The 72,089-nt window shown below is 37.0% G+C and overlaps 2 protein-coding genes across 4 annotated transcripts; one reads left to right on the top strand and one right to left on the bottom strand.

The window, feature by feature from the left end:
- The first annotated feature begins 17,406 nt into the window (after positions 1 to 17,406).
- LOC129279389 (major facilitator superfamily domain-containing protein 6-like) lies at positions 17,407 to 55,513 on the top strand. Of its 3 annotated transcripts, none has more exons than XM_064111418.1 (4): positions 17,407 to 17,828; positions 49,304 to 49,381; positions 50,240 to 51,766; positions 54,044 to 55,513. In XM_064111418.1, the coding sequence occupies exons 1-4, from the start codon at positions 17,444 to 17,446 to the stop codon at positions 54,208 to 54,210; spliced, it is 2,157 nt and encodes a 718-aa protein (XP_063967488.1). In that variant the 5' UTR covers positions 17,407 to 17,443; the 3' UTR covers positions 54,211 to 55,513. The 3 variants fall into 3 exon arrangements, with proteins under 3 accessions (XP_063967488.1, XP_054771457.2, XP_063967489.1); XM_054915482.2 differs by lacking the exon at positions 17,407 to 17,828 and adding an exon at positions 39,497 to 40,130 and having other exon boundaries at positions 54,044 to 54,710; XM_064111419.1 differs by lacking the exon at positions 17,407 to 17,828 and adding an exon at positions 39,641 to 40,109 and having other exon boundaries at positions 54,044 to 54,710.
- On the bottom strand, positions 22,600 to 35,600 carry LOC135157038 (uncharacterized). Its single transcript, XM_064111436.1, has 4 exons — positions 35,372 to 35,600; positions 32,042 to 32,131; positions 30,765 to 30,920; positions 22,600 to 24,363 (listed from the first exon to the last, which is right to left on the bottom strand). The coding sequence occupies exons 1-4, from the start codon at positions 35,520 to 35,522 to the stop codon at positions 24,077 to 24,079; spliced, it is 684 nt and encodes a 227-aa protein (XP_063967506.1). The 5' UTR covers positions 35,523 to 35,600; the 3' UTR covers positions 22,600 to 24,076.
- Positions 55,514 to 72,089: the final 16,576 nt, after the last annotated feature.

Here is a 72,089-nt window from a genome sequence, read left to right as displayed (position 1 = left end):
TTTGTCTTGTACATGGGCGAAAATCCCAGGGGACACTTTCTCCCTACTCAAAATAGTAAGGGGACACAATATCAGATGTCCCCCTACTATTTTTGGTATTTTGTGATGAAAAGAAATACATCATTCAAACTCGAAATAAAACATGTATTTTAGACGAGATGGCCTTTCTTTTAGGGTGATAACTTTTTTTATTTTCTTTTTTTTTTGCTTATCAAATTTACTTTGTTCGAAATAACCTTACATTTGGGGTGATAACCATTTTTTTCTTGTCAAATTTTCCTGTCCCTTACCCCCTAATATTTTGGGAGAGATTTCTGCCCCTGGTCTTGTACACAATCATATACTCTTGACCTCCCATTTAAAAAGTTATGACTGGAAATGTCAAAAGGTCGGGTCAACGACCTTTCGTTAAATGGCACGTATTGCATGTGTGTCCTTTTTTATTTTCGATTTTGATAAGTTCATCTTCAGAAGTCCTTATCCAGAAGATGTAAAGGGTCAGGACAAGGTCAGGGAAATGTCAAAAGGTCAACAAACCGTCATTGGTAGCCAAAAATACACTGAAAAGCGGCTAGAATCTTAGAAGTTGGTTATTTATTTTGAGAAATCTAAGAAGACGTTATCCTTTAGATAAAAAAGGGGTCAAATGTGCTCACTTAGAAACAAAATAGATAAACAAGAGATAGACATTGAATACATTCAGTGTGGTATCATGGTATTGCAGGAATACTTGAAACGACTTGACAAACCCTCATGTCCTTAAAATATTATCATGTGCATGAAGTGATAAGTGCAACCAAAAGTGATATTCATAACTAGAGAGGTTTTGCATATTAATTTTCTTGATGCAGACCAAAACACCTCTATAATTCGGTCATTGCTGCTCTAAATACACATCGAATTTTGGTATCACTGTTAAAGGACAAGTCCACCTCAACAAAATAGAGGTTAATTTGAATAAAAAGAATAAAAAGAAATAAATCCAACAAAAATAATGCTGAAAAATTCATCAAAATCGGATGTAAAATAAGAAAGTTATAACATTCTAAAGTTTCGCTTAATTTCACAAAACAGTTATATGCACATCCTGGTCAGTATGCAAATGAGGAGACTGATCACGTCATCCACTCACTATTTCTATTGTATTTTATTATATGAAATATGAAATATTCTAATTTTTCCTCATTGTCAAGTGAATCAATGATTGATTCCTCCCTGAACATGTGGTATCAGCATTGTTTAAGAATATATGGTTCAGTCAGCTTGGTCCTAATTGTCAAATCTGTAAAAAATGAAATATTGTATAATTCAAACAATGAAAAACAAAATAAATAGTGAGTGATGGACATCATTGACTGACTTATTTGCATGGCGCTAAGTTGTGCATATCACTGTTTTGTGAAAAATAAACGAAACTTTAAAATGTCATAACTTTCTTATTTTACATCCGATTTTGATGACATTTTCAGTGTTATTCTTGTTTGATTTTTCTCTATTTATTCAAATCAACTTTTTGTTGGGATGGACTTGTCCTTTAAGTAGAAGAATCATTCTTTCAGGTCATGTGTTTAGATTTATTAAAAAAATATGTAATGTGGGTAAAACTTTTGATAAAAAATATGCAACAAAATGATAATTTTCACCTGATAAAGTTGTAATTTTTACACTTTATTTTAGTTTGAGCATAAATGATTTTGAAATCATGATAAAGCTGAATATCTATGCTTTGAAAGGATATAGGTTTCAAAACAAGAATTGGTTTAATCGGGTCAAGATCACACTTTTCATTGGCCAAATACATCAAGCAGCTTGAAAACAAGAATACTGCTCTCTGATTGGTCAAAGAGACCACACACTCGATGGTTCCAGTGCTGGGTTCACGGCAAGGTCACACTCCCCATGTGGTAATCTCATCACATTACCCGCGATTGTTGTTTTGAAGCCTTATCCAGCCAATCAGAACACTAGATTTATGCTATTCCAAAAAGAATTTAAATCTTGTCTTTTACCTTGGTTGGAAAAGTGTGATCTTGACCCGATTAAAAGGTGCTGCAAATAAGAGTAACATTGTGAAAAGTAGTTGTCTCTGAGTCTCAAAATGAAAAAAAAATTGCACAATTTGCAAAGAAAACAGAGGAAGGAAATTAAGTTTTGATGCACATTTTTTCAGGCCTGAAATTCACTTATTTCTCAAAATATGTTGTACAAAATAAATGACCAAAATGAAAGAGTAACATTTCTACTATCCGATGGTACAATGATATTTGATATGACTAGAAGTTAAGGTAGGTAAATTCTTTCATGAATCACGAGATTTTGCAAGGAGGAGGATTCAGCCACGAGATGATTTGTATGAATCTGGCCCATTTGCTCATTAGCGTATAGGGACCTAAGGTATGACTGATCCCACAAACCATATCATGGGCCCAATAAGCCAGTTCGTAGTTACTTTCTGCGCATGTTTAAAATATTCTACGCATGATCAGAGGAATTAAGGTCATTTGTACTAAAGTGGCAAGGTGGTTTAATATCTAATAAGCACCAACTTTGATGTTTTGATTATTCATATATTCTTTTGAATTGTGGTTTTCATTTACGTCCACAAAAAAAAACCAATACGTCCAAGAACGACTGGTATTTCCCAGTTTGACCATGAAGCTATAGACCATACCGAGTGAAAAACTGCACTAACGCCTGTACCACTGTCTTTGTAGTGATACTCCTCAAGGGTATCGCCTCTGGAAACCGTGTTCTCGTAATAGCTTCATGGTTTGACCAGTACATTGTGCAACGTGCTATGGTATGCATTCAAAGTAGGAATGCAACAAATACCTTTATAAAGTGTTCATTGATGTACTATTCTAGTCACCTGGGGAGTGTTTCATCAACATTTTCATCCGACAAGTTGTCAGATCTGACATCTTTCTCTGATGTTGATTGGCTGAGAGGTACTGTTACTATGGTAACTGTCGGACAAAATGGGACTTGTCGGATAAAACGTCCGACAAGTCCTTTCATGAAACGCCCCCCTGGTCTATTCAATTTCTTCATCCTCCTATGCAAGGCAAGCTTACGTAATATCTTGCTTTGAAATCTGCCTGTCGTAATAAAATACATTAAAGGTCATTTGACCAAAAATTGTCCCTGAAGTAAGTTCTACGAACTGGTCTATTGTCTGGGGACAACATGATTGTGCATGGGCCGATACATTTCTCTGTCGTAGTTGATGCTGGATAGTAAGGAGCTTTCTATTTGCACGTCACGTATGTTCACGGCCTCAACTCAGTGGAGCGCGCCATTGAAAGGCCTTTTCGCCTAGCAATATTGTTAGCGACGTTTGTTATCATCACTTTGCTCACTCTCCAAAATGTCTGCGACATTAAAATTCTAAAAACAATGGATTTGTTCAATTTTAGTGAGGCTATGAATGTTTATCATTTACATTGACTATCAGTGTACCAACATATACCGAATTTACAAGCAAGTGTGGGTAAGACTTTGAATTATCAGTCATTTCGATGCAATCCCAAAATTGATGAAAATATAACAGAAATTTGATATAGCATTGCAAAATCCTTATTTTCATATCCCCTTAATTTTTAATCATTTGCAAAAGCATCTTAGTACGTTTCCTAGAATTTTTCACAACTGATAACGGTGGTGGCTTATTGATTCTAGTTTTTTTAAAGAAATGGCAGGCATTTGAAATCAGGTAAATTGTTGTTATATTTTTAAAAGAAAATCGTTAGATTCGAACAACTTACTAATAGTTCTCCAAAAGAAGGGTTATATTCAATTATCTGTGTGTAAATGATACATGACGACAAATTTTACGAGTATATCATTGCATGTTGGATAACCTTTTCCACGATGAGTTTCGTAATTGAGAGAAAAATCAAGTTCATTCCTAGCACGCGAGCCGCAGAATGATAAATTTTAGCGTGCGCACACGGGCTGATCGCCGTGTCTGCGGGGACGGATATCTAGTCCCATACTGGTGTAAGGTGGTATTTTCCACGTACCTTTTCCCCTTGTAATGACCACTTCGCACTTTAATACTTAATTTTGACACTTAATCTGTGAAATTAATGGTTTAACGATTTTGGAAAATGTTCGGAATATACCTAACACATAAATGATTTCATTTTCTAGAATTATTATTTCTTTCCTGAATTACCAAAAGGCAAATTTAGGTCAAGATTGCATATACTCACATTGACTGTTTAGCATAGCGCATATCTATTACAATTTCTATTATGTGTGTCTATATTAAATTGCCCTGATGTAAATTTATGTTATAGAATCATATTGGATACAAAAATCATGACGGGTGTCATGGTCTGAGTTTTCTTTGTGTATAACAAACAAAATACTGCATGATTCCAATTTTATTTGAACATGTCATCGTATGCAACGGCAATTTCAATCAGTTTATAATTTTCTTTTGCTTAGTCAGCGTTTATTTTTCAATGTGCAGAATTGGTTCGCAAGCGGTTTTTACACCAAAGAGCTTGCCAAAGAGCTCATTCCTGGCACTTCGACTAAAGATGGATATGATTATTTTGTTTCTCATGGTTATCCATTTTTAAAATTAATATTTATTTACTGCAGCCAACGAGTTCCTGACACAATTTATTTTTTGACTAAAAACTACATTATGAATGTCCCCCGAGCGGTCTTAAAATAAAAAAGAAATACCCTTTTTCGCAAATGAATCATAGTTGTAGCTGTAAAATTACTTTGTCTTAATTCCTTTCCTCTTAATTTAATATTTTAGTATTTCATTTACATAACCTAAATGAAGGAGGATTCGGAACGATTATTGTTTGATGATTATGGGTGTGAAAGGACCCCTCCCCAAAAATAATAATGAGTAAGAATAAATAAATAAATGAATAAATAAATTAAATTAAATTAAATTAAAATAAAAGTCAGTAATCTTTAACAGGATAGTTCGAAAGCTTATTTTCAGTGGGGTCCTCAACACGTATAGAATTGTAATTATAAAAGGTAAAATCTGTTTACACTATAAATATGGATATGAACTACTATTAAAAATAAATAAGATCTTGAGATGGTATGTACAAGAAATATATAAAAAAGAGAACGAAGAAGAAAGTTGAAGGTATAATGTTGTCTCAAGCGGATCGGGAGAAGGGGGTGCTCCTTTCCCTCTCTTTTCCAATACACCGGGTGAGTTATGTATATCTCAATATTGATTTTATAACAAACTACTTAAGGACGTTCCACAGTTATGTTTGTGCGCATCATGATCTGCGCATATTTTACACTCTGCGCGCTGACGTCACAATGGATGAACTGGCGATTTAATCAGCTGTAGGTATTGTGAGCTGATTTTTTTTTTCCTTATCTGCATGCACTAACTGCAGATCTGATGTGTTATTTTATGAAGCTAATAAACTTGAATTATTCCATGGACCATTTTTTTTATTCCTCTACAATTTCAAAATAGTTTCTCTGTAGTGCTGCAAAGTATGATGAATATGACCCCGAGTTTTGAATAAATGGAAAAGTGGTTCGGAATTTTCCCTCACGCATAGATACTGCTTTTGGCGCGTTTTCGGGTGTTTTAAGAAGCAAATTTTCTCTAATAAGAGTGCTGATAGTTTGAAAACAAGCACATGAACCCATATTTTTTAATGTTTGCCCCTCTTAGGTATACCTTCTTGTACAACTTTGCAAAGTTTGGTGAAAATGACATGGGTTTTGAATAAAGTGCAGCATTTCTTTTACTTCTCAAGTTTGTTATTGAAAATTTGAAATGTTTGAGGTTGAGTATCTTTCCCGCAATTTCTGTGAACTGAGAGTGTTGTTAGACTTAAATGAGCAAACAATTAACAGCAATATAGATAGATTATCCATCTTACGGATACAATTATTAATCATATTGCAAATTTGATGAAATTTTCATGGATTTTGACTGACTAATAGGGCTTTAAACTCATTGTTGTGATCTCGTGAGGTCTAAAAATGCCAAATTCTTTTGGATGCACAATTCTTAAGAACATCATCCATTTTGGGTAAGTTTGAAGCTCTATAGCAAAAAATCAAGCACATGGACCCATGTTAATTTTTGCATATTTGGAATATTCAGGTGCTAAAGTATCTATGTGCAAAGTATGATGAAAATGACATGGATTTTCAATGTTTGGGAGCTAGACTACGGAACCACTCGCATTTTAGACGGTATTAACAGACTTTTGCTTGTTTTCGGCGCATTTTGGGCTGTTTTAAGCCAACCCGCAATACTTTGGACACTGATAATTTGAAAACGAGCACATGGACCCCATAGTTTAAATGTCTTAACTTCTTCAAAATATATTTCCCTACTAATCTAAAGAGTATGATGAAAATAACATGGATTTTGAATGTTTGGGAGCAGGACTAAGGAACCATTCGTATTTTAGACATTTTGGACGGTATTAAACTTTTGCCCGTTTTAGGCGTATTATAGATTGTTTCAAGCCAACTCGCAACACTTTGGACACTGATAGTTTATAAACGAGCACATGGACCCCATATTTTTAATATTTTAACGTCTTCAGAATATATTCCTCTACAAATCTAGAGAGTATGATGAAAATGACATGGATTTTGAATGTTTGGGAGCAAAACTACGGAATCATTCGTATTTTAGACATTTTGGACGGTATTATCAGACTTTTGTTTTCGGCGCATTTTTGGGCTGTTTCAAGCCAACTCGCAACCGTTTAGACACTGGTAGTTTAAAAACGAGCATATGGACCCCATAGTTTAAATGTCTTAACTTCTTCAGAATATATTTCTCTACTAATCTAGAGAGTATGATGAAAATGACATGGATTTTGAATGTTTGGGAGCAGCACTAAGGAATCATTCGTATTTTAGACATCTCGGACGGTATTATGAGACTTTTGCTTGTTTTCGGCGCATTTGGGGCTGTTTCAAGCCAACTCGCAACCGTTTAGACACTAATAGTTAAAAAACGAGCACATGGACCCCATATTTTTAATATTCTAATGCCTTTAGAATATATTCCTCTACAAATCTAGAGAGTATGATGAAAATGACATGGATTTTAAATGTTTGGGAGCGAAATATGGAACCATTTGCATCTTAGAGGGTATTAAGAGACTTTTGCATGTTTTCGGCGCTTTTTATGCGATTTTCAAGCCAACTTGTCACACTTGGGACACCAATAGTTTAAAAACGAGCACATGGACCCCATATTTTTAATATTTTAATGTCTTTAGAATATATTTTTCTACAAATCTGGAGAGTATGATGAAAATGACATGGATTTTGAATGTTTAGGGGCAAAACTACGGAACCATTCGTATTTTAGACGGCATTATTAGACTTTTGCACGTTTTGGGCGCATTTTGGGCGATTTTCATGCCAACTCGCATCACTTTGGACACTCATAGTTAAAAAACGAGCACATGGACCCCATATTTTTGAATTCCCTACACCTTTGATATGCATTCCTCTACAATTTAGTCGAATTTGATGAAAATGACATGGATTTTGAAAAAAGTGCAGCTTACAAAATACTTTTTTAATTTTTGAGTAGATTCACGTCTTTGAAGATTTGTTTTTTCCGAGTTTTTGCACCATTCTTGCCAAATGAGGGCGCTGCTGACTCCAAATGCATATAGATTTACCAATTAAAAGACTTTTTCTTACTTTAGTATACACTTTGTTATATATCTTGAAAATTTGATGAAGTTTGATGCGGTATCCACTGAGTAAAGATGATTTAAACTCATTTGGTGAATTCGTGAGGTCTAAGAGAGGCATAATTCTCTTGATTGCGCAAGATTGCATATCATTCAAATACGGCGACTTTGAAGACCCGTAGAAAAAAAATAAGCACATGAACCTATATTATTTTTTGCATTTTCATAATGCATAGATACCAAAGTAACTCTCTGCAAAATTTTGTGAAAATGACATGGACTTCATTTTAACTGTGGAACGTCCTTAAAATCCCCATTTCATGACAGATTATAAAAAAATTCGGCTTACGATTTGTGCTCGCATTGATTGTTGAAAATATATTAAATCGTGCATCATAATTACAAAAGTGCTTTAAATGTCCATTTTTCAAGCCATAATATTAACAGATTACGCGCTCTCATTAGGCTTATTAGACTAATAAATAATATATTAATTTAGTAATCACTATGTCCTTGTTTTCAGAATGGAATATCGACAAGTTCTATTTCGTGCTTAGGAAGAGAAATAGGAAGACAGTCATCATTTTCATTTGATGACATAATGTTCTTAGGATGTCCCGGTCCTAGGTCAAAACTCAAAGGAATAATATTGAAACATATCGGCTTTTTTAAAACTGTGATCCAAATCCACCTCACAATTGTCCTACAAAGTGCTTGAAATACAGAGATTAAATTGTCCCTTTTTCAGATCGGAATATCAAATACTTTAAGCTCGCGCTTTTTGCGCTCGCTTTATTGATTTTCATGATGTAAAAAGTATTTAGAATGCCCAGATTCTAGGTCGCGCATGTTTATTCAGATATACGCAGCTTGTTCACTATTTAAATCATCCAAATATCAAACATTTTGTGCTCGCATTATAAGATTTCCAATTATCATTTTCATGATTTACACAAAATGATCAGAGTGTCCCATTTTTGGGTGTAAATCCCGATTTTTTCCGCACGCGCTTCGCGCTCGCATCAATTGTTTAGTCATTTACTTATTATTATCACGATTACAAAAAGTGCTTAGAATTTCCGTACTTCGTCTAGAAATGTCAAAATTTTCAGCCCACGCTTTTCGCTCGCATTATTTGATTGTTGAAAAAATGTAAGGTAGTTGCGGTGGATACACATCTGTCTTAGGATCACAAACATTGCCCAGAATATTTAGATTTTAGGACAAAATACTTTGCACTCGCACTAATCAAATAAGGCTTATGAGATTATTATATATTTATGTTGATTTATAAGAATAAAGCTTAGACTATTATAATAAAAGACTACCCCTTCAAAGATACAAACAAAAATCAACTTCGTGTGGCCGATCGGGAAAATGTGGCTAAAAAAATTCGGCTCCCCCCCCCCCCCCATATTGGCAAAGGCTGGATCCGCCCCTGTCTACTGATAGCTCTTGAAGGGGGGGGGATGAGTTACCCTTGAATATTATTGTTGAATATTCAGCTCAATATATTGCTTTGACCCCCATCCCTTCACACACGTTTTGTATATCCCCGTCTACTAACAGCTCTGGGGGGGGGGGGGGGACCATTTTTTTTTTAACTCAACATAATTATTGCTCTCACACCCCCCCCCCCCGATCAGATGAATTACGCCACTTGACGTGCGTGATTTCAATTGCAATATAGCCCCAAGATCCACTGACTATTTATTTAGCTTACACATTAAAAAAACTGGAGAGTTGTCAAACTTAACACAAATATACAATAAAATAACAACAAAATAACATACTATAGAAAGAAAGTATTTAAAAAATTGAGAACTTAGTACAATAAAGATAATAAAATGTTGAAATTTTTTACCCCCGTCTCCCACACTCGATCTATTACGTATTAGACAATGATATGAAATTATGCTGATCTGCCTTTATTTGCGCACGATATTCTTAACTAAAGTCATGATATGACCATTGATATAATGGATTATAAATTTTCATAGTTTGATCACACCATATCCACTTTAAATCCCTGGAAATTCCAGCAACAATACATGTTGTCATGGTACGACACACATTTTCTTTATTGAAAAGTATCACGACACCAACGTTGAAACTGTGCAAAGGCCTTTAATGGCGAACTCCACTGGGTTGATACATAGCCTATGGGTGATGAACATACGTGACGTCGACTAGTGGACTGCGACGAAAGTACGTCATAATAGTCTGCTTTGTGTTTACGGTATACAGAACCGCTGGAGTATATATCACCACGGGGCTTCAATCAATGGGCAAGGATTTTATTGCTCGTTTACCACGTTTCGAACGAGCGTGATCTGAGCGAAATCCACGTTCGTCATCATGAAGTTGACGTGTCAGGAATGGCTTGCACATGCTAAGTGTCTTCCAATCATGTGCTCGACTGACTTTGTATACCATCAACACAAAGCAGACTATTATGACGTACTTTCGTCGCAGTCCACTAGTCGACGTGCAAATAGAAAGCTCCTTAGTATACAATGCTAACCTCGTACTATTGTGAGTGATGCTGGATACGCTAGTGGTGTAGAAAGACCGGGTCGTAAACATTACTTTTTTGGGTGCATAAATTTCCCTAATTAAGTTTGTGATGTAACAAAATAAATCACAGTAAATTGTTGTTTATAAATTGACCCCGAAGGGGGGGGGGGGGCACTCGACCAAAAAAGTGGTATAGGGGTGTGCCGCGGGCGAGACACTAAAAAACGGGGGCCTTGGAACGGGCTTCGGAACTACAAATGTTTGTGAAAATGGGGGTCCTTGGTACGGGTCGCCTGCGTGCGAGTGCGTATGCATCCCTATCGAATGTGCATGCAGCTAGCCCGGCGGCATGACTGACGGGGTGAGCGCAGAGGCGATGGTCGGACAGCGAGCTGCGGCCGCTTTTCACCAAAATTGCGACCGGAATGGCGTAACGGAAAATATGCGAAGCCCTGGAGCGGATTTTTTTCTTCTATTTTCTCGAGAAGAAGAAAATGCTATGCTTTAGAGCGGCTTTCTTTGTTCTTTTTCTCAATAAGACAAAAATGCTATGCCTCGGAACGGAAATTTGAGTGTAAAAATGGGGGTCCCCTCCGCGGCACATACCCATTATGCATTATATACTGAGTGCCCCCCCCCCCGGGTAAATTGACTTGCTGCATGTATCATTCAACCCTGGATTTGCCTTCTAAAATGAGACAAGCATGATTTGGCATTAAAAGTGACGGAGCAAAGCATTAATTCAATGTATGAAAAGCTTACATAATCATAAATGTCTGGGAACGAGGATTTCCCATTCTAACACAAAACGCGCTGCCAAGTTGAACATCGGTATACTAAAAGACAATCTAGCATAGAGCGACCGATCAAAGGAAATTATGCCTGACAAGTATACCAAACTTAATTAGATTACAAAGTTTAATCTAAAAGTGACGGAGGCTTTTGTTTTCAAGTAAGGGCATGATTTAACATGGAATGGAAAGGAAATGTTAAAGTTTTCTTATATCTCGAACAAGGATATTGTACCCTTTTTCATCTTTTAATGATAAAGGAAAGTGTAAAAAGATGTCGAGAATATGTCATGTGATGTAAAAATGCGCGCAGCTGTATAATCTCCGAAAAGAATCGGTAATGAATTCCCTTGAAGACAAAAAGAATGATACAGAACAAAGGAAAATGAAGGGGAAATAGAGAGAAAGAGAAGAAAAGAAGGAAAATGGAGAGGGGAAAGAAAAGGAAGAAGGAACATTTTTTTTCAAACTTGCACCTATCAAATTGTCTGATTTCTCTTTTCCCACTAAAAACAAGTTTTTATTTGGGTTGAATTCCCCTTTAAAACACTTCATATATAATGTTGTACTGTTAGCAGGTGACAGTCAGTAACTTGTTCAGTGATGTCCTTATCGTTCATGATACATACGCCCTCTCCCGCACGGTCGCTTCGCTGCCTCGCAGTATCAACCATAATTAAAATACCTACGTACCCCGGGGGCCACTTACATTACGGGGGCCACTTAAAAAAACACGTAAAAATTATGTCTTTTTCAAGATAGGGCACGTTACGTACGTAACGTGATAAGGGTGTCAAAAACACAAAAATAATGAAAAAAGGGTATCTATTTCGCTAGGAAAGCTACGTGTTTAGGGTCAAATTTGCGGGGATGATGTAATATATTAAATATATATTAAAATGTTGTATAAAGGATGTCCTTTTTGCCCCAACACTACGTGTTTAGAGTCCCGATTTGCGCGAGGTGAGGAAGGTGGGCCGTACTTAACCAAATGGTGTGTAAATTAGGTAAAACCGACGACCAACAGACCCGTGACACAATAATAAAATATCGCTGTATACTTGTTTAGGGGTTCATTTCAGGGAATACTTGCCAAGAGTATAGTTTTGTTTCCAATACTTGTTAAGGGTAGGGTTTCAGACGACAATACTTGTGAAGGGGTGCATTTTCAGAACATGGAAAATACGTGTTTAGGGTGCTTTTCGAGACCCAGTGGTCGCGCATGGTATCCACTCGTCAATGGAAGTGGTCCCCCGGGCTACGTACCCGAACGGCAAGCTACAAATCTGCTTTCAGGTGACACATATTCTGATGCCCATGCCGTTAAGACAGGATCGACTTCTTCCAGGTTCATCCGACCTAGGTAATTTTCATCTCCTCCACTTTCCTTACCACAGAAGATCGTTGGTGATGTCATAACACCTTGCGCGCCTGTTGTAGAAGGAGAATAAAATACCAGTATAAATAATAAATAATGCTCAAAGGATCACTACAGAGATGAATGCTTTGTCCTGCACACCAGTGAATTGTCTCCTCTTTTCGTTTTTTATTTCCTTTCTCAAGCAAAACAACAATAAACATAAAATGGCAATTCGATTATTTGTATAGTATTCAGAAAATCATTGATTTGTAATTATTTTTAAATTTCATTTGCTACCATCACGTGAAATCATATAGCTTAAAGCTACCAGACCCATACTCTGCAACAAAATTGGGTAAAATTTTAACCATCATGAGGGTAATTATGATTGTGTCAAATCAATTTGGGGCAGTATTTTTTGCGGGGAAGCATATTGTCCAGTAAGGTTAAAAAAATAACCAGCAATTACTTTAAAAAGGGTAAATTTTTTCATCACACTGGATAAATAAAAGTGCCAAAAAATGTCCTATGTCGGTTGAACACATAATTACCCCCAAAGAGCACCTCTACCCAATATTTTGGGTATCAAACTACCTTAACAAAGTTTAGGTGTGGAAATCATTTAATTCCCGTTGTAACTGGAACATTTAATGAAATAGCAGATCAGATTGTTGTTGTACAATTCGTAATTCAAGGAATTAAAAATTGGTGATGAATATCATTATTTGTTTGAATGTTTTGTTTTCAACAATGAAAGAAGAAAATACCTGAAAATGTAATTCAGAAATAGGCCGTTGAAGATGAATAAATTATTTATTACCAGTAATGTCAACGATTTAATAAATTAAGCAAAATTTGTCGAAAAATAATGCTCCACTTTAGTTCAAAGTAGACAGGTCTATTCGATGTGAACATAATTGTATTATACAGTGCGTATCAAAAAAAAAGTTTACACTTTGAAAAAGCCCTGGGAATTAAAAAATATACAACATGTGGGTAATTTTTTCACATATAATTATGGGTTTGGGTCTCATCTATCCAATGAAAGTAAAATTTTTGACAGAATGTTACACTTGAGTGAGCACTGTCCATTTTTGTAAAGCTCGCAGAAATCTGTTTGCGCAGAAATGCTTGTTTTCATGCTGTGTCAAGGGAAAAGGGCGAAATCAAACTTACCCTGCGAAGCATTTCTCATAACTTTTCCTCGCACTTTTAGCCAATTGAAATAAAAAGGATACATTCAAGCATTTTGTAACAATTTTGCCGCCCAAATTTGAAATTTCAACACTTAGTAAGCACAACCTTGACCCTTTTTGTGCCAGCTGGATCTGAGGACATAACTGAATCTGAACAAAAGTTTATATCAGACATCTCCAGCATTTTTCACTAAGTTTTTATCATTTAAAGTTGGTTTACATTTAATTTTTCATTTAATACTTGTTTCTCCACACTTTTCCCTAGCTTGGCAAGGATTAACAAAATGAAAATTAAAGCCTTAGCCATTTCATGTAAATCACAGCTCAGTGTAAAGCAAATATCATCACGATGGACTCGGTGTGTGGGGGAGTGGGGTTGAGCGCAATGCACTCTTCGAAGTGTTTTGGGCAAGGAAACAAGTTTAAAAAGGAAAAGATTCCTTCAAATCAATTTTACTAGCTAATTTCCACGTGTTCTTCATGATTAAGGTCTACTTTTATTCGCATAACTATTTCAAAGTTCTGCGCAAATCATTTTTTACCAACTTTTCAAAAGTAAGTGGTGCTCACTCAAGCGGAAATATTTTTCGACAGTTATATCGTCATTTGCTTAAATGGATCTGTACCAATGCTAAAATGTGGAAAAATCGTCAGGATATTACAAATATATAATTTTACAGGATTTGTTCTAAGTGTAAACTTTTTTTGATACGCACTGTAGTTAAATGAAGCAATCATAATCATGACAGCACAATTTTAAAGCACGCGATGTCTGAAGTTTATTTTCACAATTTGTTTACTGATTTTGTTTTTGTTTTTTCTTTTGTTTTTTTCACTCAATGTAGGCCTACGTTGGTTAGTTTATGCCATGCAGATGTACACTAAAATTTCCAGACCTGGCGAGAATATTTGGTGTAGTTTTTGTAAATTTTTTATTTTCATTTTATATACATATTTTGTTATTTGTTCTTTTTATCATTTTTTCTTCATATATCTAAAAATTGTTACTGATTTAATGTAAAATCTGTACATGAAACTGTAAATCTTCAAATTATTGTTCTGATTGTAAATGTAAACTTATGATTTTTCTTAAATACCCATTTCGGATGACATGAAAATAAAAATCACATCGGATGATTTCAAGTCTGGTGTTGGTCTTGGTGTTGGTGTTTATGTTGGAATTTGGATTGCTTCCCCTAGCTCCAAAACTTATTCAGAGTTTGTAAAACTGATCCAGATCACATTATTGACATCTCAACAACTAGTGAGTGACTTTTCGGGACCATCTTCATTTTATGTTTGGTGGTATAATCGTGTAAAATTGACCTAACACCAACACCAAAAGGTCAACACTGAACTTGAAATCACCCATTGCCATTGTCACATTGTCATTATCTATATACTTTACGCCCTAATTACTGAGCCAGGATTACTTCATCAAGTTCACGAATATTCTGAATTCAGATGTACCAACAGGCAAAAAGGCATTAACTGCTACAAATAATTCCTTGTATGACATATCATACAGTTGTGGGCCTATAGGTAACCAATAATAATAATAATAATATTGAATGGCTCTAATTTCTCTAAAGGAAAAATAAATGACTGATTCTTACCAAGCCAGAAGAATGAAAGTAATAATCCCTCACAAACCATTTTGGAAGTTAGTTGATCTGACCAAATAGGTCCATGATCTGACTGATGAATGCTTCACACTGACAGCTGGGTTCTCGTTTAACTTCATAATCATATACAAACAAACATAGGCCCTGTATGTAGGTTTTGGTATTAACGATGTAGTTTTTAAACTTAGAAGTTAAATATACAACTCTCCGACTCGTATAAAGCTTATTGCCCACTTAAAGTTGTTATTGCTAACGCCTCATCGAACGCTCTATTTATTCACCGTTTGTTTTCTTTATTGTTTTGGTGTTTAAAAGGACTTCCGGATTAATATTTCAGAGTAAGAGTTCAGTCTGTTTTTTATGATCCATATTTAAGGTTTTTAAAATTACGCTACACTACTGCAAGTTTATACTGCGGGTTCTTGTAGAATTGAATCCAATTCAAAATTGTTGCAGTTTATTTTTGAATTTCCTATATATTCTATTTGGTATTTGGATTTTATTGATCAATATCGTCAAAAAGATTGTCAATAAATGTTGATTAATGATACATTATAAATTTAATGGACTAAATATGAACTTGTTTGTTTGTTTGTTTTCAGACCTGTATTTATTCATCCTGACAGATCGTATGTGTGTGGGTGTGTGTGAGGATGTGTGTGTGTAGTGCATGGACACTAATTTCTACTTGTTTGTTTCTTGCTCCATATAGTCGAGCACTCTTAACATGGTGTTTTGCACTATCCATTCGTTGATTATATACATGTTGCATCTTTTGTATTTTATTATTATGAAATTAGGTTTATTCATTTTTTTCCTAGTAGAACTAAAAAAATTGGATTGAAAACTGATTTAGTGCATTAGAAATTTATTGCTGCGACTTATTTCATTATAAGGGAGACATATTATTCACACAAGTATGAAATAATGAAAAAATTATGATTTTATGTAATAACATAAGAAAACGGAAAGTGGAGATGTAACATCATCAGCCCACCTAATGAATATTCATGATGACTGTTTTCACAAAATATTGCTAAAATTTGAACTTGAATAACTTAATTATTTGTTAGCCGACTTTAATGAAATTTTCGGCATTTTGCTCAGTGAATTCTACTCTATGTATTAAGATATAAATATTTTCAGCCCGGACCATCCCTTTAACAGGAAATGTGAGCGCGAAGTATGAGCGATTTTTTTTAAATATATAATGTCCCGATATTTTTTTCATTTTCCAATCATCCACTCCCCTTATTTTATTCACATTTCTTTTTATTCTTATCTTGCTGTTTTCTCTTTTTTTTTATACATATTTTCTTTTCCGTGGTGCGAGTTTTTTCTTGTTGGTTGTCTAATTTTTTTTTTCTGAAAAAAAAGTCGATTTGGGAGCGAGTTTATATTTGTGTATTTTTCATAATAAAAACTTTATTTTTTTTACTATATAGGTCTTAATATTTCTTTGTTTCAGGTGTTCGGTTTACTTTCTTTCTTTTTTCTTTTTTCCTTTCTTCCTCCTTTTCTTTCTTCCTTCCTTTTTTTCTTTCTCTTTTTTAGGGGGGGGGGGGGACCGTCCCCTCCTCCTGAAATTTACGGGGGACGTACGTGTCCCCCTCCCCCGCCGCCTATGATTGCATATATATATGTATATATATATATATATATGTGTGTGTGTGTGTGTGTATATATATATATATATTATGAACTGACCTCTAAAATATGAGTAAAAACATACAAAAAACGCTTGTGAATTAACGGTGGTTTGGCCGGAAAATGCGATTTTCTGGGAAAATGGCAGTCATATTTTATTGAGAGCCGTCACACTTTTTTGGTAGGACCCAAGAAAAAATATTGTCAATTCATGTTAAGGTAAAAAACAAAACAAACTGTTCCCTCAGTTAAAAATAAGATGACGAAAAATAGTTTGTATAGCTCACTCCTGTTCATCGAGCTTTTCCCATTCCCTTTATCGGATTTACAACGTTACGCGTTTCAATGAATTGTGTTTTTTTTTTCAACAATACGCGCCGTGTAAACCCATTGAAAACAAATTAATGCATCTGACTCAAAGGGTTATGTACGTTTGCTCCCAACGTCGGGTGCACTCTTTCGTAAATTGCCATTTAAATCGACAGGCAGGCAACTTTAAAATTTATGACAACAGTAATCTTGCATCACTAAGATCGCTTATCCAGACAAACTATAGGAACTCGATATAGATATTTAAGCCTATTCGTTTAATTCAAGCTCTCGTGATAAACTGTACTTTAGGTGCAGCATGGATAGGGACAGTGACGACAGTCATGGCGTCCAAGCTGTCGGGACATATGGTGATGTCAGAGCTGATACAGCTGAAATGACAGAGCATGGGAAGTTTAAAGAAGAGGAGAATGATGTCGATACCGACGAACACTTTTTCGTCGACCACCAAAAGGCCAACAAGAACGAAGGCGATGATCACGGGATAGAACTTTCTAAAACTTTAAGTGAAGGATCAGTGGTTCTTGAACTTGAGCAGCTACGTCAACCATTGAATGAACGGTTTTCTCGAATCGATAATGATTACAACGCGACCCAAAATAACGATATTTGTCATGATGATGATGATGAACATGAATCCAGAGACAACCAAGACAGAAATGGTAGTAAAAATAAATTGGAGGGTAAGATATCCGTAGCGGTGCTCCCAATATATTTTTCCTCTGGGCATTTCCGTCAAAGAATGGACGTTTCAGATTCGTGTATTAAATAATTATTTGTTCATATTTTTATATATTTCATTTCCAGGGAATGAGATAAAGAATCAGAGAAAAAAGTCACAATATTGACTTAAATGCTCGACGAAAATGTAAGAAAATTATTGAAAATCTGCCGAGAAGCTCTCTACATCGGCTTGTGAAAAATAGAAATGAATATGCGTATAACGTGAGAAGTAACACTTATTGTAGGTTGAAGGAATGATCATATGATTAGTTATTTAACATGTTGTAAGACAACAAGTCATATAGAGACGAAAATACACAAAGATTTGTTCAAATTCTATTTCAGTATGCATTTTTCGATATATATTTTTTATACCTTTGTTGTTATATTTGTCGCTTCTATTGAACTTTAACTGACTTTTGAAATATTTTTGTAATTGTTAATTTCTGCAGTAATCATTTGAACTTTCTTTTTCGAAAAGCCACTGGCTCATAATGTTATAACCCACGTTAACTTACATTGTGTATTTATATTTGTTGTACAGATCATACTACTTCAACGTCCTCTTATTTTTGTTTTTAATTCCTTTTGAATAATTCTTTAGTTATCATTTATGACCCCGTTTCCTTTAACTATTATCAGATTACTGTTACCATCAACACAGTGTTTCTTTAGAATCATTATCAAGCATATCAAGAACAATCCCAACTCAGATAACTGTTTCATTTAGACATCCTTTGTATGCAATACATGTTTTCCTCCTTCAATTTGACCCTAATTAATAGCTTTCGTTTGTTTCTTTTCTAAAAAAAAGGCAAGTATTAATTCATACAATCCACTCTTTAATCTATTATTATTCATTCAACATTGGTTAAATATATATTTATGTTAAAATGTTCATTATGCTAAAAGTATGTACCTTTAGTCTACTCCTAACCTTTCCCCATTCCTCCTTTTGGCATTACTTCTCCCTCTGTATACATTTATTTACGTATCCCTTTTGCAATATTATACATTGGTATACTTTGTTACTGTTGTTTCTTTTTTAAAATACTATTTTGCTTGTTTGTTTACTGAAACATTACTCTGTACAAATTCGTGTATTTCAGCCTTTGGCTGCTAATTGAATTCTTATCACAATAAATACCATTTATCTATCTGTCGATGCATAAGTATTTTATATCGCGTTATTCGTGGTTCATTTTCTGCATGTTCAGTTTTTTTGTACAATAAATTTATCGTTTCGTTATCGAAAACCTTACAATTTAACTGTCTGAACGACGTATGAAATAACTGCGGTCCTAGTTTTATAGACCATTGCCTGTGTAGTGAATCCCATTCAAGAGGATTAAATGGCACTTATATATCCAGTTCTGAAATCAATTTGCACACAATATTTTAGCTCGCACATCAAGCTTTCATTATTTTGTTTGATTTACACAAATTGTTAGTATATATCACAATTTTCAGCTCGCGCTGCGCGCTCGCATTGTTTGATTTGTGAGTTACCTATCCTCTTTGGAAATTCTTACCAAAATTTGTCAAAATGCTCCTTTATCATGTCAGTATATCAAAAAATTAAGCTCGTGCTTCGCGCTCGCATTTAATTGTTTGAGACACACAGCTTTGTTCTTTATTAAAATAAAAACGCGCTTAGACTGTACAGTTTTCAGGTCGGAATATCAAAAATTTCGCATTGTTTAGTTGGATACTTATTTTTTTCATGATTATAAAATCTTCTCAGAATCTTCAGGTCTATAGACATAAAATATCAAAGAATTTGAGCTCGCGCTTCGCGCTCGCATTATATATTAAGACCACATGAGATACCTTAACTTGTTTATAACAATAAAAACCAACATATACTTAAAACTTCAGTCTTTAGTTAGGACTACCCCTGAAAAACCAGCAAAAAATCTGATTATATAACGGCCAATCGAGAAGAATGTTGATTATAATATTTTTCGCCCCCCCCCCCTATTGGCGAAAGCTGGATCCGCCCCTGTAGGCCTCAATAATTATCACACGTAACACGTGATTCCTCTTAATTATGTGAAGAGACTTGTAAAAGAAAGAATGAAAATAAATGAATAGCTGTAATAATAGTTGTAATGTCTTTTGACAGAATCATGAACAGGTTACAGATGATGATGGCACAGTGTTGAAAACTGTTTGATGGAGATGGCGCATCGTTGGATTTGTTTAAAATTAGACCAACAAAGAATCAACGTTACAACAACATTTAACCGATATTAGACAAACATTGAATCAACGTTTACGCCAACTTTGGACTAACATTGGACTAAAGTTTAATCAACTTTCCATCAACATTGGACCAACAATGGACCAACGCTGTCATACCTGCCTCATCTGGACATAATGATTATGCACTCATGAATATTCATTACATCAGTAAATGACCAAAATTTTAGGTAATATTGCTATAATAATTAAAGTATTTATGTTTATTCAATATTTACACCATGAAAAGTTTCAGAAAAGTATGTGGCTCCATTACCATATCATTTATAATCAAAACATATTATTCTAAGTGAAATTTTCAAGGTTAAGTGTGGAAAATAATATTAACTGTATTCTGTCAAGTATAGCAAAGTTGCTCTATATATAGGAGTCAATGACAGGATTCAGTGGAAAGGTGTAGGATGATAGGAATTATAGGATTAGGATGTAGGATTTTAGGACAGGATAAAACATGATGATAAAGATTAGAGTGTAGAGTTGTAATGGTGGACTTCACCTTGAAACCAATTAATGTTTTGTTAATTACTGCCATACGTTGGAATAACATTGGAGCAATGTTGGAGCAACGTTGTGACAACGTTGTAACAATGGAGCAATGTTGCCAGACAACGGAGCATTGTTCCCGGACAGCGTTGAACCAACGTTGTAAACATAGTTGGACTGACGATGTATGCACGTGCAAGTCCATCGCTGCTTCAACGTTGCCCATCAACGTTGCAGCAACGCTGTTATTGATGACTCAGCCGACATTATACCAACGTTGGAGCATTGATGGTGAACAACGTTGAACTGACGTTTGAAATGTTGTTGGTCTGACGATGTATGGACGTGCACTTCTATCGATGATGCAACGTTGCTTACCAACGTTGTAGCAATGTTGTATTTGACTATTTAGCCAACATTGGATCAACGTTGCCAGACAACGTTGGAACATTGTTGCTGGACAACGTTGGAAATGTTGTGGGTCTGACGATGTATGCGCGTGCACTTCTATCGATAATGCAACGTTTGCCTGCCAACGTTGAGGCAACGTTGGGAAAAAATTTCCCAACGTTGGTCCAACGCTGTATTGTTACCTGGGCACTGCAAAACATTTAGAGGATAACCAGAGTACAGTCGCAAGAAAACATCACAGTCAGTCCTGGTTTAAGCTAGGTTTACACCAAAACCAAATTCTCCCGAATAAATTCTGACTGATTCTGCCCGATTATGGACTGATTCAGATGGATTTGGGTAGTTCCCCAAATAGAGAAGAATGGGTCCAGAATAGGTCCCGATTCAGCGCAGAATCACCAAGAATTGACCAAATCAATTTTGGCCGAAAAAACAGAATTCCAACACGAATAGTGGCAAGAATCGACCCAAGCATGTTCAGAATCCAGCCGAATGACCCGATATCTATTACTGCCGAACGATGGCCTGAATGTTGACCCGAATCAGAACGAATGCGCCGAGCTCGGACGGTTCGGGACGGTTATGCCCAGAATGATACAAGGTCCGAATCTACCCAGAAAACTCCAAATGCCTCCCCTAACAGCCTAATCCAACCGAATGTCATGCGAATACTACCCAAATGTGGCCCGATTGTTGTGGTCACATTCGTGAGTATTCTGGAGGGTATCGGGCAGGTTTTGAACAAATATTTCAAAATGAGTTGAATTTCACAGCGAATGTTCCCGAATACCTCCCAATTTTCTCGCATTTGCGAAGGCAAAACAAAATATTCCTGAAACCACCCGAATACGTGTATTTGGATTGATTTGCAGCTGATTCGGTTCCGTTCTAACCCCAGCTTTAAGCAAAGGTTACACCAAAACCAAATTCTCCCGAACAAATTCGGACCAATTCTTCCCAAAATGGCCTGGATTCGGTACTTATTCGTTTCCGGTTCGGGGAGCTCCCGGAATCAATTCGGGAGGATTCGGGACTAATCTGTTCTCCCTCCCCGAATATGAGAACGTTCAGGGGGGGTTCGGGAACATTTGAGGGATTCTGTTCGTTTTGAAATGTTTAAAATCAGCCGAATATCCTCCAACTACTCCCGAATGTGGCCACGACAAATTTCGTTCGAGCCACATTTGGGATGTATTTTGGAAAGAATTCGGTTGGATTTTGGGAGGCACTTGGACAATTTTGGAAAGTCAATTCTTGGCAAAATGCTCCGATACGGGATCTATCCCGAATCGATTCGACTCTAATTCGGTCTGAAATTATTTGGGAGAATTTGGTTTTGGTGTAACTCTAGCTTTAGCGACAGAGATCAATTCATAAGCCAATAAATAAAAATCACTGAAATGATTCAGGTCACCGTCAACCAAGGGACGACAGAAACAGAAGGAACAGGTCTCTTTGCTCAATCTGATGTGTCCATGTTCTCAAAAATTACATAGTTGTGCATCCATCCATATACCCTCCTTCTCTTTCTTACGGGAAAACTCTACCTGGGAAAGAAATCTGACCTCTTGAACTGCTTTGAAAAAAAAAGATTGAATAATGGTTTATTTATTCCATTTTTTGTTGTTGTGAAAGGGGTATGAACAGTATTTACATATTTGCATTTTAAACATGAAACACTCCTCTGGTCGCATTGAAAGTCACCAAAATGAATGAATTGTGTAACAGTGTATTATTATACATAATGACATTTTTGTGCTAGTCCCTCTATTCTAAACCCCAAAATATGACATTTCATGTGTTTTACACGAATTTGTTTAAAATTTGCATAAATTTGCATTAATTAACATTGAAAATTGATTTTCATTCCGCAATTTTATAGAAAATTAATCTAGATTTGATGCCCCATCAAAATAAATCCCAAATACCAAAAAAAATAGGCTTCTAGAAAAGTTTAGGTTTGTAATATACAGTAAATTACGGTAAACAGTGTGAATTGTGTGATTTTGCATAAATAAGCACTGTGAAATAGAATTCCAGTCACTGATATCGAGTCGTTTTAAAAATTAATGCTTTTGGTACCAGTGACACATGTGGAAAAATAATTTTGATTTTGACAATTCTATATTCCGAGATATGTGTTTTTATTTATAATTTGCATAAATTAACATTCAAAATTGATTTATACTCACCAATTTTATAAAATATCGACCTACAGTTGAATATTTAGCAAAATAAGACCCAAATGCAAAAGAAAATGGCCTTTGAAAATTATTCAAAGTGAGTTATGGTGAATTTTGTGTATTTTGCATAAAATTGGCATAAATTAGCATTTTAAAATAGGGTGCCCTTCACCGATTTCGGGGCACCCTATGTAGAATCAAAGCATTTGATACCAGGGACCCACATGCAAAAATTAGCGCTTTTGTAAATTCTGTCCCCAAAATTTTGCTAAGGCCCCTGACTATATTTTATATTATTCCCCTAAAATTAAATATTGGAGGGCAGTTCATCTTTTTAATACAGTACACTATAAAAAAAATCAGTTATTCTTTGATGGATTTCACCAAAACTTCGGCAATTTTTCTCAATTTCTTAAAGATATATGTTACTACCCCCTCCCCCCACTTATCGTCTGGCGAGGGTCTTTCCTTCATGAAAGGAAGGACATTTTATCCGACTGTCACAACTCTGAGTGCCTCTATATAGGGCAATCAAAATCATGGAAAGCTGTCAGATCCGCCAACTTGTCGAAAATAAATTTTGATGAAAATAATGCTCTCCTGACCTTTTGAAGTTAAAATATATACATGTAGATGAAAAAAAAAAACCGCACTCAAGATGAGTAGCGCAATTTAATCCAACTATCAAAATATGGAGACCGAAGTAATAAAAAAAAAACGTAGACTGTGCCCCTTTAAAATGTTTTTCTTTTTATTTAAGTTGTCCTCTCTCTTCAGACAATTACCCAGCACGTGATCAAAAGAGAATATGCTGAATCTCATTTTTTTTCCCGCATTTTCTAACTAAGTCGTACTTGTGCGCCTCAGAATCAGCTATAGTCACACGGTAGATCAATCATCCAGTCCGCACCAGGAGGCAAATTTACTCTCAGCTGAATGCTTGTGATCTCCACATGCACTGTTGGACGCACATTCAAAAAAGGGGTTGAATTTCCCTGGAAACCAATTTGATAGAATTCATCCGAGTAGTCAATCCAAAATGAGTCGTATTCAGATGATCCGCAATGAAGTTGACTCAGCACTGGACTCTTATGTACCGTATGAACTCCACCATGATCTTGTTCCACGACCAGTACACGCCTCTGATAGCAGATATCTGATAAATGCAAGTTTCATTCAATTTGAGGGTAAATCATTTCATATCATTTCATTTACTTGATTGATAAATAGCTGCGCTTAGCAATTAATTTTCCTAAATCATGATCCCCCGAATTCAGTGACTAAACACTAAAACAATAATAATAACGATATCAGTTATTTTTATAGCGCCACATCCACAAAAACAAAGTGCTCAAGGCACTTGAAAAAAAAGAAACAGCGATAGAACAGACATATTAAAGAAAAATAATAATTCTAAATTGTAGCATGTAGCTAATATGCAGTTTGTCATAATTATCTGTAAAAAATGAAATATCGTATAATTCAAACAATAAAAACCAAAAGAAATAGTGTAAGACGGACATCAGCAATTATCTCATGAGCGTGTACTTGAGTTGTGCATGTCACTGTTTTTTTTTTGAAAAGTAAGCGAAACTTGAAAATGTCATAACTTCTTTTTATTTTACATCCGATTTTGATGAAATTTTTAGAGTTACGCTAGTTTGATTTTTCTCAATTCATTCAATTCAACATAAATCTGGGGTGGACTTGACCTTCAACAATGCGACATCTATATTCCTTCGGTACATGCTATTTCCTTTTCTCTTCCTTATTTCCTTATTTCATCTGGTTATTTCTATCATTTTTCTTTTTATTTCATTTTCACTCACTTTCATTCTAGCTTTCCTTTGTTTTATTCCATACTTCTTTTGTTCTGTATCTCGTAATGAAATATTGCCAGAGGGCACTGGCGGATTCAGGGGGGGGGCACAACCGGCCCGTACTCGACCCCCCTCCTTTGAGTGGCACAATTAAAGTTTTTAAAGGGGAATCCAGCCTTGGCCATTAAATGTTGTGTTGGGAAGGAGAAAAATAAATTAAAAAGAATGGCGAAAGTTTTAAAGAAATCGGACAAGCAATAAGAAAGTTATAGCTGCTTTAAAATTGAGATCACTAATAGTATGTAGATTTCAAATTGGCAACTGGGTAAGTAAATTATGACAAGGGGCAAGGACAACTTTCCCATAGGCCATGTACTTTATTATCAGGGATTTGTGGTTTTATCATAAGTACCCATTCCCCTGGGGCAGTAATCTAAATATACTCCAGGTAGTATATTGTTTTATGTCCTCATGAAAAAAAAATAATTTGAAATAAAACTTTTGGGAAAAATGACATTGTAGCCATAATATGTACTGGAGTACATGGAAGAGTAGTCCTTGCCTTACATCACTATGCCATCCCATATGCGGCCAATTTGAAGTCTCCATGCTTAGTGATTACCAATATTTACAACTTTTAAAAATTCATAACTTTCTTGTTTTTTGTCCAATATTGTTCAAACTTTCACCTATCAACTTGTCTGATTTTTCTTTTTCTTATAAAAACAAGTTTTTATTTGGGTTGAATTCCCCTTTAAAGTAAAAATCCCGTTTTAAACCAGGAATATGCCCCCTCTTTGAAAACCAGGACCCTTTTTTATCATTATTTTTATGCAATTTTTTCGCTTGTAAAATTTTTTCGTGGACGAAATGACCTTAAATTTCGGGTGAAAACTTTATTTTTTTGCTTGTCAAATTTTACTACGGAAAATGTGCCACCCCTTTGGAAAGTCCTGGATCCGCCCGTGCTAGTTAAAGGGTTCGCCATCAGAGTGAAGATGAGGCCAATTTAACTCCGTGCTGTTATAGGTGTAATTTGTTTTTCTCCCCTCGTTACCTGAATGGACACATATGATGGAGCAAAGGGTAGATAACCTTTTTAACATGGCCACTTTCTTTTCCTAAGTTGCCGTTCAACCTTTTCTTTGTTTTACTGTATCTTTTCCATTCCCCCTTCCTCTCTCTACCATTCGCTTCTCCACCAACTCTTTCTCTCTCCCACTTTCCCCCTTTTTTGTCCCTATCCATTTCCATATTCCTATCTCCCCCTCTCCTATTCCCTTTTTAATTTCCCTCGATCCCCCGCTCGATCCTTTCTTCCCATTTCCCTTTTCCTACATATACCCTTTTTCTATTTTGTTTTGTTTTTCCTCTAATCCTCTTTTCACCACGGTCTTTTCACTCATCCTAACATCCCAATTTGCTTATTTCCCCCCTGCTTCCTCTTCGTTTTTTCTCTTCCCCTGACTTCTTTTTCTTCTTCCTCTTTTCCCCTTCCCTTGTAGCACCGCTCCCTTATAAATCAAGGAGAGAAAGAACCTGGAAAATGATTGCCCGTCCAAAAATACAACTTTTTAAAAACAGTATCTAACAATTTGATCTACAAAGAATCTGTGCTTTAAGTGGAATTAATATCAAGTGCTTCCCGTCATATTTATTTCATTATTCATTTTGTTTCCTTTTTTGTTGTTGCTCCAAACACTTGTTTGAAAAGCGGAGTAATAATGATTGTTTCAAATTAACATGAAGTCTACGAGTGACTTATGGTCCTACGAATCGAAAATGTGGGGAATCCTATGATATTTTCCCACTCTAAAACATGACGAATTGACCCTCTTCCCATCACAAAAAGAAGATTCATGGTGATTGCAGCAAATGTTAAAGATACGTAACGATCTATGACATATTGTGCGTGATTGCCCCGTTCATTGAGCTACCGTGGCTTTATGATTGCACCCGAACTTTTATTACAGATTCGAACTGTCATACAGACCCAAACTGTCCAATCCGACGGTACTGATCTGTACAATATAGTATTCAGATCTGTGTCTGACGGTCATTATGAAGGCACGCTTTTGTTTTGGTCATAGAGGGAGCTATTTAGAATGGATCATTCGGTCTGTCAACAAAAACTAAGATAGGCAGGAAAGACAAAAGAACGGTGGTATCAATGGGCCTTTGATGGCGGCCGTCCCGTTGAAGACAATGGAACGCTGGGCGGGAAAGCCGAGGGGAAAACCCTGATGCGGGAAAGACGGTGAAGAACGCTGCATGGACTTTTGACATGACGCCTTATGCTGAACGTAAGCGATACGTCTGATGTGGTAAAGACTACGAATTTGTGGCTGCAGTTCAAAGTCTTTGCCACATCAGACATATCGCTTGTGTTCAGCATAACAGCAAAGACAATAACTGCAGCCTTCGCCTAGATTATAGGCTAGGACCTAACAGGTCCGTGATTGTAGACACCAGGGGGGGGGGGGACACGATGCCCCCCGACGCTTCGCGGATAAAGATAAGCACAATTCTATGTAAGATGATCAGCGATACTTGTCATTTCACGTCCAAGTTTCATGAATTAGATCCCTATACTTTTGAAGTTACGGTGACATTTAAAAAGGCAACATTGATAAGATTTGATACCACCACATGGTCATGAGTCATTGACCCTAACTGACCTTTGAACTTTATCATGTGAACAGAAAAAACATGCTAAATGATTTATGAAAGTTTGTGAAGTGTGTACGACAACCTAAGCAACATTAACCTTGCTGAAATTTAGTAAAATTCTGGTCACATCATTTGCAACACATATTTTGAAAGTTAACCTAAGTTTGAGTCTAATAATTCATTGAAAATATTTTTTTTTAATGCATCAATGATATTTTTCTCAAAAAAGGTTGATTATTTCGATAACACAAGACTCCTTGAAGTCAGAAATGGTGCATGGCTTAGATGCAAAAATCATGATTCTAGGTTATTTAGAAGCCGATATTGTCGAAAACCTTCTTTCAAATCCAAGATGGCGCTCATATAAAAGTCGATGCAACAAAACATTGTTTTCTGATAGTTCATACCATAACGTTTCCAAAAAATGTATAGTTTTCAATTTCTCCAAAAATTTCCGGCAAAAGTTAAAATTTGAACATGGTGAAACGGACTAATATCTCCAATCGGACGAACATAGAGTGTAAACAACAGTGGTCCGATGACGGATCCTTGTAGAACGCAATAATGCAATGTGTGTGGTCTCGAAAACTGACAAGACCCGAAAACGCGGCTTCTTCGATCATCTACATAAGACTTAAAATTTCAAGGGCAGTTCCTCTAACTCAAAAGTTGTCTGTGAGACGAGTCAACAGCATTGTGTAGTCAATCGTGTCAAACGCAGCCGATAAATCAAGCAGGACCATCATTGGCATTCTGGCTGTCGATAGCATGGAGAATGTCAGACTGAATCTTGTGTAGTGCTTTTTTTCTGCTGTTATTTTCCTTGTACGCTGACTGTAGAGGCTCAGCTAGGTCATTGTCATGAATATGCTCAGTTATTGTCTGAGCCTGACCCGCTTTATGATTTTGACCTACACTATATGTTTGAAACCTGGCGGTAACTCTGCAATGCATTCTTATATAATGATGCCTTCTTCATGACTGGCAACAGTATCGCTGCTGTAAGATCAGTAGGAAACATCATAACACGCACAAGTTCGGGAAGTACATGCAACATGCACTTAGGATATTTCTCCAACATGTTGGTAGAGGGTCAAGGGAACATTTTATTTGATTAAGGTGTCGACTTCTAGAGCAGATATTTTGTTTTATAGACATGTGATTTTCCTTAATTCTGACGTTCAAACATTTTTTTTCGTCCTTTTTTTCAAACCGTTTTTTTATTTTTATATCACTACTGTGTGAATAGGCAATCTTGTGATATTATAATGGAAGGAAAATCTATAATGATAATGAATTTGCATAATGTATTTGTGATTAGCTTTTGAAGAATTTTTGGTTTATTTTCTTGGACTTTCTGTCTGATAAGTGAACATTGTTATTATTATTACCATTTTTCCTTTATAATTGTTGTTATCATTATCATTATTATAATCAAGGACCCTTCCAATGTTGGGTTGTATCCACCTGAGCACCGGAGAAATGATGCATCTCTCTGTACCTTCTATCGTCACTTCTTCCTGAAACCATCTCTGAAGTTGTCTGCGCGGCAATCCCCCCCCCCCTTGGCTCATCACGCACTACTGCAGCTGCCACCCTCCCGTCTGTCCAAAAGTCGAACACCTCGTTCTCGCCCAATCAAGCTAGTGCCACACAAGCCCTGTGTAATCTTGAAAGATGCATACTGGACATTGACCCTTGGTTGAAGTCAAACTCGTTACTTTTGAACCATGTGATTTTTTAGTTTTTGGCTCAAAGTTTCAACTTAACAAATTCAACATTGATTCCATTTCTATCTCAGGCAATGACATCCCCTTGTCAAAATCATGTCGCAATCTTGGAGTTATTTTTTATTCTCACATGTCCATGTCCAACCAGATTACAAGCATTTGCAGATCAGTTCGTTATCAATTGCGCAATATTGGCTTCATAAGAAAATATCTCACTCGCTCAGGAACAGAGAAACTGGTACATTCACTCATTTCTTCAGGATTCGATTTTGGTTTTAACCTCCTTCACAACTTACCAGATTCTCAACTTGGGAAAATGCAAAGGTTGCAAAATGTAGCTGCGCGTATTGTAACTCTATCTAGCAAGCGCAGCCACATCACCCCTATATTGAAAACTCTACACTAGTTGCCCCTGAAGGAACGCATAGTCTTCAAAATACTTCTTTTGATTTTTCATATAGTCAATGGAACTTCCCCCAGTTACAATAGGTCTTTGATGCATAATTACCAACCCTCAAGAAATGTATACCTTGGTCACATTTGCTCTACGGCGGCCGTACGGCGAGTCGAAAACAGCCGTTTTATTAATTTTAATTCAAACCCCCCTATATTATGTAGCTGGTACAAGAAAGTTAAAACGGCTGTTTTCGACTCGCCGTAAGGCCGCCGTAGAGCAAATGTGACCAAGGTATTACGATCCTCATCATCTAATCTCTTACAAATTCCAGTTGCAAAGAAATCATGCGGGAACGGGCCTTTGCTCATGCAGGGCCTAGCCTGTGGAATTCTCTCCCACAGAGTTTGAAAACCCAGACTTCAGTGACCACCTTCAAGGGCAACCTTACAACAAACCTGTATAAGAGTGTTTTTTGATAGACATTGACTTATTGTTCAGACATGTATTATATGTAAATAGTTTTTGTTGTTCTGCTCTGAAGCGCCTTGAGCATCTAATCAAGATGGAAAGTGCGCTATACAAATCTCATAAATTATTATTATTATTATTACTTCTCTTCATCAATCTTCGTATTATATACCAAGGACGGCTTGGCTCTGGAATTCACTTCCTGTCAACACACTCCCTTTAGCTCCAACATGGAAATGTTTAAGAATAGTGTTAATTCATATTTAATTAGCTTGATTTGAAGCTTATACGATTAGTTTTTATTATGGCCTATTATGTAGCAGTTACGGGCTACCTTTATGATTTTACGATGGCAACATCAGGCATAAAGAACAACATAACAAAATCACCTCAGTCTGGTGACTTGAAATTGCCTTTTCACTTCGCCTAGTGAAGCATGATATTGAAAAGTGAATACACATAATGTACTTACGGATATAGATCAGGGCTACCATCTTGTTGGCAAGACCAACAAACGCAAGGATATGCCCATTCCCGCCGCGTGTTCTCAACATGAAGCGAGTCCTATCGTTTGAGTATTTTATACCGCCAATTAATCCCTCTCTACTTCTTATATAGAAACTACAATCTGGAGTGAAGAAAGAATACCAGCAGTGACTAGATGAATTATATTTCAAACGGAGAGACATGCATTCGAACACTACAAAACCCTATTAGAATTAGACCGGTCAAAACAATATATTATCTTAAGATGGCAAAAACCTCGATCACACTCGGAGTCTCAAATTCAACTTGCACAAAATAACGAGTAATCATCACATCAGGGCTCATAATATATGTATGTATTCATGAAAGTGCCATTTTGGGATTAAACAATAACAAGCCATCCTCCCAGCCTTTCGATATTTCGTCAGAAATTCAGGATGTCTAATACTAAACTCCTCAAAACAGTTTGGAAATCTGGCTTTGATCGATAATCCCTCCCCGGTTTTTAGTAAATATCAATGTGTAATTTATATTAATGAATAGATCATTTAATTGTCTTTAAAATGATACCCTACATGATATGATTATGGTTCACATGGAGGTGCAGTGCCTTGAAATGTGAGGCAAGGTCAAAATTAAAAAGTTGCAAAATGACACAATATTGAAAGTCACTTTTTTTTTCTTGGTGATGAGTGAGTTTCTCAGCGGTTTCTCTTAATTTTTTTCATGCACCTTAACATCAACATTAACATGCAATCAAACACACCTCTGCACAAGCAAACACATAAGAAACAAACAAACATGCATGGGTATTTCAAACCATGTTATCTCACAGAACCATCACTACATAAACCACAACAAAACGTAAAAAATGAAGAAGCAGGGGCTTGATTTGAATGGATTTTCATCTCTATTGACACAGACAAAAGAATCATGTTCTGTATTGACCCTTCATGACTATTTCTGCTCGTTTTGCAGCTTTTCATTTCAGACCTCATCCAACACTTTTGAATCCTGCTCTTTTCGTGATGACATGATCATAACAAGCATGGTATAATTTTAAAGAAAATGAAATGATCTTTTGAATGATGTCAAATATGCATTGGTAAAATTGGGAGTTGTGAGAAATTAATGGCCAAACTCAGATTTCCAAACTTTTTTGAGGGGTTTAGATACATAATTTGTTTTTATTTCATTTCCCATGTTTAGGTACTGACAACGAATACTGCAATGTGTCGGATCTTAACAATGATATATACTTACATTGGCAGTACTTTCCTGCGTAATGTTTTGGACAGCGACATCTTTGAATTCCGCCTTCTGCTTCTCGGATGCCACCGTTCTTACAAAGATCTGGAATGCATTTTATGAAATATTTTGAATATAGTTATGCGTTTCATATCGCATGGCATGCGAAACGATCAATAATAATGATAATAATAATAATCAAGTGATACTATTACTAATACTACAACTATTACTACTACTACTACTACTACTGCTGCTGCTGCTACTACTACTACTACTACTACTACTACTACTACTACTACCACTACTACTACTACTACTACTACTACTACTACTACTACTACTACTACTACTACTACTAATGATAATACTAATAATAATGATGATAACGATAATGATAATAATGATGATAATAATGATAGTAATAATCATAATAATAATATGATGATGATGATAATACTACTACTTCTACTACTTCTACTTCTTCTACTACTACTACTACTACTAATGATAATAATGATGATAACGATAATAATAATGACGATAATAATAATGATAATAACATTGGTATTAATAATAATAGCAATAATAATACGCAGTGTACGATTACTACCTGCTCTATTACGATTACTTTGTACCCATTTACTACATAGTCAGGCATTTACAACTGCAAATTTTACCTTTTGATGAATTGGTCTCTCTTAACTGTGTAACATTTATGTTTAAGTGTCAATCACGCAAGGATGCATTTTTGTGTCATGTGTTTGTGGAAAATTCTTCCATCCATCATTATCATACTCGTCAAAGAAACCTTCTCCATCAGCCATTAGCAAGAACCCAAACTGCTTTGAATTCATTTAAAATAGTTTGTGTTAAAGAATGGAATAAGTTACCTCATGACGTTAGAAATAGCTGGGCTCTGTCTCGATATAAAATATTGTGTAAAAACACCTTTTCGATAGATTGCGGTCGGGTGTGAGTGTATAAATCATGAAGCAGATTGCAATGAGTGAGGTTCCATGTGAGAGTGTATGTGTGTGTGAGTGTGTGTGTGTGCGTTACTACGCCTGTGTATACGAGGGGGGGGGGTTACATGTGTGCATTTATTATTAGAGGTTGTCTATAGAGGGGTAAAAATGGTGGTGTTTCGGTTTCCTTAGGGTTCCCGTTCATTTGATGCGGTGTCTTTTCCTGAGCTTTTTATATGCATTCACAAATTTGGACCGATTTCAATAAATGAGGTTGTAGGATGCGCGGGGGAATGTCCTGGCCCTGCTTCATTTAGGCTGTTACACTGGGCAAGCAGAAACATCACCATTTATAACCTACCCCTTTTATTATACTGTTAAATCATTTGTTCTTTAGTTATACTCATTGTAAATATGTTACTTTTGTTATATAACACTATGCAAAGGGGCCCCGTCAACAAGTTGTGCTTCACTGGGGTCCCAAACCTATCATTCTGAGTTCTATGATGTTGTGGTTTGAACCACTGTTTGTGTTTGATATGGTTTAAATAAATATACTATACTACTATACTTCGACAAATTGGCTAATTCTGATTTTTCACTTTAATGTGATTGGTGACATCACAAGGAACAGCTTTCAACTTGGTGACAAAATTCTAATGGTCATTTTGACCATGTGGCATGTGAGGGGTCAAAATGGGGTCAATGGGGGTCAATTTTTCAATTTTTGAAATTGCCCCGATTGTGTTGAGTAATACATCAAATTGTTTGTCTTGTACATGGGCGGAAATCCCAGGGGGACGCTTTCCCCCTACTCAAAATAGTAAGGGGACACAATATCAAATGCCCCCTACTATTTTTGGTCTTTTGTGATGAAAAGAAATACATCATTCAAAATCGGAATTAAACATGTATTTTAGACGAGATGACCTTACTTTTGGGGTGATAACCATTTTTTTTTCTTGTCAAATTTTCCTGCCCCTTGTCCCCTCTATCTTTTGGGAGAGATTTCCGCCCCTGGTCTTGTACACAATCATATACTCTTGACCTCCCGTTAACAAGTTATGACTGGAAATGTCAAAAGGTCAGGTCAACGACCTTTCGTTAAATGGCAAATTACACTGAAGGTGTTAAGAAAGCTATTTTTGCATGTGTGTCCTTTTCTATTTTCGATTTTGATAAGTTCATCTTCAGAAGTCCTTATCCAGAAGATATAAAGGGTCAAGACAAGGTCAGGGAAAGGTCAAAAGGTCAACAAACCGTCATTGGTAGCCAAAATACACTGAAAAGCGGTTAAAATCTTAGAAGTTGGTTCTTTATTTTGAAAAGTCTCTATATAAGAAGATGTAATCCTTTAGATAAAAAAGGGGTCAAATGTGCTCACTTAGAAACAAAATAGATAAACAAGAGATAGACGTCGAATACATTCAGTGTGGTATCATGGTATTGCAGGAATACATTGAAACGACTTGACAAACGCTTATGCCCTTAAAATATTATCATCTTCATGATTTGATAAGTGCAACCAAAAGTGATATTCATAACTAGAGAGGTTTTGCATATTTAATGAGCTTGATGCGGAACAAATCACCTCTTTTAATTTGCTCATTGCTGCTCTAAATATACATCGAATTTCATGATTTTGGTATCATTGTAAAGTAGAAGAATCATTCTTTCAGGTCATGTGTTTAGATTTATTCAAAGAATTTGTAATGCAGGTCAAACTTTTGATCTAAAATATGCAACAAAATGATAATTTTCACCTGATAAAAGTTGTAATTTTTATACTTTATCTTTGTTTGAGCCCAAATGATTTTGAAATCATGATAAAGCTGAATATCTATGCTTTAAAAGGATATAGGTTTCAAAACAAGAATTGGTTTAATCGGGTCAAGATCACACTTTTCATTGGCCAAGTACATCAAGCATCTTGAAAACAAGAATACTGCTCTCTGATTGGTCAAAGAGACCACACACTCAACGATTCCAGTGCTGGGTTCACGGCAAGGTCACATTCCCCATGTGGTTATCTCATCAAATTACCTGCGGTTGTTGTTTTGAAGCCTTATCCAGCCAATCGGAACACTAGATTTATGCTACTCCAAATTTTTTTAAATCTTGTCTTGTACCTTGGTTGGAAAAATGTGATCTTGACCCGATTAAAAGGTGCCGCAAATAAGAGTGACATTGTGAAAAAGTACAGAAATTCATCTTTGTGGTGATGGTGGTTTCAAACCGCCTCGATCACAAGAATCCCCGTTAAATTACGAGAACTTTTTTAGGCTGAAAATTCTTATCGTTCATGATACATACACCCTCTCCCGCACGGTCGCTTCGCTGCCTCGCAGTATCAACCCTAATTAAAGTACCTACGTACCCGAACGGCAAGCTATAAATTTGCTTCCAGGTGACACGTATTCTGATGCCCATGCAGTTAAGATAGGATTGACTTCTTCCAAGTTCATCTGACCTAGGTAATTTTCATCTCCTCCACTTTCCTTACCACAGAAGATCGTTGGTGATGTCATTACACCTTGTGCGCCTGTTATAGAAGAGATAAAATACCAGTATGAATAATAAATAATGCTCAAAGGATCACTACAGAGATGAATGCTTTGTCGTGCATACCAGTGAATAGTCTCCTCTTTTCGTGTTTTTATTTCCTTTCTCAAGCCAAACAACAATAAACGTGTATTGACAATTTGACAATTTGACAATTTGTATAGTAATCAGACAGGCGCAGATCCTTTTGAGAAGCAAATTAAAAATTTGTAATGTAAAAATGCCATTAAAACAGAGGTGTGCCCCCATTTTTTAAATTGATGACCTTTCTTTCTTTTTTTTTGCCTTGTCTAATTTTTCGGGTACAAAATATCATTTATTTGTGGTTGAAAACCTTTTTTTTTGCTTGTCAATTTTTTCGGGTACGAAATATCCTTAATTTTTGGTTGAAAATCTTTTTTGGGGGGCCTTGTCAAAATTTTCCTCCGAAAAATTTGCCCCCCCTCCTTTGGAAAATCCTGGATCCGCGCCCCTGTAATCAGAGAATGATTGATCTGTAATTACTTTTACATTTCATTTGCTACCACGTGAAAACGACTGAAAAAAAAACAGATGTAGTTAATCTGGATGCAAAGTACCATGTCTATTTAATGGTAAATGGTGGTGATTTTTTTTATACCTGATTGTTAAGAAAGCATGAATGCTTGTAAGCAAGCAACCACAGTACCGACGTCTTAAGGTCCTTTCCGAGGGACCTGGTAATGAGGATTAATGCATTACAAAAGGGCACTAGCGCATAAAGTGGGAATCGAACCCGGGTCCCCGGAATCCGACCCCCTTCGGCCGTTCTACCGACTGAGCTATAAAATAAATTAGCTCTTCGTTTTTTAGAGTGTATTCTTTTATATGGCTGTGAGATTTGGGGATGTGAAGGCCTTCACCAAATAGAGAAATTACATGCAGTTTTGTAAACACTTGTTACGATTGAACAAAACTACTGCACACTGTTTGGTCTTGGGTGAGCTGGGAAGATTTTATTTTTGTAAAAACATTACAAGAAAAGAATATGCTGAACATCTGGCTGAGAACTATAACAGGAAAGTAATTCAAGCTTTCGACAACTATTGCTTGCAAGATCATCAAATGTTAAGTGATTCAGACATATATTCTTCACAGTGGATCTCAAAATTAAACAGATTCTTAATTCTCTAGGGATGTCGAACTTGTGGTATGAATATTGCAAATTGGATAAATATTGATTCAAAATGAATATCAAGTTAAAATGAATATCAAGTTGAAATTCAGCAATACACTTTTTAAAAAATTGCGGGAAACGATACAAGAGATACCAATTTGCATTAATTATCGTATCTTTAAAAATATCTTGAAGTTAGCATCATATATCTTAAAGCTACCAGACCCATACACTGCCAAAAATATTGGGTAAAATTTTAACCAGGACGAGGGTAATTATGTCTCAAATCAATTTGGTGCAGTATTATATGCGGGAAGCATACTAGTATTGTCCAGTAAGGTTAAAAATAACCAGGAATTACTTTAAAACGGGAACAAAAATTTCATCATACTGTATAAATAAAAATGCCAAAAAGAAATGCCCAGTGTTTGTTGGACACATAATTACCCTCATTGAGCACTTTTACCCAATATTTTTGGGTGTATCGAACTACCTTAATAAAGTTTAGGTGTGGAAATCATTGACTTCCCGTTGTAACTGGAAGATTTAATGGTATAGCAGATCAGATTGTTGTGGTACAATTTGTAATTCAAGGACTCTAACATTGGTGATGAATATCATTATTTGTTTGAATGCATTGTTTTCAACAATGAAAAAAAGAAAATACCTGAAAATGTAATTCAGAAATAGGCCGTTGAAGATGAATGAATTATTTATTACTGCTAATGTCAAAGATTTAACAAATTTAGCAAAATTTGTAGAAAAATAATGCTTCACTTCAGTTCAAAGTAGACAGGTCTATTCGATGTGAACATAATTGTATCATATGACAGCACAATTTTAAAGCACGCGATTTCTAATTTTTATTTCCACTTGAAATAATTTATTTACTGATTTTGTTTTTGTTATTGTTTTTTATTCACTGTAGGCCTACGTAAGTTAGTTTATGCCATGCAGATGTACACTAAAATTTCCGGACCTGGCGATAATATTTGGTGTAGTTTTTGTAGATGGCCACTTTTTTGACAATTTATTCATTATTTGCATTTTATTTATCTATTTATTTATTTGTTCTTTTTGTCATTTTTTCTTCATATATCTAAAAATTGTTACTGAATTAATGTAAAATTTGTATATGAAACTGTAGATATTCAAATTATTGTTCTGATTGTAAATGTAAACTGAGAAAATAAAAATCACATATTGTCATTGTCACTTTGTCACACACTTTACGCCCTAAATACTTAGCCAGGATTACTTCATCAAGTTAACGAATATTCTGAATTCAGATGTACCAACAGGCAAAAAGGCATAAACTGCTCAGTACAAATAATTCCGTGTATTACATATCATACAGTTGTGGGCCTATAGGTAATAATAATAATATTGAATGGCTCTAATTTCTATGATGGAAAACAAAATGACTGATTTTTACCAAGCCAGAAGAATGAAAGTAATAATCCGACACAAACCATTTTGGAAGTAAGCTGATCTGACTGATGGATACTTCACACTCAAATCTGCGTAGGGTTTAACTTCATAATCATATACAAACAAACATAGACCCTGTATGATATAGGCTTTGGTATTTACGATGTAGTTCTTAAACTTAGAAATTAAATATACCACTCTTCGACTCGTAAAGCTTATTGCCCACTTAAAGTTGTTAATGCTAAGACATCATCAAACGCTCTATTTATCCACCGTTTGTTTTCTTTATTGTTTTGGTGTTTAAAGTGATTGGTTAACATTGGTTTGACTTTTAAAAAATCTGAGCTAGAAGGTCACACTTGTCACCTGTGTCTGTGATATGTTACAAAAAATGAAGCCCAGAAAAAATTGTGTTCGAAAATAATTATTTAGTGCTTCAAAAATTAAAATATAAAGTGACCGAAAACACCATCTTAATTTCATCCCATACACTTATGTGTACTATTTAGGTGTCTATAAGACGCCTATTTACAAAATTGGGGTTTGCCATGTAGTTTTAGCTTTTCATTCTCAATATTGGTTGTTTTCAGGGTTTATTAGTTCTAATACATGCACTTGTACACATGTTTCATCTTGGTTTGAGAATTTTTTAAATCGGCTGCTCACAAAGTTAAACAATACCTTTAAAAGGACTTTATGATTAATATTTCAGAGTAAGAATTCAGTCTGTTTTTTTATGATCCATATTTAAGGTTTTTAAAGTTGCGCTACACTACTGCAAGTTTATACTGCAGGTTCTTGTAGAATTGAATCCAACTCAAAATTGTTGCAGTTTATTTATGAATTTCCTATATATTCTCTTTGATATGTGGAATTTATTGATCAATATCGTCAAAGAGATTGTCAATAAATGTTGATTAATGATACATTATAAATTTAATGGACTAGATATGAACTTGTTTGTTTGTTTTCCAGTACTTATTCATCCTGACAGGTCGTGTGTGTGTGTGTGTGTGTGGGGGGGGGGTGGGTGTGTGTGTGTGTGTGTGTGTAGTGCATGAACACTAATTTCTACTTGTTTATTTATTGCTCCTATATATAGTCGAGCACTCTTGACATGGTGTTTTGCACTATCCATATGTTGATTATATTGGCGGCGGAAGCATGAAAATTTAGGGGTGGGTGGACTGAAAAATGTTTTTCACCCGTATTTTACTAGTCGGCTGCTAAAAGCTGTTGTTTACATTTTGTAAACGGAGGCCTTGGACCGGGCTTATTGTAAAAAGGAGGGTCCTCGGAACGGGCTTCGGAACTACAAATGCCTCGTTGAATGGATCATTTCAGTTTCACCTCATGAAGTATTCTGTCCAGTGCACTCATAAACATTCATTATTTGTATTAATGCACCCGACTCCAAGGTTTATACGTTTGCTCCCAACTTCGGGTGCACTCTTTCGTAAATTGCCATTTAAATCGACAGGCAGGCAACTTTAAAATTTCTGACAACAGTAATCTTGCATCACTAAGATCGCTGAACCAGACAAACTATAGGAACTCGATATAGATATTTAAGCCTATTCGTTTAATTCAAGCTCTCGTGATAAACTGTACTTTAGGTGCAGCATGGATAGGGACAGTGACGACAGTCATGGCGTCCAAGCTGTCGGGACATATGGTGATGTCAGAGCTGATACAGCTAAAATGACAGAGCATGGGAAGTTTAAAGAGGAGGAGAAGGATGTCGATACCGACGATCACTTCTTCGTCGACCACCAACAGGCCAATAAGAACGAAGGCGATGATCACGGGATAGAACTTTCTAAAACTTTAAGTGAAGGATCAGCGGTTCTTGAACTTGAGCAGCTACGTCAACCATTGAATGAACGGTTTTCTCGAATCGATAAGGATTACAACGCGACCCAAAATAACGATATTTGTCATGATGATGATGATGAACATGAATCCAGAGACAACCAAGACAGAAATGGTAGTAAAAATAAATTGGAGGGTAAGATATCCGTAGCGGTGCTCCCAATATATTTTTCCTCTGGGCATTTCCGTCAAAGAAAGGACGTTTCAGATTCGTGTATCAAATAATTATTTGTTCATATTTTTATATATTTCATTTCCAGGGAAAGTGATTAATAATCAGAGAAAAAAAGACACAATATTGATTTAAATGCTCGACGAAAAGTTAAGAAAATTATTGAAAATCTGCCGAGAAGCTCTCTTCATCGGCTAATGCAAAATAAATATGAATATGCGTATAACGTGAAAAGTAACACTTATTATAGGTTAAGGGAATGATCATATCATTAGTTATTTAACATATTGTAAGACAGCAAGTCATATAGGGACGAAAATACACAAAGATTTGTTCAAATTCAATTTCAGTATGCATTTTTCGATATATATATGTTTATAGTTTTTATACCTTTGTTGTTTTATTTGTCGCTTCTCTTGAACTGTAACTGACTTTTGAAATATTTTTGTAATTGTTAATTTCTGCAGTGATCATTAAACTTTCTTTTCCGAAAAGTCACTGGCTCATGATTTTATATAACCCACGTTAATTTATATATATATTTTTTGTACAGATCATATTACTTCAACGTCCTCTTATTTTTGTTTTTAATTCCTTTTGAAATAATTCTTTATGATTATCATTCATGACTCCGTTTTCTACAACTATTATCAGATTATTGTTACCATCAACACAGTGTTTCTTTAGAATCATTATCAAGCATATCGAGAACAATCCCAACTCAGATTACTGTTTCATTTAGAAATCCTTTGTATGGTATACATGTTTTCCTCCTTCAATTTGACCCTAATTAATAGCTTTCGTTTGTTTCTTTTCTAAAAAAAAGGGCAAGTATTCATTCATACAATCCACTCTTTAATCTATTATTATTCATTCAACATTGGTTAAATATATATTTATGTTAAAATGTTCATTATGCTAAAAGTATGTACCTTTAGTTCCTAACCTTTCCTCATTCCTCCTTTTGACATTACTTCTCCCTCTGTATACATTTATTTATGTATCCCTTTTCCAATATTATACATTGGTATACTTTGTTACTGTTGTTTCTTTTTTTTCTTTACAAATTCGTGTATTTCAGCCTTATCACAATAAATACCATTTATCTATCTATCGATGCATAAATATTTTATATCGCGTTATTCGTGGTTCATTTTCTGCATGCAGCGTTTAACAAAAAAATCTGATGCTATAGCGGTGTGTGTAAGCGTGCCTCGCCTCTGTATTTAGTGCAGGTGTGTATACAGTTGGAAAACACTCCGTCCATCGGAAAGGACGCAAATGTTGGTCCCGTGTATAGGAGAGTCACAACCTATGCACGTTAAAACCAATACACTATTCGTCAAAGAGTAGGGTGTTCACCCGGTGTATTGCACCTGCCGGTCCCCGGTACTACAATACTGCAATAATCTTCAGGATTGAAGGAGGCAGTCAGTGTAGCTTGAAACCTTGAAACCTTGAAACCAAAAGATAATGTATGCATTGACATGACAAAACACCTCGATCATTGCACTACCCCCGGGGGGGGGGGGCACTCGACCAAAAAGTAGTGGGTATGTGCCGCGGGCGAGACAAAAAACGGGGGCCTTGGAGCGGGCTTATTGTAAAAAAAGGAGGGTCCTCGGAACGGGCTTCGGAACTACAAATGTTTGTGAGAACGGGGGTCCTTGGAACGGGTCCCTGCGTGTGAGTGCGTATGCACCCCTATGGAACGTGCATACAGCTGCTTTGCAGCTAGCCGCGCGGCACGCGCGTTTCCGTTTTACACCCTGGCGAAGGCATTTTCCGCAAAAATAGCCACAAAGCGACTAGTGAAGAGTCTACGTCTACGTTTGTTTACATAATCAGCTGGGCGCGCGATCCAAAAGTCCGCACCGAAGATATCCGCAGAACATCTATCTCTCAAATTCTCTAGATATCTCCCTCTATCTATCTATCCATCTGTCTGTCTTTTGTTATCTCCTCTCTTTCTCTATTCCTTTTTTTTCCGTCCATATATCTATCTATCTATAACATATCTCTCCATCTCTCAAGTTCTCTCCCCCATCTATCTATCTTCTATCTACTTATCTATCTATGTAACTACAGTATCTATCTATCTATCAATCTGTCTGTCTTTTTTTCTCTGTCTCTCTCATTCTTTATCTATCTATCTCTCAAATTGTCTATCTCCCTCTCTCCCTCTATCTATCTATCTATGTAACTACAGTATCTATCTATCTGTTAATTTGTCTATCTTCTCTGTCTCGATCTCTCATTCTTTATCTTATATCTATCTATATATCTCTCTCTCTCCCCCTCTATCTATCTATCTATCTATCTGTCTGCATTTCTCTCTATCTATCTATCTATCTATTTATCTATCTATTTATGTAACTACATTATCTATCTATCTATCTATCTTTTAATTTGTCTATCTTCTATGTCTCTCTCATTCTTTACTTATCTATCTAACATCTATCTATCTCTCTAATGCTCTCTCTCTCCCTCTCTCTCTATCTATCTATCCATCTGTCTTTTTTTCTCTTTCTCTATCTCTCTTTATCCGTCCATGCATCTATCTATCTATCTATAACATCTCTCTCCCCCTCTCTCAAGTTCTCTCCCCCATCTATCTATATTTATCCATCTCTCTGCATGTCTTTCTCTCACTCTCTATTTCTATCTATCTATCTATCTATCTATCTATCTATGTCTCTATCTATTTATCAGTCTTCTATATATCTATCTTTCGGCATCTATGTGTATCAATCCATCACACTTCAATTTGTCTTTCTATTATAGGTATCTGTTTATTTTGATTTTGTCTGTCATTAACTTTCATTAAAAAAAACGTAACTGCAAAAGCATGTTCGGATTTCACTCATATGACTGCTCTCTGGACATTAAATGCCGAGGAACTCTGTGCTCTGATCAGTAACTGTGCTGATTGCATGCGGTGGTGTGTCGCACGCTGCAACCAGCGACGTGTGTAGACTCTTCACTAGTCGCTTTGTGGCTATTTTTGCGGAAAATGCCTTCGCCAGGGTGTAAAACGGAAACGCGCCAGCGGCACGGGCGCCGGGTGCGCTAGTGCAGAGGCGATGGTCGGACAGCGCTCTGCGGCCGCTTTTCACCAAAATTGCGGCTGATTGTAGCAGAACAATGCGACCGGAACAGCGTAACGGAAAATATGCGAAGCCTTGGAGCGGATTTATTTCTTCTTTTTCTCGATAAGAAGAAAATGCTATGCTTTGGAGCGGCTTTCTTTGGTCTTTTTCTCAATAAGACAAAAAATGATATGCCTGAACGGAAATTTGAGTGTAAAAATGGGGGTCCCCTCCGCGGCACATACCCACTATGCATTATATACTGAGTGCCCCCCCCCCCCCCGGGCCGGGGGGGGGGTGCACTACCCACTGAAAGACCAAACGAAATGTATTGATAATGAAAAAAACAATTCTAAAAAATATACTTCCGAAACAGCTTGCACGTGATAATGTCTGCATCAAGGATCAATTGATGCATGTATTTCTATAAAGAGTCTATTTCCGTTGAATCAACATAATATGTTCCAAGCGACTGGAATGTCGTTGGATATATACTTTCGGACTAAAATATTTTTCGTTGACATTCCCTTAAGCCCCCATCACACTTATTCCGAATCAAGCAGAATTGGCCTGAATGAAAGGACTATTGTTTGACCACCAGTTGGTCATTTAAATCTACTTCGAACACCGTTCGAAAATATCCCTCGAATGTTTTGAACATGACCAAAACCTTCGGGACGGCCAAAAGAAATGACAAAAATATTTCGAATGCACTCAGAATGCAGTCAGGATATTTAGAATGCCCCTAGAATGTCCAAGAACGTAGCACGAATTATCAATCTGACTCCATTGCGGTTCATTTTGACTAGTGTATGATGAAACACGTGGTCAATTTACTGAATTTCAACTCCAGTTTGGTGAATTCATAAGTTCCTCCCAAAAATTTCTAGATTTTTTGAATATTTTTTTCTTTCCAGCTTCTGCTTGATTCCTGCTGATTCCGAATAAATGTGATGGGGGCTTAAATTCATACAACCCTTTTATGCTGTTCAGAAAATGTCAAATGTCTGCGTTTGGTTGCATACTGAAATTCATTAATATGAGGATTCGGTTTTTGTTGTCACGTCTGAACGAAGTTCGGCAAAGACCTAGTAGAGTATGAAGAAAGTAAAGTGACTGCTTGTACAGGAGGATAAAATTTGAGAAATTTGTTGTAGGCTATGCTGCAAAAGTATTTATGATAAGTCTTTTAATTGGGAGAAAAGTATTCGGCACGTACAGGATACATGATAATTTGTATGTGATGAGAGCAAAATGAGAAATGAAAAGAGAGAAGGTAGCTATCACTGAGAGAATGACCAGGGGGGTTATTGAATCATAAAACCTGTGTTTAAATCAATAAATGTTAATTTCTATTTTAGGAAATTTAGTCCCCTCAGTATTGATTTTATTTTTCTTTAAAAGCAGGGGCATTTTAAACGAATATCCTGAATAAGCAATTGATGTTTGGAAGGGAATGGGGCGTTGTCATTAAAAGGCAGGAGCTGCAGAACGGTTTCAAAAGTATGGGGGTGGCCATGCAAAAACTCACATCTGCCCCCCCCCCCGTTCCGCAGCTTCTGCAAATTGAACACCCGGGGGCCGTTTCATAAAGCTGTTCGTAAGATAATTTGAGCGACTTTAAGAACGACTTGTGATCTTTTCTTGTGGTAAATGGGTAAATGGTATACACAAAAACGTTCATATAGGCGAGGGTTTTGCGCGTAAGAAAGGATCAACAGTCGTTCTTAAAGACGCTCTTAACTTATGAACAGCTTTATGAAACACCCACCAGGCTGGTAACTTCAAAATGGACCATAAAGATCAATTTATCTTTCAATCTTTGAGTACAATACTGATATAACGTTCACCTGATCGTATTGTTTGTGAGTTATATGATATTTTCAAAGCTAAGAATCACTCATTTCAATAAGACTATTGAACTGAAAATTCACCCCTGGAGACTTCTAATGGTTTGCCATGCCTGGTGACATATGGAGTATCCTCTCTGGAGCATTGTTATTTATTGCGCTCAAACGAAATGTAACATATGGGACTATAACTCCTTCACCCCCCTTCCGTTTGTTGTATCTTGTATCAAAACTTATTAATAACTAGTACACATATAAGCCGAGCGTCTATTACAAGTTTCTAGCAAAAAATTAAGTTGAAAAATCTCAGAATTTTATAGTATTAGTGAAAAGTAGATTGGAAGCCAATGCCTTCTAGTGCAAAACAGACGTGTTTTTGATAGTCCCAATGTGGCCTCCGCGTCGGTGACTTCATTTCTGAATAGTCAATCAGCGTGTGACCGCCCCTCCAGATAGTATTCAGATCAGTATAGATTCCTTATATGATGAATGTTCCCATTGGTAGACCCAATTAGCACCAAAGCAACGGTTGCTAGGTAACATTTTCTCAATAACCTATACTTATAGGGTTTTTTTATGATTATAATTTCTATGAGCCACCACATCTTTTCTATTTAAGCATTAATACATTAATCACAACAACCCATGCAGGAACATGTATACCATATTTACCCGCCAATGATAAGTACCAGTTGCTAAGTAACATGTTTGGCAACCGATTGTTAAAGGCCATATGGTAAGATTATTAATGCGTTTAAGAGGTACTAATACTAGTAGATGCTTAAAAACATAAAACCTTGCACAAATTAAACTACCTCATATATGGTATATATTTAAAAAACGATGTCTATGGGTTCCACATCATTGGCATAATAATATTTGTTGCATGTTAAAAAAACTCACAAATCTTTCTCCATTTGGAAACCATAATTATTAGGGATTAACCTAAACATAATTATGTAAAAGATGAACCATTGATTAAATTATTTGGTGTCTTTCATAGTAGAGGGCTAATTGTTAATGTTTGTTATTACTATGTAGTTACATACTAATCACTGAATGATAATAGACCTCATGATTACTTATCTGAGAGATTGACAATAAAGGTAGAATTTATCGACTCGGACACTTGTATCATCGAGAATCCAAAGTCTAGAAACCGTTGACATTCTGTAAATTTGTGGCTATTTTCCAATGTGGCGCTGTATACCTATAAATGCCCTTGGAAAGAATTCCACAAAAATAACAATTTAACGAGAGGTTACTCTTGTAGAAGAACGGTTACAAGAGCTCACCAGGAAGTCATGGGTTCTTACAACCTAAACATCTCTGATCTTGGAGAGGTGAAAGAATGACCGCAAAGAATTGATTCAGTCAACTAAAGTTTAAAATCATTTCAAACACCAAAATCTCGCCAGAATGTAATTTTCAAATGAATGCTTGCATGGATACTGTTTTATACCTTGCTAACAGTAGTCGGTCGCTTGAAAGGTCTTGGTTTTACCCCTCCCTTCCGTAGCCTACAATGAAGATATTATTAGTTCTCCATGCTGTTCCCGGACCTATAATGCTACGTGCAGGAGTTGATTTTGACTTGGCAGTTCCGTCTCAACGTTTTTTTACTTGGATCAATCCTGCGCAGCTCCGGGATCTATCATGAAGTGATAGATCTGTTAGAGTTGATTTGGATCATTGAATTCCGATTCCAGGTGTTTTGACCTGGATCAATCCTGCAGCTTGGGATCTATCATGACGTGAAAGATCTTGCCAGAGTTGATTTAGACCGGTCAGTTCCATTTCGAGGCATGTTAGCCTGGATCCTGCATGAGGCTGCATCTATTGATCTATCTCGACTCAATCCTGCAGAAGTGGATTAGGACCTGTCTGTTCTGTTTCCAGGTGTTTTTACCTGGATCAGTCCTGCAGCTCCAGAATTTATCATCACGTCAAATATCTTGCAAAGTTGATTTGGACCGGTCATGTCTGTTTCAGGCGTGTTGGCCTTGAAAATGCAGCTATATGATTGATATATCACGACGAAATCCTGCAGAAGTTGATTTGGACCTGTCTGTTATTTTTCCATGTGTTTTGACCTGGATCAATCCTGCAGCTCAAGGATTTATCATCACGTCAAAGATCTCGCAAGAGTTGATTTGGACCGGTCAGTTTTGTTTCAGGCGTGTTGGCCTGGATCCTGCAGCTCCGTGATCAATCATGACTTGAAAGCTCTTGCAGAAGTTGATTTAGACCTGTCAGTTCCGACTGCAGGTGTTTTGACTGGGATCCTGCAGCTTCAAGATCTATCATGACTTAAAAGATCTTGGAGGACTATGCGCAGCTGACTTTGTCACATACATATGAAGCACTTGTAATATCAGGGTTGGCTGGACGTGATCCATACCCGGCCATAGAACAGTATCATTAAGTTCTGATATGCTTCTTCCTTACATATGCCTCCAATACTTCTTGGCATGTCCAAATCAGATAGAAATTATTCTGCTGATGGCACTATCACTTTGTCGCAATATAATGTCCTTATGGGGAGAAATGTTTCTTACACTTCTATTGATGAAAACTTCATTTTCCCATCGAATAGGATGATGAATGCAATTTTCTTGATGTATTCCTCTGTTGCCTCTAATATTTGTTTGTAGAGCATAATGCATGCTTCACAGTAGCTTCGCTTCCCCTACTACCAGGACAGTCTTAACTTAATTTTTTTTTAAACAAAATATATGCCCAAATTTCAGAAGACATGTGTGACACATTAAATGAATGTTTCATTGGCCTAGTAGATATAATGAAAGTTGAGATTGGATACAATTACAATACACAACATTATGTCCTTAGGAATGTGTTATGAAGCAACCGAACCATTTATTACCATTTTCCATACGATATTTCTTTTGTCTTATTTAACTTTTTTTATTTCATACATTAATTCATTTGTTATTTTATTTTTAATTTGTTTCAATTATTCATTATGAATTAATTATTTTTAATTTGATGATGATGATTTGATCCAGCGCCCTTTCTCCACAATGGTTGTTTTTTCATTAAAAGGGCCCTTAACGTTTACCTTTCAAATTTAGTGATCGCGTATATATCACTACACTACCATAGGCCTGTGAATCTTTATTTTCTATTTTGTCGATCATTTGTAACGCATGTATATCTCATTTTTATCGCTTGTAAACAAGGAGGGATTTTTAAACAGAAAAGACAACAATCATGTAGGCCTATCATGTATTTTCGTGGAACATGGAACGGGAAAAGGAGGAGGACGAGGATGATCCCTTGCAATAACTGCATCATATCATGGACCTATGAAAAGATGGATGATTAACGCGAGCATTTCTTTGATCCAATGATAGTCACCGTCACCTGGTTTTGTATGTGCATCTTAATGGGTACATACAGGTGTTGTTACAATAACAATTACCATGACTACCAAGGGTATCTGATCACTCAAAGACGGAACAGTTTCCCGGTCTTGATTTTTGTTGGCTGATACCCTGTTTCAGCATGTGCCTTTCAGTAAACATGCTGAGCAAATGGAGCAGCAAACTTGAGAAGCAGACGATTTTTATGATATAAAATATGATATTATTCGATTCGCTAACTACCGCTAACACATAAGGACCTAAATAACATTGAGAGATACACGATCTATACATGTTATGAGCCACGTATATCTGGAATAGTATGGAGAAACTTGGGAAATTTGAATTTTAAATGGTAAACAATCAATCACAATATTGCCTCTATATCAAAATATGCAGACATTTCCCGAAATAAAACACATGGAACTAAGATTACCAAAGGTAAACAAAAACTGCAAATCGATTTTCCATTATTTCATTGGTTTGCTATCAACTGCGCATATAATTTGTGAAATATAAATGTCCAATCACGAACTGCTTCAGTCTCTTCTCACGGTGACGATCATATAGGACCAAAGAAGACTAGTATGAAGATAAAGTTATTCAGATGACAATTGCAGTCACCTATTAGTGAATTCATTATCTAAGCGATGAATGTCCATCGATCTCTTCATAGGTCCATGATCATATCCTCCAAAGATCTACTTTGTCTTTCATTTTCATCTTGTAATGATTTATTCAACATTCCAGGCCTTCATTAGAAAGTTTGACAGTAATAAGAAATATGTTTGATCTTTATTCATCCATTTTCACAGATAGCGTAGACCAGACGAAGAAAAATGGAACCAGGATTTTCATTGCTGTTAAAGCAACTTATTTTCTTTTCGTTGCTGGTAAGATTGGTTTATCCTTACGAATAATAGACACGTGTTTTCCCCTAAACTGATATATTGTTTTATTTGGCAGCCATCTCAAAAGTGTATAGTTTTTTGGGGACGCACTGCATGTAGAAACGTACGTTTTGGGAAATTTTGGTTGAATCTATGAAATCCAGTTCCTCGACCATTGCCAGGAGGTTCCACTCGACATAATTATAATTTCTAAACCCTGTCAAACATATCACATGCTTATAAACGTACCCCCGCATGTTTATTGTGAATTAATGCAATTGTTTGCTAAATTTCAAGCAAAAATAACGCCATCTTCAAGTAGGGCTCTGTCGCTGCCAAGCGAACAGTTATCATTTAATAACGTGCGCATCTGGAGCATAATTATAACAAAAAATCGCAATGAAGTGTGTCTATAATGTATGTTTATAAAGATATAGGCTACCTAAATATCATACAATGATGGAAGCAATCAACGAAAAAAAAATGATTTGATTTCGAAAGATTTTTAAGGTTTTTTATTATCATTATTTGGGTTTGTCAGATTTTTTAAATAAATAAAGTATCCTTCATTTAAGAGTCTCCCAAACCAGCATCCCCTATTCAATAATTATTTCAAGGGCTCTGCCTAATAATCGACCCCTATATTCCCCTGAACAACTTTGTACCTGTAAAAGATACTCAAATTGCGGTATTGCTAAAGGTTTTCTATTTTATTTTTGTTTTTATCTCGTTATTTTACTTTTTTTTTTTTTACCTGTGGTACGGAAAAATTAAAAAAGGCCAAAAATTCGTAGAAAGTTTGACTCCCGTAGCGGACTGATGTGCTTATAATGTTACTAAAATTGTCATATTCCACTACAGGTGTGGCTTGCTTGTTGCCTTTCCTTCCAGTCTATATGTCGTACCTTGGACTTGGTGTGATGGATATCAGTATAATCACCACTCTGGGACCCTTCTTCGCCATGGCGGCATCATCTCTATGCGGAACATTATCAGACAGATTCAGATTGCACAAAGTGATGCTACTCACATGCTATTGTGCAACAGCTTTAGTTTACGGAAGTAGCGTTTTCATGCCCTTTATTTCACCCAGTCTGAGTACTCAAATAAGTTTCAAGCATACTGAGCAAAACGCGAGCAACGCAACATCTTACATAGGGCGAAAATTAAGCGTCTTCTATCATGTAGATCCAGAGAAGTCGACAGGCAATCAATCTTGTAGATTCCAGAACACAACGCACTTGGACTTCATGGACCTAAGTACATGCAAGTTCTCAATAATCGAGAGGCGAAACACATCGAATATTGCATCCTTTCTGGAGAATCTCTGTGGATGTTCGTTTACTGACCTTGCAACAATTACCGCTTCTGATCACGAGAATGGGAGCCGTCGGATCGGCGATGGTGTTGTTCCATACGAAATATGCCTATTATACAATGATTTGATGAAGGCACATGTCAATCAATACAATTTAATAGAGTGTGATTTATCAGTAAAGTACAAAGATTTTTTCAACAGTGCAGTTCTTGTAAATATGTATGATGAAACACAAAACCTGAACGGGAGCGCCTCTCAGTCGCATGGCATGCAGGAGGGGGATCTTCTCGATGTTTTTGTGATTATGCTCGCGATATGCCTCATCGGATCAATGTTTAAATTCTCAGCTGAACCTCTTCTTGATGCGTCCACAATGACACTCATCGACGAATTTAAAGAAATTGGGCAGAATTTTGAGTATGGCCGCCAGCGAGTGTTCGGGGCTATAGCACTTGCTATATTTGCGCCCCTCTCAGGTATCATTGTCTCGTCATATGCTTCAGTCAATCCGAACGGATTCAACTTGTACCTTCCTGCATTTATACTCTTTGTATCCATAGTTGCACTTTCTATAGCAACTGCTTCTCGTATCCCAATTCGCGTTAAACAGCAAATCACAAAGTACTCGTTCAGGGACGCGAAAGACATCATCTTAACACCGAAGGTGATCGTTTTTTTTTTCGTCATGTTCACAATTGGAGTCATGATGTCATTCGTCAAAACATATTTATTTTTGTTCATAGCAGAAATAAATGGAGATGAGACTGTTATGGGTTTGAGCTTGACCGTTTCTTGTGTTGCTGAGGTGCCCTTTATGGCGTTTGCATCGTTGTTCATTGATAAGCTCGGTCACCGAAGTGTCATTGGAATTGCTCTCGCTGGCTACGTCGTGAGGTTTATCTGCTACTCGCTCCTGCAGAACCCTTGGACCGTCCTACCAATTGAACTTCTTCATGGGATCACTTTTGGCTCCATGTGGCCGGCAGCAGTATCCTATATTCATCAAAACTCCCCCCCAGACCTGGCCGCCACCTTGCAGTCACTTACGCACAGCATCATAAACGGTTTCGGTAAATATACAAATTTAGTTGGTTCCTACTTCCAAACTGACCAGCTCGTATATTATCGGCAAAGTTGGTGTAGCTCGGCAAAAATCGAGGTCAATCTACCATAATCATCATGTGTCTTGTCAATCTTCTAGAATATCACGAACTTGTCAAAATATTGTAGTAGGAACCAACGGTGTTGTCGATAATCCCAAATCGAGGTAGATTGACCCTGATCACCGGGCCCGATCACATCAATGAGCTTTCTAAAATATCTTGATCGGATTTGAATAACTTGAACATTTTGACAACTCCCTGGTCAGAACCTAGCATTAGGCTTTTAAGAAAAACACAACAATGCATTTACTCAACGACTATAAGACCATTTTCAGTATATTTCTGATATAAATGTTAAATTCTGGATTCTGCATGGTAATCAAGCTCATGGACAATAATCTTGTCTATTTCGGTCAAACTATCAGTATTCTATGTAAGATTTTTGACACTTCTGTCCGACGCCTATAATCCCATTCCACTCTCCTCTAGTGGTTATTACATTTTTTTTACTGGACGTTCTTTTAATAACTTGGGTAATGTTATCATCTTAATCATTTGATCCCAATTTAACTTATTTTATATAATATATAGGTTCTTTAACGTTTTCTTTATTCTTACTGCCGACCTAGTCACCTTACTGGTCAAGCTATATTTGCTTGCTTATTAATTAATCGGACAGTCTACCTTGATCTTGTTGTAGGTGCCATGATCGATATTGCTCGGTCAACCTGCAAGAATAAACTCTGGGAATCTTGGAAAGTGTCTTCGCTGAGCGAAATTGAACTATAAATCTTTTGGCCATACTTTTATCGTACACTAAAAACTTATCAACAATCGGTCCAGATCAAGTGAACTTTTTAGCCTGGTGACTGTGTACATTTTTAGATCGTCAAGGGTAATCGGGCTCAATACATTTCGTAGTCAATCTATTCGACACCGATCTAGTTCCTAGTTTCCACTGCTGAGCTGATCCACTCGATCCAGTCTGATCAATCCTCGACCTGGTTGGTCCATGATCGACTTTTGTTTGTATTAGTCGACAGAGCCCTGATTACACACACGAATAGTTGAACACCCCCAAATTATTCGAGTAGGGAACCAGCAGAGGCGTCGATCCTGGGGGGGGGGGGGGGGGCAGGGGGGGGGGGCGATCGCCCCACCAATGAAAATATTGGGGGGGCAAACATATCATTTTGCCCCCCCAATAATTCCGGATATGCATTAAAAAAAAAAAGATTGTAATGTTCAGCAAGCGAGATTGAGATACACAACTCGTTCTTTATTTAAAATCGTGCTCAAAATGTCCGCTTTTCAGATTGGAATATAAAAATTTTCAGCTCGCGCTTCGCGCTCGCATCATTTCTGTAGCAAAAACCCATACTTTTCATGATTAAATTGGTGAATGTAAATGTCCCATTTTCAGTTCTAAGCCTCAAAAGAACTGCTTCAATTTGCAATCATCTTTTCTTGGATATATAGCTTGTTCTTTATCAAAAACGTCCAGTAAACTGTCATTTTTTCAGATCGAAATATCAAAATTTTCAGCTCGCGCTTCGCGCTCGCATCTATTCTCTTTTAGATACAAATCTTAATCATTGGTTCCAAAAATGCTTAGAATATCAAGTTTTCAGCTCAGAATATAAAGAAATTTGAGCTCACTCTCGGCACTCGTACTATCTGTGTAGTGAGATACGTGTCTGTGTCTCATGAGTCATACATATATATAGATATATACATATATATATATATATATATGTGTGTGTGTGTGTGTATGTGTGTGTATATATAATATATATATATATATATGTATGTATGTGTGTGTGTGTGTGTGTGTGTGTGTGTGTGTGTGTGTGGGTGGGTGTTTTGTACGATCGAGCGCCTTTGGAACGTTAATGATTTCGCCCCCCCAATCTGAAAAATGGATCGACGCCCCTGGGAACCAGTATGTTGTTGACCATGCTGGAACATGTAGAAAGACCCTTATTGCCTAGCGAGGCCTACATTGGATCAGATGAAGTTGACCAGTTTGGAAGTGGAAACATGGCTCGTTCAAAATACCAGAGTAAATGCAATTGAGACAGACTGACGCCTATTGAGGTAACTCGCACTGCTCGAACGATCGAGATACAAATCTGCTTGATAGAGTTGAAAGGTCGGTAGTGGGAACGTAAAATATGATTTTATTCCATGAACCATGATGGTACATGTACATCTGTTCATTAAAAGTGTCTGTTTTATCCACAGGACAGGGGGTCGGAATCCTTATTGGCGGAGTCATTTACGCCAACTTTGGAGCCAGGATCCTGTTTGGGGGATCCGCAATTTTATCTTTTGTGACACTCGTCTTGTATTTCGTCGTCAGCCTCATCCTCGACAGACAAGAAAGAGCTCGAGGATACGACAAGTTGTGAACACTAACCAGAGTTCCATTTGTGTCACTCCACTGGCACTCCCCAACTTCTTACTTTCAATACATGCTTCACATTGAGGGCCGCAAAATATAAATTGATCATGATATATGCAATCTTAAATGTTGTGTATCATTGGAAAAAATATCTCAACCCAAGGCATGATGCAGCCATTTTGCCAAGCTTATAAACAGTGACTGGCATTTTTTTGGTAAAAAATGTGAAATTAAATATTGTTAATTAATTAGTGTAATTAATATGCATACAATAACAGATGATTATTCAATTTTTGTATTTTTGATACAGATTAATTATCGATGTCACAAGATTAAAATGCAAAATACTAGGGTGATCCAATGTTGCATTAACTTTTGACACCATTTTATGTGCAGCAAGTCCAATTTGAGAAAAACACATTTCAAAATTCATATTTATATTGACGTCTATGTAATAATTAGCTGTTAATTATTCATTTGAAGGAAAAATAAAGATATTTGAGACTTAAAACTCTTTTGTTATTTACATAATGGTAATACCTGTAACATATCTCAATCATTTTTTTGACCATTTTTACCCTGTTCGCGAAATTGGACCACCTTATGCCATGGGAACAAATGTATATATATATATATATATATACTGTATATATAATTGAAAGGATGCTAATACAGCAATAAAGCATTGAGACGTAGCCTGGTCTTTGTTTCATCAGGTTTAAAACGAGCTTTCGGCAATCGGGCCTTCTTCAGGTATCTGAAGATAAACAAATGAAAAAAAGGGCTATAACTTACAAACAAGATCATCATGAGAGGGTATTACCAAACACTTTAAAAAAAAATTGTTAAATTATCGGAGTCAATTACGTTTTAACTTATAGTTATAATAGACGTTTTTAAGGAACGTCTTTTATGTTAACGTTTTTATGTTAACACATTCCTGTGATCAACATAAAAAAGGGAAAAGGGATTTCATTCATTATTAAAGATTGACCGGTTCCTATTAATATGTACCGTTTATTCATGTATATATATGTTAATATTCACTTGATATAATATTAAGATTCAATCTCGCGTCGCAGACGCTTACTTACATGCACCCCTTCACACTCGCTTTTACGCACACACATACACAATAATTTTATTCTACATAATACTTGGTTGAACAAATGATTATACAATGTGTGTCAAAAAGGTATAACAACAGCTTAAATATGTGTAGTCTTGTATGTAAGCATGTATGTATATGTATATATAACAAATTGCAGGGGTTTTTTTTACCTTCAATTTTAGAGAAAATGCTTGACCATACAGGAGATTTGTGTGTATTTTATAAGTGAATGTAAATAAACCTGATGGGGTGATCATTGTGTGCATTGACCCTAAAAATGGGAAAAGGAAGTGGTTCGATAGATAAAGGGGGCTGGGATGTGACAGGGGACGTTTACGTATCATAGGGAAGGCCGGGGATCTACTCTTCGGCATTGATGCCGTTGGGTTGTAAAGTTTTGAGTTTCGATATTCATAAAGATTCTCGGTGGAGTATGATGTCACGTGACCTTCTTCCAGTGGCGTACCCTGGGTCGTGGCATGGGGGGGGGCACCAGTACAAAATTGAGTCACTTAGTGGGCGCGCGAAGCGCGCTCAATTGCCAGGTATACTGACCTAATAGAGGCGACTGTGCTCACTGATCAAATAATGCTAGCACGAAACGCGTACTAAAAATCTTTTAAATCAGACCTAAAACTTGACATTATAAGCAAATGTTTGTAGTCTGTAATTTGATCTGTAATGTTTGTAATTTGATTTTTAGCTGAAATTTCTTGTCTTCCTATGTATTTTCCTTAAGCGCTTCGAGACATTCTTTGTGATAAGCGCTATATAAATGATGTTAATTATTGTTATTATTATTAGTCATGATACATACCTGTCTCGCTAAATAAACAATGCGAGTGCGAAGCGGGGGTTCCATGACAATTGCTCCGCCGACATTTGCTCCGCCGACAATTGCTACGCAAAATACGACAACTGCTCCGCCGACAATTGCTCCGGACAGTTGCTCCGCCGACAGTTGCTCCGTCGACACTTGCTCCGCCGATATGTGCTCCGTCGACACTTGCTCCGCCGATATTTGCTCCGCCGATATTTGCTCCGCCGACATCTGCTCCGCCGACATCTGCTCCGCCGAAAATTGCTCCGCCGACAATTGCTCCGCCGATAATTGCACCGCCGACATCTGCTCCGATTATACGACAATTGCTCCGCCGATATTTGCTCCGCCGAAAATTGCTCCGATTATACGACAATTGCTCCGCGACAATTGCTCCGGCGATATTTGCTCCGCCGACATCTGCTCCGATTATACGACAATTGCTCCGCCGACATCTGCTCCGCCGTAAATTGCTCCGATAATGCGACAATTATTTTTTTTTTTTTATTCGTACTTTCATACGCATAACAATTTTAGCACAGGCTGAAGGCGTCAATTTACCATGGAGCATAGCTCCATGAATTTACAAAGTAAACTTAAACTATGCTTGCATGATATATTAAATGTCATACACAGGGGCCGCGGAACGGTTTTCAAAGTGAGGGCTGAGTCAAAAGTGGGGGCTGTCCATGCTAAAAATCACAATCATATGGTCATTCTTACGTTTTTTGTACACGGCTTTGGAAAATTGGGGGGCTAAAGCCCCCGGCTCCGCGGCCCCTGATACATGCATATAGAAAGAAATAGAAAAAAAGGGGTAAGCACAAAGGAGGGATAGATATTCTTAATGCTTATTCATGGTGGGGGGGGGGGGGGGAGCATTTGTGTAAGTTTTATTACGTGCCTGGCGATTAAAATTAAAAAAAACAAACGCGTTTTCATGTAATTATTATAACCATATAGCTCCATGTTATAACAGTAGAAACAAATTAGACATACCCCATTCTTAGCGTCAAAATCGCTCAGACTGGCGAAATATGCTCCGAAGTGGAGACATTTGCTCCAGGTGAAATTCAACGGTATACCCCACCTTATTTTGTCGAAAACCTGTACTGTAGTCACGCAAAATGATTACTGTCGGCAAATTTTGTGCCATACAAAAATGACCAAGACATTCAGTAAGTAAAAATTAATATTCAAGAAAATACCAACATGTGAAAGGCTACATGTCGTGTCACCTTCTCGGCACACCCCTCCACTCTGGTTTCCATATCCTCTCGTACACACAGTGCTCTCAGTCTGGTCTCCACATCCACATCATGTCATACACACCGTAGGTTTTTAGATTATGATAATACTGTATATAATAGTGAGTTGCTTTTTTGTTTTATGTTGATCATGATTGTTTTCTTCACTGATAGAAAAAGGATAATTTTTTTTTTTAATAATCCAAAAATAAAATCCATATGTTCTGTTTTATATAGTTATTAGTCAAGGTTACTTTAGTTCGCATTAGTTCTCACTGTTTATACGTTCTAATTCTTATGCATTATACCGATTGATATTGTACTTTAAATTTGACTATGTATTGTTACTTTGATTTTGTTGTGCTTTGTGAACGGAAAATGAATAAATCTTAATCTAAATCTAAATATGGTCCGCCAATAGTCGAATTATATTCATTATGATGTTATAATGTAAGTAACAATTTGTTGTTGATGGGGGATATAATTTTACACGTAGTTTCAAAAAATAAAAAAAATCAATCAAACAAGATTTTCTTCTATAAATGATATACCTTCATGTGTATATGGCCGCCTATGTATTTTCCAAGAATGAACTATATGAGAAGAAAACGTGTGTTCATGTACTTATTATCATTATCATTGTACCACCATTATCATCATCAGCATCATTATCAGCATCTTCATCATCACCATCATTACCATTGTCGTCGTCGTTTTGCTTATGCGGAAATCAAACAAAAATGATTGTGCAAAGGGTTTTGGAGGGAAAGAGAGAGAGAGAGAGAAAGAGGGGGAGTGAGTGAGAGCTTGAGGAAAAAAGGAGGTGTATGACTTATTATTTCTGAATATCGCGATTTCTGTTTATTCATGGGATTGAAATAGAAGGATAAACTTAACAAGTTCTTGTCATTATAATTTTTTATTTGATTTACTGATCAGAACATGAGATAAATGAAATCATGAAGACTGTACGTTCTCGACAGTTTTATTAACGTTTTCCAACCAAAACTACACTTTAATGACTGCAAACACCTTCATTTTCACACACTCGCAACTATGGACACAGTATACATGTAATTGAGAGTAGTGTCATTTTCAAAACCTTTCTTAGCTGCAAGGAATACTGAATCTCATTTCCACAATGTGCATCTGAATGCACAATGCCTGTGTTTCTAACATGTACCCAAATTACCCAATTTAAAGAACACATGTTAAGATCTAATGAATCAGCAAAATAATCCACATTCTATCATGATCAGCAGGCATAACAGCCTATATACTCTTCAATACTTCAATTACAGTTTGTCGAAAGAAATAACACAAAGAAAAAGAAATATATAGAATTGTAACTCTGGTAAATATATCCAGAATATTAAATTAACGCATCGTGCTCTCATTTCTTTTACGAGATATCCCCCCCCCCCGAGATATGCTTCATGTTTACAATTTAAAAAAGGCGTATAAATGTCCCCTTTCCATGTCAATAACAGCTCGTGCTTTGTGCTCGCATTATAAATTCAGTGAGATGCGTATTGGGTTTCATGAATTTGTAACTATATTATTGCTGGTATATATATTATTGTCTTTTAAAAATAACATTATTTGTTTAGACGTAATGAGAGAGATACATACATATATTCATTTATTATAATATATTTATATTGTCGCTTTGCACAGAATAGAACAAAAATACAACCGAAGTCTAGTTTTATAGTAACTCACCAGTAGCGTAATGAGCCAACAACAAAAAATGGAGGGGGCGAGACAAGGATGACATTTATTTTCCTTTCCTTTATTCTTTTTTTTTCATTGGTAGGGAGAATGGGGGGATCCGTGACCCCTAGCACGCCCCTCCCCCATCTGTACGCCAGTGATGATCATACTTTCGTTTGAAACAAATTGAAGGAAAAAAAGTGCAAGGGTAGATAAGGCCGAAGACGTAAATAAAAATTATTGATACAAATATTAATAATTATAATACTGATAAATATACAATAAATCAAGCGGTCACCAATAAAAATAAACAACGTGAAAGAACAAAACGAGATAGAGAGAGAGAGAGAGAGCCCGCGCGAATGTATGGTGTATAAGTTGCTGGAAAGCAGAAGAGATATTGTGTCCAGCACCCCCCCCCCCAAAATTCTCTCCCCGCTCAAGACCGGAGTGAAACCAATGATAATAATATATGAACAAAAATCCAGATTCACAATTTCAATGGGGAGTGTGTCATTCCCCTTCTCCGTTACAATTTGTCAAGTGGCAGCGGCAGGGAGAACAATTTGTTTTGTTTTTTAAGCAGAAAGCTGTGATGATAGGGGGAGAATAAAATGAATAAAACATTAACGAATAACAAGAACAAAACAACGACAAAACAATTTGTATCAGGATGAATTTCTTATCATTTAACATAGACCAACTTGGAGAAATAAGATGTTCATGCAATTGTCGTATAATCGGAGCAGATGTCGGCGGAGCAAATATCGGCGGAGCAATTGTCGTATAATCGGAGCAATTTTCGGCGGAGCAAATATCGGCGGAGCAATTGTCGTATAATCGGAGCAATTTTCGGCGGAGCAAATATCGGCGGAGCAATTGTCGTATAATCGGAGCAATTTTCGGCGGAGCAAATATCGGCGGAGCAATTGTCGCGGAGCAATTGTCGTATAATCGGAGCAGATGTCGGCGGAGCAATTATCGGCGGAGCAATTGTCGGCGGAGCAATTTTCGGCGGAGCAGATGTCGGCGGAGCACATGTCGGCGGAGCAAATATCGGCGGAGCAAGATTCGACGGAGCACATATCGGCGGAGCAAGTGTCGACGGAGCAACTGTCGGCGGAGCAATTGTCCGGAGCAATTGTCGGCGGAGCAACTGTCTCATTTTGCGTAGCAATTGTCGGCGGAGCAGATGTCGGCGGAGCAATTGTCGGGTCACCGAAGCGGGAGCAGAAAATTTTGTAGACATTGACCCCAAGGAGGGAAATTTTAAGAAATATTTTTTTAAGGAATCCATTAAGAGTATACTTATCTCATCATAGTTATCTAATGCGAGTGCTAAGCGCTTGCTGATTTTGTTAGAATTATATCTAAAATTGTAATTATAACTAACATACGCATCTCAATCACTAATCATATATTGCGAACGCGAAGTGCGAGCTGAGAATTTAGGAAATTCAGACCTGAAGAAGGGCATTCTAAAGCTTGTTTGTAGGAATTCACTAAGACCATACGTATTTCATTAGCCATACGATGCGAGCTGCGAGCGCGAGCTGAAAATTTGTGATATTCAGATCAGAAAAGGGACATTTTAAGGACTGATTTTATGAATTCATGAAGAGCAGATATATCTCACCAATCTACTAATGCAAACATAAGCACGGACTGGAATTTTTTTATATCCAGACCTTAAAAGGGGGCAATCACTTAAAGTAGTCATGAAAAAGAGGCATACGTCACTACACAAAACAATAATAACTCGAAGTGCAAGGAAATATATTTGGTGTATATTGACTTGAAAACGGGATGTTTTAGTACAACAGGATCATTTATCTCGTTAAACGGACTACAATGCGAGCACCAGAAACAATGAACACATACTGAAATTTAAAATATCGTCACTCTCCCCATCCATACTGTACCGAAAGGTCAGTTTTTAACGAAAGCTTGAAATAAACGAATAGGCTTAGATATCTTTATCAAGTTCCTATAGTATGTCTGGTTCAACGATCTTTGTGATGCAATATTACTATTGTCAGAAAGTTTAAAGTTGCCCGCTTGTCGATTCAAATGGCAATTTCCGAAAGAATGCACCCGAAGTTGGATGCAAACATAGCCCTTGGAGTCAGGTATATTCGTTTTACACGGCGCATATTGTTAAAGAAAGCACAATTCATTGAAACGCATAACGTTGTAAATCCGATAAAGAGAATGGGAAAAACTCGAACAGGAGTGGGCTATACAATGTTAAGTTAACTTTTTTTCCTCATCTTATTTTCTAATGAAGGAACAGTTTTATATTTTCGTTTTACCCTATCTTAACATGAATTGACAATATTTTTTCTCGGGTCCTACAAAAAAAGTGTGACAGTCCTCAATTAAAGATGACTGCCGTGTTCACATAATGTCGCATTTTCGGCCAAACCACGGTAAATTCACATTTTTTTTGGTGTGTGTACATATGTTGTTTCATCATGACTTTATTCACGTTCTAGGACACTGATATAATATATATACACAAAGAGACCAGGTCCACCGTTTCCATTCCAAACAAATGGCAGGTCAGTGCATGGATTACAAAACAAGTAACACGTATACCAATATAGCAAATTATTTTCAGAGTAACATAAATGCAGGAAAATAATCAGTTAAAGCTGTCGTTGATATCACGTTGAAAAAAAAACACACTTCATCAATTTTCCTAAATTAGAGTTGGATATGTAAATGGAATTAATTAATTATTGCATATAATTTGAAATGTACAGATAATATTTGAGAGGTGTTACGTATCCAATTTCCACTACGGTATCGTCTTAATTATTATTATACGGACGTGATCATTATATGTTTTTGTGTATTCAGATCAACTTAATTAGCTATTGACATCCCAAAGTTATGAAAGTAATACTAGTAAAGTACATTTGCCTTACGCTAAAAAAAATAACTAAGCTCTTTTCTTGCGTAAAATATCGAAAAAGAGGAGAGTATGGCGAGTTTTGAAAGGGTATGGAAAAATTCGCTTGGTCGGATTTTTGAGCTTGTTGTTCTGAGAAGATTTTTAAGGCGGTGTTTATTATTCCGGTCTACTAGGCCCCTTGCCCCGACTTCTATAGCGTAGAATGACACCGTGTACTCATTTTCTTTGATATCCCTAACGATCGAGTCATACTTTGTGACTTTCCTTTGGTTTGCATCATCAATGTTGGTTTCAAAAACGTAAAAATGACCATAGGATTGTGATTTTTCGCATGGTCAGCCCCCCCCCCACTCTGAAAACCATTCCGCGGTACCTGAGAAGGGTGCCTGTGGTACCAGGGCAGAATATACACTTATCATTTAGGCGTTTACCCCAGGTATGCAAGTTTGTATAAGAGGGCAAAGAGTCAATACATGCATTAACAACAAAACCTAGAACTCGCTTTGGGAGATTATACATAATAGATTTCCAACAAGGAGGCAAATTTTCCCTGAACCAGGAGTGGCTCCACTCTATCAGACCAATATTTAACTGTGTCTTCCTCTATTTTAACGGTTTTCTTTACAGTATGCCATGGACTAGTCTCAACATTGATAGCATTTTCAACTCTACGATGGGTTTCGTTATATTGTACGACCATGACGACAGCTTATTGTTTACGTGACCATTGTGACTCTCTTTCAATAGCAGAGTCAATCGCTTGATTAACTACTGAATCCGCTTTAACTCTCGATCTGCTAAAAGCGGTGGATTGGGATTGTCGGTAAATGTCGGGTAGTCTAGGGATATTGAGACCTTAAGGTAAGTGGACCATAGCAATGTTGGCACCTCGAGAAGGGATACCTAACCAATTTTTCAGATATTTATCGGTTAGCACACGTCCAGTTTATCTAAGTCGGTCTTTTGTAATGTATGAACTGTGAGCAAAAAGCGGATAGAATTGAGTACGTAACGTGAGTAATTAGCCACCTTTCGCAATCCTCACCGACACTAATATTAGGGTCCCCTAACACAAAAGTTAACGCTAAATCATACACTTGATTTTTAAGATTGATGTATACATTATAGTCAATAAAATCAAACGTAGAAAAGTACTCTACAATCAATGCTAAACTTTGTGTTACAGGGGGGGGGGGGTTACAGGCCCTAAATATCTGCTTTTCGTGTGCAAAATTCTTTCCCGCGACACCCGCATCATACATGCATGTGCATTACGACTGATGGCTGGAGATATTCGAAATGCAGGACCTACAAAAGATTATGACATGGATAAGAAAGTGGTTTTTCAAACAAATCGAGTACATATTGAGTGAGGAAAAAGTTACTGAATTAAGGCTTAGATATAGATCATTACAGTCCATCGAATCGATATTGCATTTAATGTGGATTATTGGTGGATCTCTGGCAATTGATTCCATGGGTCAAATCACCTCTCCAGCCGAAACCATTTCGCATGCGTTGGTTATGTACACAGCATGTATACGACTGAACACGTTTCTTTTGTTTACTCCTACACAAACGATATGCCTCTAGCAAATAGCACACGATGTAATGGGCATTATGTTTTACTTTCCCCAGAAATGGGGCATTAGATTCGAATTCCCGGGGGGACCACTTCCATTGATGAGTGGATACCAGGCATGACCATGCGGTTTCGAAAAACACCCTAAACAAGGGAAGCAAGGCTTTTCCAGATTATGAAAATGCATCTCTTAACAAGTATTTAGCTTGTGAAACCCTACAAGTATTGAAACATATCCTCCTTTTCAGTATTTTAAACATCGTTTTTGACACCATTATAACGTTACATAGGCCTATACGTAACGTACTTGCCCACTCTTTCCCTTTTTACGCGTGGTCGCGCCTGGTATCTGCTCTTCAGTGGAAGTGGGCCCCCGGGCGGCCTATCGAGCTCTGGGAGGAACCAAATGTGGCTCTGGAAAGTCGTCCTAGATCGGATACATCGCTGTTACCATAGTAGCAACCAGAATTTTGCACACGAAACGCAGATTGAATGTCTCTGTTCAGATGCGAAACGAAAAAATATCATGTCACACAATTTGCATTGCAGGACAGAGTTTTACGACCATGACGACGGGCCCAAAAGTCTATTCCAAAATCATCTACCGTCGCAAATAAGCGTTCGCGTTCTCCAACGAAAGATCGGGAATGGCAACTTTAAACTCAGGACGTACGGATAATTCGTCTACTCTTTGGATTCTGTCAGCAATTTCCATATGGACAAAATCATATACTTCAGCTGGTTTGCCACTGAAACAGATTTTTGACCCCAATAATTTGTGCGGCTTTTCTCTGATTGAATGAATACTTTCTGTGCCGATTGAGAACTTGATTTATTTCGGGGTACCTCCAGAGATTGACAGACTGCCCCAGACTGCAACATTTGGCAGATTTAATTTGAGTCCCATCGACGATGTCTGTGTATGAATGTAACTGATCGATTATCTTTTGATGTTGTACTTTATTATTGGTTATTAAATTAAAATCGTCGGCGTACGGGGTTGTTATGATCCTGGTGCCATTTAGGTCATATCCCAGACTATCTTTCATTTGACCGAGGTATTCAATGAGGGGGTTAAAACATAAAAAGAAGATGATAGGTGAAAGGGGACCTCCCTGGAATACAACCTTTTTTAACATAACTGTTTCAGATGACCATTTATTGCCTTTTACATTACCTTGCAATCTGCCATATAAATTACGAACGTACACTGACAGATTATTAGGCACATGAAATCTACGCAGGGAATGTGGAAATTAGCTCGTGAGATACACTTCAAAAGCATTAGCTAATTCAAAGAACGTGACATGTACAGTGCGTTTCCTAGATTTACTATGTGACATTATTTCATGTAGGACTTGATTGTGTTCCACGCAACAATTGATACCATTAATACATGCCTTCTGAACGTTATGGTCAATGTAACTATTTGAAGTCAAGTAGTCAACTAAATATATATTGCTCCTATATCGAGTCGAGCACTCTTAACATGGTGTTTTGCACTATTCATATGTATAATTTATATATATATATATATATATATATATATATATATATATATATATATATATACATATATAATCTAATATATATATATACACTACCCAAAAAAAGTTAAGGACCACTTTTTAAAACGTACATAAAGATTTTATACAAGGTGTTTTATTTCTGGAAATACCTCAGTACAACTGTCCTAAATGTCCTTAAACACGCTGTAATCAATTTCACGCATGGGTGGTTTCAGTTGTTGCACAATGTCTCTCGCATCACTGCACATCCTGAAAAGTGGGCCCCGAGGGGTATCAGCTACCGACATGAAGTGGTAAAAACGAATGTCTAAGTGTCTTTCAGGCAGTTCAGTAACGAGTGTGACCACCTCCTGCAGCAATAACGGCTTCACAGCGCTGTCTCATGGAGCTGATGAGGCGATTGATGTCTCTGACGTCCAGTGCATCCCATGCAGCCTCCAGAGCCACACCCAGCTGCTGCAGTCCAAGTGGATGGGCTTCGAGCTGCTCGAGACTCCTCCCCATCATGTCCCAGACGTGCTCTATCGGGTTTAAGTCCGGGGACCTCGCTGGCCACTCCTTACGCTCAATCCCCTGGCCCTCAAGGAACTCGGTCACCACCCTAGCTCGGTGGGCACGGGCATTGTCATCCATGAAAATGATGTTTTGTCCCACATTTTCTGCAAATGGCACCACTATAGGTTCAAGGACCTCATCCCTGTACCTCACTCCTGTCATTGCTCCCCCTGGGACCACGTAGAGACGAGTACGGTTGGCGTAGGTGATGCCTCCCCACACCATGACGCTGCCTCTCCCATAACGGTCATGTTCTGCAATACAGGGGTCTGCAAATCTCTCTCCTGGTCGCCTCCAGACTCTCGAACGTCCATCATTGTGGTCAAGGGAAAATCTGCTCTCATCTGTGAACAGAACTCTACGCCATTGCTGTCTGGTCCATCTGACATGCTCCCGGGCCCAGTTGAGACGAATTCTTCTGTGAGCAGGGGTGAGTGGGACACACTGAGCTGGCCGTCTGGCATGCATATTGGCTCTGTGAAGTCGGTTACGGATTGTTTGAGTGGAAACAATCACTCCAGTTGCTCCAGCGAAGTCATTGTTGAGGCGGCGTGCACTGTGAAAGCGGTTGCGGAGGCTGAGATTCGTCAAGTAGCGATCATCTCTAGGGGTTGTCGAAACTGGTCGGCCACTGCGGGGTCTCTCGGAGTATAGCCCTGTCTCTCGGTGTCTTTGATTTGCTCTGCTAATGACACTGTGTGACACGCCCATCATTCTGGCTACTCTTCGCTGACTGAGGCCAGCTTCCAGCATCCCTAGGGCTCTGGCTACATCTGTTTCACTTAGGTGGTGTCTTGGCATTGCTGTTGTAGGCAAGTTGTTGATTGTACAGACTAAAGACGAAAAATGCTTTGGAAGACACTTGTCTTATGGCCCACTGCAATGATGCCAGAGACATCATGAAAGAACTGCATGTGTGAAATTGATGTCATTGTGTTTGATGGCATTCTGGACAGCTGTATCTTGGCATTGCTATTGTCAGCAAGTTGTTGATTGTAGAGACTAAAGACAGAAAATGCTTTGGAAGCCACTTTTGTACGGGCACATTGCAATGATGCAAGAGACATGAAAGAACTGCATGTGTAAAATTGATTTCATTGTGTTTGATGGCATCCTGGACAGCTGTATCTTGGCATTGCTGTTGTCAGCAATTTGTTGATTGTAGAGACTAAAGACAGAAAATGCATTTGAATCCACATTTGTACCACTTCACAATGGGCCCACTTTTCAGGATATGCAATAATGCGAGAGACATCATGCAACAACTGAAACCACCCATGTGTGAAATTGTTACAGGGTGTTTGAGGAGATTCAAGACAGCCATATTCGGGTATTTCTAGAAATACAACACCCGGTTTGAAAATTGTATACACACATTAAAAAGTGGTCCTTAACTTTTTTGAGTAGTGTATATATAATTGTGATGAGCAAGGACCTAAACATTGCGTGGGTGCTTCAGTGAGTAATATATTGGCGAAGAAGCTCAAAAAGCATTGAAGCTAGAGACGTAGCCTGGATTTCTTCAACTTTTATTAGTACAAGCTTTCGGCCATTTAGTTGGGCCTTCTTCAGGTATCTGAAGATGTAAAAGACATAATGGCTTTACAATTACCATGCATATATTTGGATTAATTTACTAAATATAGGTATATCTTAAAAGAAAATATTTTACATCGGTAATGTTTAATTAGGATTATCCAATAGCTATTAAAATCAATTAAGTTTACGCAGATTTTTATTACAAACATTTTTTTTGAAAGTACGTATAATACATTATCCCAAAATGTATAATAATACATATATCTCAAAATAATATATATCTCAAAAGAAGTTGTATTGCATTGGTAATGCTTAATTAAGATTATCCAAAAGCTATTAAAATAGATTAAGTTTGCACAGATTTTTATTACAAATATTTTATGAAGGTATATAGACATATTGTGGTATGTGTACTGTATAATATATATTGATTACATATTAAGGAAAGGTATTGATTCATATACATTCGCGTCTAACTTGTGAACTTATGTATGTAAGTAATCACACTCGCAGTCACATACACTCACACATACGCGCAGACACCCAAACAAATTCTACTCCTATATATCCTTGGTAGTGCTAGTAATTACACAAAGTGTTATATAAGGTCGAGGTAACAATAATATATGTGGTTCTGCGATAAATAAGTGATGTATACAATAAAAATACATTATAAATATCTAATTTCTTACCTTCAAATTGTACTTGTAAGTGCTTAACCAGGTGGGTGATGTATGGGTTTGTGTATGTATCAGTGAATGTGAAAGTGCATTGACCCTTGAAAGGGGAAACGGAAATGGGTCGTGGGGTTAGAGTCAATCAGGAGTAGGTCGGGGGGGGGGGACTTTGGGGGGTCAGTGATCTTTTGTTCGGCATTGATACCATGTGGTTGTAATGTTTTTAGTTTTGATATCCAAAAGGGACTCTCGGTGTAGTATTGCTTCACGTGACCTACTTCTGATTGACTCGATCCCGGTAATTTGGACATTTTCTAGGGAATTGGAGGGAAGGTTGAAGTGCACTGTGTATGGGAGAGTATTGTGCTGTGGTGAATGGAAGTTCCGTATTTCGGATCTCGTATTGTTGAATCGGGTGTAAAGGGTAGTTTCAGTTTTGCCAACATATTGTTTTTTGCATTTGGTACATGTAATGAGGTATATTATCCAGGTGGATTTGCATGTGATGTGTGATGTTATCCCGGGGGGGGGGGGGGGCACTCAGTATATAATGCATAGTGGGTATGTGCCGCGGAGGGGACCCCCATTTTAACACTCAAATTTCCGTTCCGAGGCATAGCATTTTTGTCTTGTTGAGAAAAAGAACAAAGAAAGCCGCTCCAAGGCATAGCATGTTCTTCTTATCGAGAAAAAAGAAGAGAGAAATCTGCTCCAAAGCTTCGCATATTTTTCGTTACGCCGCTCGGACCGCATCGATCTGCTACAATTTGCTGCAATTTTGGTGAAATGCGGCCGCAGAGCTCACCCGGCGGAGGCCGCGCTAGCTGGATCATGCGCGCATGACCGTTCCAGAGGGATGCATACGCACGCACACCACTGAACTAGAAATACGTATTTCTAGTTCAGTGACGCACACGCACGCACACGCTGGCGATCCGGTCCAAGGACCCCCGTTTTCACAAACATTTGTCGTTCCGAAGCCCGTTCCGAGGACCTTCCTTTTACAATAAGCCCGCTCCAAGGCCCCCGTTTTTTGTCTCCCCACGGCACACCCCCACTTTTTTGGTCGAGTGCCCCCCCCCCCCCCGGGGATGTTATTGTGTAATTTTGTTTTGTTACGGTGCTGGTGAATTTCGTGGTGTCCTTGATGTGATTATGGAGAATGCATTTGTGTGATTTACATTTGAAGAATCCCGGGGGGTCATTCGCGGTGTTGGTGGGGGTGGGGTTTGGTGTTGGAAACGGGTTTCCCGTCCTGACAAGGAGGTTGTGTAGGGTGCGCCCTCTACGGTAGGAAGTAGTGGGCTTGTACTAATAAAAGTTGAAGAAATCCAGGCTACGTCTCTAGCTTAAAGGCTTTTTTAGCTTCTTCGCCAATATATATATATATATATATCCCGGTACCTGTCGTTGGAACTCATGATAGCACTTTAGTTTCAACCAGCATAAATGAGACGAATCGATACAAGATGTGCAGTTCATACATTTATTGAAGATGATTATAAATAAGTTGATGATGACAAACAATACAGGAATTAACATGAACATTATGTACGTCATAACTTTACTCTGAATTGGGGGTGGACCTTTTATAAGAAGAAGAAATGTAGCCAATAAGAAACCCATAAAAATTAATGTGTGTGCGTCAGAGATATAGCTGGAAGAAGAATGAGTAATACCTTCTTAAGAAAGTTGGAGTTGGTAAACATATAGTTTCCTTTTATACTTCCTGTAGAAGTATTGATTACGTATTGAATTTGTATTGGAGATATGTCTTATCATCATCATCACATAACAATACATAAAGGAGAAATATATTGATAATGAATATATGGTCTTTTATATATCAATGGAAAGGCAATGATCTGGGAAGCCTCTCTGAAATATGCCTCATCGGCATCGGTGTCTGGATTGACTCGAATATGTCAATGTCAATTTCCTGGTAAAAACGATGTTTTATAAGTTCTATAACTGATTTTGCAAGTATTATTATTTTTTGGTAAGTGTATCTGTTTTATAAAAAAGACTAAATTAAAAATATTGAAAATATCTAATACTCTTTTATGATATCCCATTCTATTTCTTTTCTAAACATTGTGGCGAAACAATTATTTTTTTTAATAAAAAAAAGAAGAAAATTCAATTATTCTTACCCAGCCAGATGAATAAAAGCAGGAATCCGACACAAGCCATTAAATTACGGAGGTAAGCTGATCTGACTGATGGATACTTCATACTGAATGCCCTGTGGGGTTGCTGTTGATTTTAAGCTTGGAAGTTAATTATACCACTCTTCGACTTGATGAATGCCACATTCAAGTTTGTTTGATTACTCTGGCATTATTAACAGTTATTTACATTTTGATCATTCCATTTTTAATTGTTCTGTTGTTTAAAATGTCAACGCGATTCCAGTGGAAGAAGCAACGATTATTCCAGCTAAGGGTTCAATCTGTTTTAATGTGCCATTAGTCAGCTCTAAAAGATAAATTAAATTTGACTTGGAACAAATCCCGTGTTGTTCTAAAACTTCGATGTTAACAATGCTGTGGATTTTAAGCATGTTTTTAACATAATTAAGTCACTCTTAGACTGGATGAGAGTAACTATAATTGCCCTTGAATTGGGTTTTATTGCCTTCCTTCAGTTGTAAATGTTTAAAATGACTTCACGATTCCAAAGCAAGAGATAATAATTATTCCTGTCAAGAGTTTAGTAGTCTGTTTTATGTGCCATTAGTCGGTCTGAAACAAAATTCAATCTAACTTGGTATGAGCTCTGTATTTATTGTCAGTTAATTATAGCCGGGGTAAAAGCTTGCAGTGCTGAGAAACATTTGCATTTACATTAAGCGCAATATAAATGTTGCATATTATTATCATTATTATTAATATTATTATTGTTATTATTATTTTATTTTCACTACACTGTTAAAAACATAAAGAGAGTGGTGGGGCATTCAACTTTGCAAGATATTGTTTGTTTACCATTTTGTAACGTCATGAGCGAGCAGCTGCCGATATGTTAGGATGAAATACGTAAATCCTCAAAATGCTATTGAAATTGTGAAAGGCTTCGCAGTATTTGTGTAAAGCAATTTCCTATTCCACATTGCATCGTAATGTGTTTCACTTGATGTGAAATTTTTGTTAATTTCATCACAATAATAAAGTTGGTTAACACGTGATATCTGAAATGGAATGATACACTCTGTCACGATTTAACTTTTAAAGTGGATTTTTCACCCTAAATAAATTCAGGTTAAAGTTAAGTACGAAGATAATTGTGATTGTGACTCATTAAAAATCTAAATACCGGGTTGCTTGACCACCCACAATTCACAAATGACTCAAGAACTAGAGAACAGCCATCAAATGAAGTTTAAATAAACTTTATTTCAAAAAAATTACTGAATCCTTTCATCAAAATTAGTGAACAGTCTTTACAAAACACTAAACAGAGCCTTGTACAAAAGTGTAAATCAATACAATAGTCAATAGAATTAGAAAATCACATAGACTAATGGCCAAATTACAACACAAGCTCCCTCTCTTAAACCCAAAATTAATATATGTCGCGAGTGTTGGACCTAGGTCAATGATATAAGGATACGTCGAATTTGACAAGCCAAAAAAAGAAGAAAAAAAAAGTTTTCACCCAAAAAGTAAGGTCATCTCGTCCAAATTTTATTTCGATTTTGAATGATGTATTTCTTTCCATAATAACAGACCAAAAATAGAGGGAGGACGCGTCCCCTGGGATTTCCGCCCATGGTGTGGACTAACTTTGATGTAACACTAAACTTAAACACTGAGACATAATTATCAGGCGCACAGAAAAACAAATGACAACCCCTCTATGTGAACCGCTTGTCCAACCAAATCCCCGTCGCTGTAGAATTGCGGAAATCTTCACTCTCTTCAAACGAGGACGCATTCCAAAATGCGGCTACCCTCTACAACGAGGCCCTATAAGACTAGCGGGCATGACTACGAGATAAAATACAAGGAGACTAGGCGCAACGAACGATAAAAGAAGGAAATGGAAAGAAAAGAAAAAATCACAAAGACAGAATCATTATGAAATTCAGGGAAAGCAGTAAGCCGGCGGAAAAATCTTACTGCGACTGCCGACAGAGTGCGGTATGCCCACTTCAGTCCAACTGCCTCCTCATAGCGGTAGTTTACAAAGCCTCT

Source organism: Lytechinus pictus, chromosome 16 (genome assembly GCF_037042905.1).
Source record: "Lytechinus pictus isolate F3 Inbred chromosome 16, Lp3.0, whole genome shotgun sequence".
In the NCBI taxonomy this organism is placed as follows: Eukaryota; Metazoa; Echinodermata; class Echinoidea; order Temnopleuroida; family Toxopneustidae; genus Lytechinus; species Lytechinus pictus.
Note: the sequence above shows the minus strand (reverse complement) of the source record. Positions and strands in the feature narration are given on the sequence as shown.

Coding starts and splice junctions, on each gene's coding strand:
- LOC129279389 (XM_064111418.1), top strand. CDS start 17,444: ATGGATAGGGACAGTGACGACAGTCATGGCGTCCAAGCTGTCGGGACA. Junction 17,829..49,303: donor TAGTAAAAATAAATTGGAGG/GTAAGATATCCG, acceptor CCATTTTCACAG/ATAGCGTAGACCAGACGAAG. Junction 51,767..54,043: donor CAGCATCATAAACGGTTTCG/GTAAATATACAA, acceptor TTTTATCCACAG/GACAGGGGGTCGGAATCCTT.
- LOC135157038 (XM_064111436.1), bottom strand. CDS start 35,522: ATGACATCACCAACGATCTTCTGTGGTAAGGAAAGTGGAGGAGATGAA. Junction 32,132..35,371: donor ATTTATAGCTTGCCGTTCGG/GTACGTAGGTAC, acceptor AATGCATTCCAG/ATCTTTGTAAGAACGGTGGC. Junction 24,364..30,764: donor GGTAGCCCTGATCTATATCC/GTAAGTACATTA, acceptor TGCATTTATCAG/ATATCTGCTATCAGAGGCGT.